At 40.0% G+C, this 70799-nt stretch overlaps 4 protein-coding genes across 6 annotated transcripts in view; 3 read left to right on the forward strand and 1 right to left on the reverse strand.

Moving 5' to 3' along the window:
* Positions 1-1571: 1571 nt before the first annotated feature.
* On the forward strand, positions 1572-40222 carry PPP3R1 (protein phosphatase 3 regulatory subunit B, alpha). Of its 2 annotated transcripts, none has more exons than XM_083857445.1 (6): positions 1572-2155; positions 26573-26612; positions 34605-34781; positions 36175-36234; positions 37043-37227; positions 38678-40222. In XM_083857445.1, exons 1-6 carry the CDS (start codon positions 2153-2155, stop codon positions 38723-38725), a joined length of 513 nt encoding a protein of 170 aa, XP_083713571.1. In that variant the 5' UTR covers positions 1572-2152; the 3' UTR covers positions 38726-40222. The 2 variants fall into 2 exon arrangements, with proteins under 2 accessions (XP_083713571.1, XP_083713572.1); XM_083857446.1 differs by lacking the exon at positions 1572-2155 and adding an exon at positions 23801-24417.
* PNO1 (partner of NOB1 homolog) lies at positions 39326-47261 on the reverse strand (the record flags this gene model as incomplete). Its single annotated transcript, XM_083856161.1, has 7 exons — positions 39326-42541; positions 43000-43070; positions 43571-43688; positions 44171-44231; positions 45080-45163; positions 46738-46887; positions 47070-47261. The coding sequence occupies 7 exons, from the start codon at positions 47259-47261 to the stop codon at positions 42474-42476; spliced, it is 744 nt and encodes a 247-aa protein (XP_083712287.1). The 3' UTR covers positions 39326-42473.
* An 80-nt stretch (positions 47262-47341) lies between these two features.
* DNAAF10 (dynein axonemal assembly factor 10) lies at positions 47342-54175 on the forward strand. Its single transcript, XM_083856190.1, has 8 exons — positions 47342-47542; positions 48521-48621; positions 49643-49773; positions 50225-50326; positions 51071-51186; positions 51527-51661; positions 52436-52533; positions 53315-54175. Exons 1-8 carry the CDS (start codon positions 47351-47353, stop codon positions 53520-53522), a joined length of 1083 nt encoding a protein of 360 aa, XP_083712316.1. The 5' UTR covers positions 47342-47350; the 3' UTR covers positions 53523-54175.
* Positions 54176-65284: 11109 nt separating this feature from the next.
* Positions 65285-70799, forward strand: part of C1D (C1D nuclear receptor corepressor) — an 11466-nt gene continuing 5951 nt past the window's right edge. Inside the window, exons 1-2 of one of the 2 annotated variants that reach the window (XM_083858077.1) lie at positions 65391-65501; positions 67079-67213. Coding sequence is in view for 1 of the 2 variants with exons in the window: in XM_083858078.1 (XP_083714204.1) it covers positions 65286-65501 (216 nt within the window). In the remaining variant the exon portion in view is untranslated. Of the gene's footprint in view, positions 65502-67078; positions 67214-70799 lie in introns of both variants that reach the window. The other variant, XM_083858078.1, reaches the window with a different exon arrangement.

A 70799-nucleotide genomic window follows, 5' to 3' on the forward strand; every position in this document is an offset into this window, starting at 1 on the left:
CTCAGCTGTGGTCCTAAAAAATTAACCCGGTTTCAAAGCATTAATCCAGTCTTCCCCCGTGAATTAGCTCACGATTCACCTTGAACTTGGCAGAATTAATCTGCATTTCCCTGGCAAAGTTTCTAGCTACTGTGAGCCAAGTAACGAATGCCTGAAAAACAACATCAACATGGTACAGAGTCTTCTCTTTGGCAGCATTAACGCAACAATGCATAATTATTATTTTCACATCATCACCTAATTTGTTACAGTGTTATGTGTTGCATCATGGTGCTCCAAAATAAACCCATTTAGCAGAGAGAGGACAGAAAGGTGAAAACGTCAAAAAGAAAATGTGGAATCACATGCTCTTTATTAACTATTTTTATTTTACCCTTTACAGAGGTTTTTGAAGGTGCCATCTGGCCTACTTAAAACTTCACAATATATAGAGATCACTTCCCTGAGGGTCGGCCTTACTTATGCAAGCAGTTGCATTGCCCTAAATCTTTCCTCAAAGAGGTTACTGAGACTACAGCTTTCATCTGAGTTTGCACTCAGCTCAGTAATTTTGCTTTGTAGACTATGCAGGGTACAAAGCCAGCATAAAACAAGAAAGATACATGTATACACTTTTAAGGGTTGTTTCACCACTGCACAAATCCTGTAGATTTGTATAATTAACTATTAACCTTACTGAAACACCACGCTCTAAAAATCTGTTCAATATGGGGGTTGGACTAGACCATCTCCAGAGGTCCCTTCCAATACTAAAGATTCTGTGATTCTCGTGGATTTTTTTTTTTCCCTTTTGAGGAATGCAGAATTCACACGAGGAGGCCCAATGTGTATATATATACACACATACACATATATATATGTATATTGTATTTTATATATATGTGTGTATGTGTATGAATGTATTTTTACAAGCTGTGCTCCAACAGCACAGCTTATAAAAATATATACATACACACACATATCTATATAATAATTATGTATATATTTGCAGGTTATAGGTGAGGAAGACCTGCCTAAGCAGAGGGTGTTTGGGAGAACAAGGACAACCAGCAGCTCCAGCAGTTTTCCTGAGGGAGCCTTTCCCTGTGGGCAGAGGCCTGAAGGAGCAAAGGTAACAATTGTTAGCACCAGCAGCTGTAGCAGCAATAAACCTTGGGTTCATTTAGGTATTTTTGCATTTACAGGTCGGGAATCCTTGGACTCCTTTTCAAGACTTCAAGTCATTCACTGCGGCCTCATAGTCACAGCACTGAAAATGATCACACATTGATCTGTCAAATCATACAAGGGAAAAAAAAAAAAGGTGTATGTTATCATCCTGAATCAGTCCTTGGGTGTATGTTATCATCCTGAATCAGTCCTGGTTTAGTAGCAAAAAGAAAAAAAAAAAAAAAAAAGTTGTGTTTTGTTGTTAATATTCAACACAAAAGGCCTACAAAAAATGGACCTTCTGGCAGCCCCAAAAATCACTTATGAGGAGTGGCCTGGGGCAGTTTGGCCTGCAGGGAGAGGACCTGAGAAAATGGCCTCAAACTGCGACAAGAGAGATTGGGATTAAACAGCAGAAAAAAAGGTTTTTCCACTGGTCTGGTGGTCATCCATTGGACTGGACTGCTGAGGGAAGTGGTGGAGTCACCAACCCCGGAGGTGTTTAAGAGGCGCCTGGATTTGGCGCTGGGCGATGCAGTCCAGCGGTTTAGGAGCTCAGAGGTTTCGAGGTTAGAGTTACAGCGGCAATGCCAGCACTGGACACAAAAAAAAAAAAAAAAAATCTCCTCCTCCCCTGAAAACCACACAAGGGCCGCGCCGCCATTTTGCGCTCCCCACCCCTCCCCACCCCGCCCGGATGACGTCACGGCCCGGCCCCGCCCCCGGCGCGGCGGAGTGCCCGGATGTGCGAGCCCCGCCCCCTCCGCCCCGCGCCCGCGCCGCTCGCGCCCCCTCCCTCCCTCCCTCCCTCGCTCGCTCTCTCGGTGCGCGGGTCAGCGGAGCCTTTGCCGCAGTGACGGGAGCGGGACCGGCAGCGGCAGCGATCGGCAGCGGGACACCGGGAGCGGCGACGGCGGCGGCGGCGACGCCGGACAGCGCACAGCGAGGCCGGGGCTCGGCGGATTCATCTTGCGAGGGAGACGCCTGACGCCCACCCGCCGCCATGGTGAGGACCCTCCCTCGCTTCCCCCCCCCTCTCCCTCGCTCTTCCCACCTCCCCGCTCCCGCCCCGCCGGAATATTCCAGACCGGGCCGGGTCCCCCCCACCAGCCCCGCGGCCCCTCCGCCTCGGCGCTGCCCTGCCCCTGACCCGGCTCCTCCCGCCCCCGGGCCCTCCACGTCCTCCCGCGGGCGGGCGCCGCTCCCGCTTCCTCCCCGGCTCTCCCGGGCGGCGGCGCATCCCCCGCTCGCCTCCGCCGCCCTCGGAGCCCCGCTGCCTCTCCGCCTCCTCCCTCCCTCTCTCCCTCCCTCCCTCCGCCGCCTTGCCGTGCCTGCCGGGCCCTTCCCGTGCCTTGCCCAGCGCCCTCTCAGCTCCAGCTCACCCCCACCCGGGCCCTCCCCGCCGCTCGGGGATTCGCCTCTCCCGGGCTGTTCCCTGAGGCACCGTCAGGCCCTGGGGAGCCCCTCGGGAGCCCCTGGGGGCGATCTGGGCAGCGCTGCCGTGCGGGGCTTGTTGTTCCGCAGCTCGGCGGGGTTCACCCCCGCCCCCGGTGCAGCAGCAGCGCTGTGCTGTGCTGTGGTGTTTGTGTGCGGGGCGGAAAGCTGTAAATGCACGTACCCGATGGATAGACGGGATAATGTGCGCTGTGGGCCGGGCTGGGGCGGAAAGCTGGCACTGCACGGGGTTTGGGGCTGCGGGAGTGCGGTGTGTGCCCAGGTGTGTGTGCTGTGTGAGACAGTCCTCTCTGTTTTTTCCATCATGACGGGTTTAAATTTCCCCTTTTTCCTGCCGTGGAATTAACCTGGAGATATACAGTATGGAGTCCTGTAGTATTTTACGTCGACACTAGGGGTGTCTCCTGCTTTTCGTCGCTGCCAAGAAATCAACGCCTTTTTTTTTTTTTTTTTTTTTTAATAAACATTTATTTTAGCCTAAATTATCCAGTGCCCTGGCTGCAGGAAGACCTGGCAATATTTTGGTTTTACAGCTGGAGAAATACAAGTAGTTTAAAAAAATTTTTTTGGTTTGTTTTTAACCCTTTCAGACCGAGGCCAGCTCTTTATCACATTGCAGCATTAGACCTCACAGGGCCTGGAAGTCAGAAATGGGTTTCCTTCTTTTCCTTTTGTTTTTAAGCAGGCATTGCAGTCTTTCTTTTTAAAAAAATAAAGTTGTGGCAGAAACTAATGTGCCGTGCTCAGGCTGGTTTTGTGTGTACATTTTAATCGATGTGCTCTTGGAGAAGTGCTTTGAAATATAAAGGTTTGAGGTGTAAAGGTTTGATTTTGGTTGGAAGCACGTCAAAACTGTGAAGGGAAAAAAAGTTCCTATTTTGAGAACAAGATATTAATGAATTTGAGGCTTAAAAAGTTATTCACTTATGCCATGGCTGCAGTAGTGCTAATTACTTTAAATGTATAGGTCATCATGAACAATGATCATTTTCCACACAACAGTTGTGCTCATCCTGCCAATAGTTGGGTCTTCTGTGAAAATTTCCTTCTCAAAGACCTGCCAGATGAGATAGACAAACATACATAAAAGGAAAGAAATATTATGGAACTGTGATGCCCATGTGCATGTCAGTGACCTTTAATGAACTTAACTTTCATGTATCTTTTACCTTTGATTATTTTTCCTCCATTGTGCTGTAACTAAAGCTTTCCTATAATCTTTTGATGGTAAAATCATGTTGATCATTACTTCATGGCTTCCTGAATAGTGTTTGTGTATGATGCATTGCAATGTGGAAATGTATATACTGGGGGGAAAAAGGCATGCTGAATGTTATCTCTGCCAGTAAAGGGGTTTGTTTTCTCAAGCAGAACACCACTGTAGCTGTATCACTACGCTGGTTCTGGTAACACCTGATCTTAGGTGCCTTTTAGTCTGAAATATAAAAACATACATTAACAAAAAACCACCCCCAGCATTTCATTTAAGCTGCTGTTGGTTTTGTTGTCATTAATTAGGGGATGTTCTCATTGAAAGAGTTCAGTTTTAATGAAGGAGTGCATCACGTTTTAACTCTTAGGGTATTAGAGAAATTCTTTTTTCCCAGTTTGGAACAACGTTTCTTTTATGTTCTTACAAAATGAGAGAACTGACAGTTATGGTGAAAAAAGAGGTGAACGTATTGTTGTGTTTGTAGTAGGTAGCTTAAGATAAACCAAAACCGTCTAGTGAGTCAAACAGTGTTCTTCTGGATGTTTAGGTACAGCCTAAAATAAGAGTTCTAAAATAACCTGTCAGAGCCCACGATGACGAGTCTGTTACGTAATGCCACAAGTAATGTTGATAAGCTATTTTTGTCAGAGTTGACTTAGCAAGTTTTTTCCTATGAGTAGTGTTTTCTAGGAAAAGGTAAACAGCACAGATAAAGGTATTAAGTGATCTTAGTTTTAGACAGATAAATTCTGTCTTCTTGGGATGGTCTGTGTTCTGGTTCATATCCAGTTCTTGAATTTTACAGATGTAGTACAGAAGCCCCAGAAATCTACAGGAATCACCCAAAACATGTTACATTGTGCATCCATCTTAACTACTTTCTTATTAAGTGGTTTTGACTCACTTCACTTGAATACTGGTGCATATTCTAGTGCCTCTGGTGCATATCCTCCAGCCAGAACTCATCTAGCACTGGTTCTAAATTCCTGGAGTAAAGAACCTCCTTAATAGTTGTGTGGGTGTTTTTTTTTTTTTTTTTTTTTTTTTTTTTTTTTTTTTTTTTTTTTTTTCCCTCAATAAAACAAACAAAAAAGAATCCCAGAAGAATGTCTTAAATAAGTCTTTACTATTTAGCAGGGAAGGTGTTAAATGCTTTGGTTATTAGCTGGACAAAAAGCTGGTTATTCCTAAACAGGAAGATAGAGCCTGTTGGTGGAGAAGGAAAAAGTCTTTTTAGAAACTGATTATATCTTTCCACCATTCCTGTGGTAGAGGTAGAATTCTGTTTTTATATGGTTGAACTATTAATTTAACAATAGGGAGGAATGAAAATTGAGTAGTTGAAGGGAAAATAGTTTGTGGTGGGCATTCCTCAGGAGCTTCAGTATATTCATCACTTAGAGCATCTGGCTTAGCAGGTAAAAGGAAAGTTTTAAGGGTGTGAGCTCAATAACACCTAAATTGTGGGGTTTATTCATATCTTAAAGTAGATGGGTCTGTCTTCTGTCAGTCAGTGCCAGAAGAAGAGAATTCAGTAATTCTGGTATTTTGGAGGAAACAAGATGAGGCAGAAATGCCCATTTTTATGCCAAACCATTTCTCTGTGTCTGCTCCTCGCAGGATGGGTCAGGTTGGAAGGAACCACAGTGGGTCACCTGGTTCAACCTCCCTGCTCAGGCTGGGTCATCCTGGAGCACAGTGCACAGGAGTGTGTCCTGATGGTTCTGGAATATCTCCAGTGGAGGAGACTCCACACCCTCTCTGAGTGATCTGTTCCATGTGCTGTCAGTGCACACTAAAGAAGCTCTTCCTCCTCCTGAGGTGGAACTTCTTGTGCATCAGAAATTTTCTGCCCATGGCTTCTTGTCCTGTTGCTCAGCACAACCACGCAGAGCCTGGTCCTTCTTTTTGGACATCTCCCTTCAGATACTGAGACACTGATTAGATTCTGGCTCCCTCAGCCTTTCCTTGTAAGAGAGTTCCTTAATCTGAGTGCTACTGGTGTTTATCTGCCAGTATTACAGAAGAAATAACTTTTCTTTAAAATTGTAGATGTGCTTAATAATGTTCTTCCACTGTAATTCATAAATCAATCTTGCATAAAGTTTTTCAATGCTGCTTTGATTTTTTTTTTCTTCTACTTTGAAGAATTGTTTTGCTTTCCCTCCCCGGTTTTACTGCCTGTATTTAGCTGTGTTTCACTAAAAGAAATTGTATCCTATCCTAAAACATTTTAAATCTGAATGGTAGCTGAGTGTAAAATTCTGTAGGTTGGACTCAGTGATCTTGGAGGTCTTTTCCAACCTAACTGATTGCATGGTTCTAAAGACTTTGATTTAACTATATGAAATGATGACCAAAAATTGTTTTCAGGAAAAAACATTTTTTTGTTATTTGAGCTAATATATGCTTCTTGAAAGCAATTTGCTCTCAATTTCCTTGCCCCTCCTCTTCCCCTGCCAAGCCTGTTCTCCCTTCTCTGTGTAATATCATTTGTCAAGTTGTAAGTGGGAGAAAAATTACACTGTTCTTTGTTCATTGGCAGCCAGTTCATACAGTGACACTTTTCCCAGTTTTCCATCCCTGTTTTTTTCTGGACTATATGTTTTACTGTTTTCCTGAGCTTTGTTCCTTTATGTTCCTTACAGCAGGACTGTGGGGGTAAAAGGGACTGACTGTTTCCATACTTCCCACATGCTATTTCTTTGCCAGAATCAGCAGAAACAGAGAGGGTGCTATTGTGCGGTGTCCTTGTCATGATCCAGCTCTGCTGCTGCTGCTGGAGGAGTGAGCACTGTGAGGATGGAGCAGTAAAAATTGAAGTGGTGGGGAGGGAATGATGGCAGGCATAAAAATGATGTCAGCATAAAAAGAGGAGTCAAAAGTGCTTGTGCTTAAAGGTTACTCAGCTGGAACCTCTGAGCAGGATGCCATTAGAAAATAAAGCATCTTGTTTGACTTGCAGGCCTCTGTTAATTAAAATATAGAAAAGTTGGAACTCCTTAGACGGTTAGAATTTTATTGGCTGACACGATTATATAAATTACTTAAATATATTCTTTCTGTCCCAAGGACTGTAAGAATTTGACTTGCTGTGCTCTTGTGAAGCTGGTAAATGTTGTCCTTGTTCTGCAAATGGAACAGGTCGAGGTCATGGCAGGGTAATAAATTTATCCAAAGTCCTTGTTATTGTTTAGAAGTTAGCATTAGTATGTGATATTGGAAATGAGTGTTTGTAGTTTTGAAAATAAATACGTCTGAATCAAATAAACTGTTAGAAATTTAAGGGGTCTTGGGATTTGGAGTTAAAATGCATCCACTAGAAAATGTGCTGTCCATTGTGTTTAGGGTATGTGATAGTGTTCAGTAGTCACTGGCTGCCTTCTTCCAACATCTTTGTAACAGTGTTTTAACCACTTAAAGTGACTGCTTTTTGTGATTAGAGCAGGGGATGGGCCTTTAATATCCTCCAAAAGCTACTCTGTTTCTTGGTTGTCAGGGGCCTAAAGTAATCTTGACACCAGCGGTGTCAGAAAGATCAGCTACAGAGATTGTCTTAATGTGCTGAACGAGGTGGGAAAGTCTTGGACATGCACCAACATCTTGTAATCTGTAATAGATAAATCTTTTGATATACCAGTTCAAGTATACTGGGAAAGTCCAGGACTAGAAGTAATACATTCTACTTGGTGTATGATGTAGCTAGATTTTTTTTTTTTTGGTCACTGTATGAAATACTGTATTTAGTAATATTGAGATGAGTTTAGTCAGGGCTAAGCTTAAACTATGTCTTGTCTTTCTGTTCAGGTCTTACATATATAATTTGAGTGGCAAAACTCTGTGGAAAGTTGGGTTTTTTAAAAGTTTCAGGTGTGTCTAAGAATAAAACCCCCATCTTTCAAGTGAAGTAATTTCTGGAGTGACATTTCTTCTTAATTTTGATATTTTGTGTAGTTTGAAAATTTTAATTTGGTAGCTATATTTTATTTGGCTTTTTTAATATAGACCATGCTTCTTGTGTTGCTACAACACTTGAACTGCTTGGGCAAAACTGTGTTGATGGTACAAAACAGGCTGGAGACTATATCTGACTCTCTTGTAATTTGACAGTCATTTAGCCCTGTTATTGATACTCCCTTCCACAATTAAGGAAGAAATCTGGTGGTAAAAATAATCCTTAACTGCATTAAAGAAGTCTTGGGAACCCGTTAAATGCGTTGGATTAAAGGCAACATTTCTTATGGACTGCCAATAAAAATCTTGGCTTCTGAGCTGTAAACAGGTTGTGTCAGTGAATATTTGCAAAGTCTGTGTTGATGAACATTTTTAAGCAAACTTAAGGCAAAGAACTGAAGCTTGAGTCAGCTTAAAGTTACAATAGTTTATAACGTTGCCTAAGTTAGGTAAGGTAGGGATTAAAAAAATGTACTAAGACATTTATGGAAGCAATTCAGTCAGAATTGGGGAGGGGCAGGAGAGGAAGAAATGGGACAACAAGATAGGAAGCCCAGAAATGAATCCCAGTGCTGATATGTTTCTGGGAAGAAACTAAGCTCCTGGAAAAGCAGACTCAGCTGTGACTCTCACAAGAATAAAACCCTAGGATCATCTTCAAATGCCATTGAACTTTTTCTTCCTCTGATATATTTGTGACAAATATGGAGGTTTTTTTACCCCTTATTTTCATCAGCTGGAAACAGCAGGTTTCTTTTTCTGCATCTTCTCCATTGTTACCCTGTATCTCCTCTGTGTACATTCATCAGACGTTTTGGGTTTTTTTTTTAAAGGTGGTAAAAGATAAAACCAACTGTTGTTTCTGTGCAGGTTCTGAATAGCGTCACTGGAGTTGAAAAAAGTCACTTGAATTCCCTCTGCTGAATGACACTCTGGCTGGCAGAGAGGACTTTAAAAGGAGTTGTTTGGTTTGTTGTTGGGTTTTGGTTTGGTTTTTTTCAGTAAGTTCCATGGCTGTGCTTCAGTCCTGAGCTTGTGAAGGAGAGCTCACGTACTCTGTGAACATGATGACTGTACAGCTTTTCAGTCTTGTGTATATAAGATGTTCCCTTGGGAAGTTTAATTTAGTATTGAGCCACTGCTAACAGGCTTAGCACTGTGGTATCTGAGCACTCATGGGTCACTTCTGTTGATAATGCTACAGTGACACTTCACAGATTTATTTTTTTTTTAGATTAAAGCTTTATTGCATATAGATCTGCTAACAAGTCTAGGAAAAAAACTATGATAAATAGGAGAACTTCTGAGCAGCAATAATAAAAATGTCAGATGAAGTAATAGACATGATTTTTATTTGATTTGACTCAAATAGGCTGTCTTGGCCTCTAATAACTTTCCTTCTCAGAGGTATCAAGTAAAATACCTGTTTGCTACTTACTCTTACGTTTTTCCAGTGATTCTTATAAAAGCAGTGTTAGTTTTCCTGAAATATTTTATTCAAAATACTGTTTATTTTATTAATAAGACTTTATTTTATTAATAAGGTACTACCGGTGTTAGGGTTTTTTATTTATTTATTATTTTCAGACAGTGCATTGAAAAATCAGATAAATGTAATTTGTAAAATATGAAAGGTTGGTAAATTTGAATCTTGTGTACTCTTCAATATTATAGTGCTGCTCTAGTGTTGGTGCAGCTGAGTTTTGCTAAAGGTCAATCCTGAAAAATTCTCTTTTGAGAGGCCTTGAAAAAGTGGGATGGTGAGTGAAAAGGTGGCCAAATGACCTTTTGTGGTGAGAAAACAAGTCTCGTTAGTAAAAGGGACTAAAATGGAACAGAATGAGAAGATGGTGGGTTTAGATTTAGGCATTTTTTTTTAATGATGTAATAATAGTGTCCTGCTCTATAGCAGGGGCAGAACAACTAAAGATTCCAGAAAAATTGGTTTTAGAGAAAGGATGGGTTTTGCTAGTAGTTTTATCTACTTTCTTAAAGGTATTGTACAGCATCTGTGCAGTGGCATGAATGTTGTGTCAAGTCAATCCTTGTTAGCCAGTGTTTCACAAAAAGCTGTTAAAACACTTCATTTAAAATTACAAGTGTTCTTTGGTTTGCATTTCCTATTACAGACTGGTATGCAAATATATATATGCATTATATAATGCCTTTAATGCTTGCAAATTACATTTTTGAAAGTGTGGCCTGTGAAGACATGAGATGGTGACTAGCAGAGAGATGGTGGCCTGTGGTTCTGTGGACAGGTTGTGATTATGTGCACAGTTGTGTCAGTCTTGGACAGTGCCTTGGACTGAATTCTTGATTGTGAGCTCTTGCTTATATCTTCTCTTTGCCAGAGTTGGGATTAAATGCTCCAGATAGTGTTTCATGTTTGGACTGAGATGTTTATTAATTCTTATCTATGTCACAGTCTCACCAAACTATGAGTTCTACAGCACTTCTAGCTAATAAAGTAAAAAAAGGGCTGCTACCTCTCTCTCTACAAGGCCTTTTAAGGATAAACTGTCCAATTAAGAAATGACACCTGAATTATTTTTACTTTTAACCCAATAACCAACCACCCGTGGCCTGCAGTGTGAACTTTTCTATCCAATTACAAAATACCACCCAAACCCATGGAGAAGAAGGTGAAAAAGGACTGGTCTGTGCCCTAAAACCTCCATCTTGCTTTATATTTATATTACTGTATCCTTAAACTTCAAACTCTTAAGTTTTCCACCATGTGATATCACACACTTCTATTCTCCCACAATACGCCCACAATCCCAGTGCTGTCACTCAATTTTGGAAGCCTTTTCCACGGGCTCAGGTCAATGCAGTGTTTGCTTGGGGGTCAGTGCCTGTCAGCACAGAAAGTCTGAAATTCTCAGTGCCCAGGGCTCCAACATCAACTGGTAATTACTCCTGGAAGTCCCTGGGCTCTGTAGGGATGCATCTACTGGACTTATTCTATTCTGGAACCTGTAGGCCCTATAAATAGCAGTAATTTTTCTCATGTGCATTGTCCTACACTTGCTTTTACGTACATTTACAATTTTATGTACGTTTACTACTTTTGAAAATTTATGGCTCTTAGAACAGCTGTTTCTGGTTATATTGTCAATTACAGCAATTAATAAGCTTTGATTAAGCAATCTTTACAGTGCTGTGAATCTTTTATTTAGAGATCTTAAAACTATTCTGGTAATGAGATTTTGGATAATTCTTCAAACGTTTGACATGAATGTTTGTAAACTACTGAAACTGATTTGGACTTCTAATTTAATCCTTTGAGTACCCTATGATTAGCTTGTAACAAAAGTGACAAATTTCTCTCTTTGATACTCAATATTTGCATTCCTGTATGTAAGAAATAAGCTGAAGAACTTAAGCTAAAATAGTCTTCTGAATAGCATTTGCGTATTAATATAAATAACTCCTGAATGGACATCACCTCAGTGTTATGACTAAGAAAGGTCAGTACTTCCTCTATGACACATATCAGAAAAAGAAAACTAACTGAAGGTTTCAAATATTCCATAGCAGGGAAGACCTTAATTGAAAGCATTTGTGGTGTTGGTTTGTTGGGGTTTTTTTGTAGGTTTGTTTGTTTTATTTTGTTCGTGTGTATGTGTGTTTTATTATGTTTCATTTTGCTTTCATTTTATTGGGAAATCTGTGATAATTGAGAGACTTTGGAAATTTGTTATGCGTCTTCAGGAAACCAATTTCTAATTTGTGGAAAATTCTTGGGTGCTGGAAATTAAGTGTTCACTTCAGAATGGAAGCTGGTAATGCCAAGAAGACCTGTTAAATGCTTTGTAAATTTCTTGATAATTACAGTGGATTTGATCCCTCTGTTTTGGATCATAGTGTTGCTAGGGCCTGTTTTCAGACCTTATGATTAATTTTCATTCTTTGTGAATAAATCCTTGAATAGCATAAGCTAAACCAGAAATTGTTAAAATTGATTCTCTCCATTGATTAAGTGACAGCTGCAAGTTCTGATTAAATTATTTTCCTTCAGTAAAAAAGAAAAAGGCGAGACCAAGATTAGTGTTAACTGGTTGAGAATACCAGGATGTGAACAATCTCTTTGTTTTAGATTCTGTTTCTATGCAACAATTCCCCTTCAGCACAGGCTGTTTCTTCCTTTGATTTGCACATCTTGCCCAGTTCTGCATCTTTGCCTCCTTGATTGTGTTTTGTTCATGTCAGTTTGTGAAATCAAATCCCATTTTTGTACTGTCTTTTCTGTTCTGAGGTACGTGTCATTTTCACAACTCTTCACAATGTTCTTCAGCCTCTTTTGTGATGGGTCCTGGATGACATTTTGCTTCCTTTGTGATTTTTTTTTTAATGTACTGTTTCCTCTTTCTCTCTTCTTGTTGGGCAGCCGTAAGATATTTATCTCCTTTCAAACTCACATTTCCCTTTTTGATCTCCTAAGTGGTACTGAACTGTTTATAAGTCTCTTACATATCAAGAGAGGCTGGTGACAGCATCTACTTATGCAGCCTGTTTCTGTGCAGTGCTGTGTGCTGAGCTGTGTGACTTTCCTGACTGTTTTAACCCCTTGTGGTAGAGCCTTTGAATTACTGACACTTTCTGAATTGATATTTTCACTTCCCTGCTCAAGGGCATTTGTTAAAACTGGTACTAAACTGTTGCGTGTGGTAGACTGCATCATCTTTTTTTTTTTTTTTTTTTTTTTAGATTAATTTTAATACCTGTTCCTAAAGCCTCACCCTTTGCAGTTAAGACACGACTGAACACACTGTTGAAATGTAAAAACTTAGGGAAGTCAATTGATAGAGAAAGATGTGCAGGTCATGTTGTTCTTGGCTATTTCTAACCTACTTCTATGAATAGGGAATTAGACTGAACTGCAGTAGAGTCTTTTGCATTAAGTGGCATAATACTGTTAAATGATGCAGTATAATTTGTTAATATATCTTTGCTATTTCCTTTGCCCTCTATAAATAACCACTTGCAGTGAGTCTGCTGTCTAAACTTCCCTAAAAAATATGCCTTTTAAATAAACTTATTTTCTAACTGATAGTGATCTTCCATTCTTTCCTTGCTCAAGTTTGGTAACAGTTTGTGACAAGGGACCTTTGCTAGCTACAAAGAGGAAGAAATACAGTAATTATATGACATTAATGCATATATGTAACTAGTTATATAATTATATATTAACAAATATAGTAATTTGAATGTTCATCACTTGCTGTCAGAGGATAACATGCTACGTTTCATTTCTAGTAAATTCTTACCTTTCATATTTGTCTCAGCCTAATCAAGCACAAGGATCTGTAGCCATTTCTTGCAGAAATTAGGGAGGAGATTTATTTTTTTTGCTTGGGTTTCCGTGACTGCTGTAGCTCCTTTTCTGCTTTTTGGAAAAACCCTCTGCAAAGAGAAATGTTCTTACTCCATTCTAATACTTACAGCATTGCTGAAGCCTAATAGTAGGAAACTGATCTAATGGTTATTGGCTTTTTTCCTGCCTGTAGAGCTCAGGCTTTGGGATTTAAATGTCCTCTTGGTACAAGCCAATCTAAAAGTTCAGAAACTTCTAAAGACTGAGCCATCCTTATATTTATTCATTTCTTGTATTTGGAGTATCACAACTCATATTTTAAAGAGGTAATTTTTGATTCTACAGATACTGATAGCCTTTAGGTTTTTGAAGATTACTCAAAATGAAGTTTAAATTTACAAGCATGGTAACAAGTCCTGTAGCTTAAATGACTATGATTTCCACAATCTACTAAACGTGGTTGAAAAATAATGCAGAGAAAAGAAAGCCTGTATTTCACACTTCTTATCAATCCAGAGGCAAGAGTGCTTGACTTGGAATTATTACAGAGAATATAATTCTTTGACTGTTAATTTTGGAGGGATATTGAAATACCAGTTAGCTTGGCAGAGTTTCTACAGAGATTAGTCTATAGATTTCTTTGCTGAAGCTTCCTGGTTTCTCTTTTGTTTTAGTCACTCGAAATACTGACAATTAAATTGACCTAATTAAAAGCAGCCTCATGAGAATATAGATAGCAAATTATATTTCAATATGGCTTTAGGTCAAGTTACTATCTTCTTGTAAAGTAGTTGTTCTGTTCCTATTTATATGTAGGTCAGCCAGTGATGAAGTTGTTACTGCTTTGTGTTGGAGTGGAAGTTTGGAGCATTGTCTGTTTTCTGGGAAAAATTATTTTATCTTCAAATTGTTGTGGAGAAAGAGAGAAACTGGAAGAGCTTTAATTACCTACAAAGTATTTTACCTGCAAAAAAATGAGTGTTTTGACTCTTTTGGGTAGTTTTGTCTTTCTTCATTTGATAGAACATGATGTACTAAATAACAGCTTGAGTATAATCTTAATTTCTGGTGAAAACTATGGGACTCTGTAGTTCCTCCAGGTTCTTGGTGATGCTTGCGTATTTTACTCTAATGTTTTAAATTAAGTTTTGTTCCTTCGTTCTCTGTGTTACTTTACTTTTCCAAATCTGGAGTTGTTCTTTCACATAAACACGACACAATTTACTCTTTGCAGTTGTTTGGATTTTCTGTGTTTGTATTCACCAACAAAGGGGAAAAAAGTCTTTCCTATTAATGAAGTGAATAAATTGGAGATCATAAGTGTCTGATGCCCAGTTTATATCCATCAATGTCACAAAAAACAAGATCAGTGTGATATGCTTTGGTTTTTTGTTTTTCTTTAGTATCTTGTTAAATGTAAGTTAACGTAATTTCTTTGTTAAGATGTTGACTCTTAATTCTGAAAATCCCAGGACGCCTCAGTCACTTGACAAAGTCTTCAGTTGCACTTTATGCTTTCGCCTGTACTCTTTAGATAAGCTTTTGCACTATATACTTCCAAAGCTGCCTTCTTTGAAATGCTCTCTGAAACTTTTCAGCTCTACTTTTGTTATGCATAAAGATTTGTGGTTTGTTTCAGGTTTGTGGGGCTTTTTTGGTCACTTGTCATTGATGTGTCTATTCTCTTGCAGTCATTTGTATTTTCTACCTTGTTTTGTAGTTGGATTATAAATGTTCTGTATGGTCTTGGTTTTATTTTTACTGGCATGGGGTTAGTCTGTGTAACAGCACAGTCATGGGGTGGATTGATGGAGAAACTTCACTGCAATTGTCTTTAAAGCTGCAAAGGACAGCTGCCACAGTCTCCTCTTCAGCTAAGGGAATTGAATAAACTTCACTTCGTGTTGTAAACCTAGAAAGAAGTCTTGGAGGTGAAACTGGTTGATTAACCTAAGTGGAACTAAAAAATTATTGTCTTGTAAATTTTTTTGTGACTCCTCCAGAAGCAATGGAGGAGCAACCTGTTAATCCCAAAGACTTCCCCATTGTGAACTCTTAATCGTATCAGATCTTCAATTTAGTGGTGGCAGAATTTTATTGTTCCCCTACTAAAGGTTGTGTTGCTTCAGAATCCTTCTGGGAAACTCCTTTCCTTGGCTTTTTGAGACTTCATTATTCATTTATGCACTTTAAATTACAGGGTTCTGAGAATTTTTGAGAGTGATGCAAGCTTTAGAAATGTGAGCTTTGAAGTGATTGGATAAGCAGATTGGGTCATTGCCACTAAGAGTAGCAGCTGGGGACTGCCAAAAATGAAACTGTGAAATGTACCTTAGCTCATAAAGTTAACACTTACGTTCCTGTTACTGCTTTTCTCTCAAGTTTTATTTACAGATTGCAAAGTTTTTTCAAGTTTTTACACTGAGAGCTCTTTTTATTTTTTCTTGTACGTATGAGATTTTGCTTTTCTCCTTCAAATAACAAGATTAATTTGTTAGTTTTCTAAATGTGACACAAGCAATTCTCTGCCTTACCTAGTTTTAAAAGCTCACTATGTTTCTAGCACTGTTTATTATCTATCTGACAAGCTGCAAGCTCTGTTAGGGAGATCATAAAATGGAACAGAAAATGTGAATCTCACGTATTACAGATGAAACAATTAAGTTTATAGTAATCTAATTGTCCTTTAGGCTTTTAATATGTTTACAGCAAACTTGTGTGAGATGACTTGATGATAGTAAATGATATTATCAGTGTACACTCTGACCTCATGGCTCCTTTGTCCTCCAAATTCAGGAAAAGATGTCTCCTTTGTCCCTTTGTCCTCCAAATTCAGGAAAAGGACTTTACAGTAAAACTGCTTTTATCTTTGGTCATTATTTCTTCTTAAGCAATTTAACAAACTGCTCTATGTTGTTTCTGCTGGCTCTGTATGTCTCATTCTGTCTCAGGTGACCCCTTTTTTTTTTTTTTTTTTTTTTTTTTTCTGGGAGATGCTGCAGGTGAGTAATTAGTGTTTGGGTCTGCATATACAGATTTATGATTAACCCAAGTACTTTGTCCTACCTTCAAGATCATGCAAGTCAAGATTTTTGCAGGAAGTTGAGCAAGTGTAACTGAATTCAGACAGGGAATGCTATGGGATTGATGTATATGAATATATATCATATAATCCCTGCTGTAAGTGGACAAACTTTATAGATTACTTTTCAGTCCTGAATACTTGAAATTCAAACCATTAAATTTTTTAATAAGTGTTTTTATCCTATTTGAATAGATGCACTTCTTACTGTTATTTTCCCTTTATAAAGCCAAATGGTGTATTAAAGGCTGAATCCTCTTATAAATTACACTCTTGATTCCTTTAGTTTTTCTGTCTAGTAGAGGCTTTGGCAACAGGAGCCATCTCTAATTTCGGGTTTGCTTTGTGCTTCATTGGTTTAGGGCTTCCCTGTGATATCCTAGAATAGTTCCTTGACTGTGATGGCCTTAAGCCATTAATATCCCACATTGGAGGAGACCCGTGGACAGTGAAGGATTTAAATAAAGCGTAGCAGAAGTTACTGGCCAACTGCCAGCCAGGGGACAAGTGGCTTCCCTTAAAATGAGTGATGAAGCTTGAGCAGAGACATGACTGGATTAGGTGGTGGCTAAGGAGTAAACTGTGGGCTTTTCCTAAGGCTTGGACAGTCTTCTTTGCCTCCTGTATCCAGAAAGGGGATGTGGTAGAACCTGACATACATGCAAGAGGGGAGAGTCTTCTAAGGAATCATCACTTTGTTATGAGCAAATGGAGTAAGTGTATCCAAAATAAGGGGTTTTGTTTGTTTTTTAATAAGACTTTCTTTTTTTAATGTAGCAAAGGGAATTATAACACTCGGCATACTTGAAAGAAGCAATGCCAGAGTGCTGTAACAGCTTTAACCTGACTTGATCTCTACTGTAATCCCAAATCCACCAATCCCCTTTGCCTTGGTTCATTATCTCTGATGTCTGCAATTTAAATATGTTGAAGAATTAGGTATTAATCTTTTTTTGAATTCCTTCAGTACTGAAGGTCACAGAGTATTTTCTTTAGAGGCAGGATTAAAAGTTTAGGCTGCTTTGGGGGCAACACATTTAAAACTTGAAATCACCTTTCAAAGGTAAGTTAAAGGAAGCTGAGTTTGGTTTTGTGGTTTTGTTACAGCCTTCTGTGATGTTTGCTGTTGATTAGTATTCCGGTGAGGAATTGAGTTGGAATATTAACAGCTGTAAGACCTGCCTTTTGTACCTTTATGGTTTCACCTTTAAGATAATACATAAATTTGAGCACTGATAGCAAGTTCAGTTGTTTATCAGATTTCTGGTAAACTTTAGAAGAAATGCAACTCAAAGTGTCCACTAAAAAAAAAAAAAAGGGATTATGATTAGCAGATGTAGGGGAGAACATAGTTTATGCTGTAGTGTCTAAATGGAAGTTATATCCAAAGATGAAGGTGGACTGGAAGAGTTTGTTGGCTGGCTTATGTCACTGGTTTTAAACTACTGGCTGGAATTCTAACAGAGATGCTGGTGAGTTGTGGCTGTGTTATGCTGCATAGTTGTAGCCTCTTGGAAATTGTGCCTTCCAGAAAATGGAAAATGCCTCTAATTTCCTCTAAAGGAAATATTAAATTGATTGGAAAGCAATATGGGAACTAAATAGAATTGTAGGATTTCATTTCAATCCCGAATGAAACATGTAGGGTTTTCCACCTCTTCTAGTTATTTTTATCAAAGAGAAATAATAATAATACTAATAATTATTATCATTATTAAGCATTTGCCACTTCATTTATTATGTTATCTAGGCCATTAAAACATTCTTCTTGGTTTTTCAACTTATGTAGAACCAACTTTGGAATAATATTTATGTTTGTGAATACATCCCCTTTGTCCCTGTATCTTTAGGGAACTATTACTAGCTCAAAGGAAGGTACAAAATAGTCAAAGAGTTATTAAGGTTGGAAAAGAGTTCCAAGATCATCAAGTCCAACTGTTGAGTGATTACTTCATGCCCACCAAACTGGAAAAGTGGCGTGTCCACTTGTTTGCTTTTATTTTGAACACCTCCTGGGTTGGTGATTCCACCACAGCCCTGGGCAGCCTGTTTCAATATTTAACCACTCTTTTGGTGAAGAAATTTTTCCAACATGAACCTCCCTGGTGTAACTTGAGGCAGGTTCTCCTCATCGTTTTCCTGGTTCAGAGCCTGAACCCCACCTGGCTGCAACCTCCTTTTAGGGAGTCGTAATGAGATAAAGTCACCTCTGAACCTCCTTTTTCCCCAGCTAAACATCCCCAGCTCCCTCAGCTGCTCCTCATGGGACTTGTCTTCCAAACCTGCTCTGGACTTGCTCCAGTAGCTCAGTGTCTTTTTGAAGTGAGGAGCCCAGAACTGGGTATAGGTTTTGAGATGTCACTAGTGCCAAGGACAGGGGAGGAATGTCGTTCCTGGTCCTGCTGGTCACACTATTCCTGATCCAGCCAGGGTGCCATTGGCCTTTTTGGCCACCTGGGCACACACTGGCTTGTGTTCAGCTGCTGTCAGTCAACACCACTGTGTAATTCTCTGCTGGGCCACTTTCCAGCTACTTTCCCCTCAGCCTGTGGTGCTGTCTGGGGTTGTGACCCAAGGGCAGGACCTGGTATTTCACCTTGTTGAACTCGTACCATTGGCCTCAGCCCATCTGATCCAGCCTGTCCAGAGTCCTCCAGCAGAACAAAACTCCCATAGTGTCATCTGCAGGATGCCTGGGAGTACCCTCCATCCTCTTGTGCAGATCATTGTCAAAGGTATTAAATATGACCTGCCCCTAAATTGAGCCCTGGGCAGCTGGTGAGAGGCTTCCAGCTGAATGCAACTCCAGTCACTCTTGGCTTGGCCATCCAAGGAGTTGTTTTATCCAGTGAACTCCTGGCCCATAAGGGCCATGTGCAGATAGTTCCTCCCAAGAGAATGCTGTGGGGCACAAGTGTCAAAGGCTTTCCTAAAAGGCAGGTAAATGACATCCACACCTTTTCCTTCATCTGCTAAGTGGGACACCTTGCTGGAGAAAGAGATGAGGTTGGTCAAACAGGGTCTGCCTTGCATGTTCCCAGGCTGACTGGGACTGACAGAGGCTGATTGCTCTGGTTGTCCTGCATGCCCTCTGTAATTGCACCCAAGATAATCTAAATACCAACGTTTAAGGTCAGCTCATAAATTTCATAGTTTGCTTTTGTAGCTATGTCTTCAGGGGTCCAGGAGAAAATAACTATAATTATTGCTGCAATATGCATCTTGTTGCTGGTTGACTAAAGAATTAAAGAAACAAGTGGTGGATGCTCTTCCATAAAAATACTGTTTGTTCTTGAAAGATTTATTTGGTAAAGAAGTACCAAAACAGGTTTCTTTCATGACTTGTGCCATTCTGTGAATTCGATATATGTTGCTAGTTCTAGCTGTTAGAGTTGTGTTCATAATAAGAGTTACTGATTTTAATGGCAAGTTTTAATCAGAGAAGTGCAATTCTTACATACCAGTGGAATGCCCAAGTCTTTTACTGTCACACTTGTCTGTGCTATTCACCTGGTACCATTATTGCTGCTTCTCTGTTTCCCTGTCTTTTCTTTCCTCATTTATTTACTTTAATCCTTAACTTTTCTGTATAACCTGTAAGATTTTGTTGCTCATTGTATCCTCTTTAATTCCTTCTGTTGCACATTTGGAAAATTGAAGGCTCACACCAAAGGGGGTGTCAAGATGACCAGATTTGACAGTCCAGTGCCAGAAAATATATTGGATTTTTGGATAGCCAAAGTAATGGCTATGAAATGTCATGGACTTCGGTTATAACAATGAATGGAACGAACATAAACAGAGCTGAGGTGGTGAAAATTGTAGTGTAATCATGAAGGCTCAATAAATTGTCAAATAAATTTGAGCTGGATTCAGTTTGGAAGTCTTGGATCTTAAACTGCTGTCATACTGTCCTGGCTTCAGGGTAGGCTGGATTTGTTGGTGACCTGAAAACATAATGCAAGATTGGTGAGGGTAGGCTAGCTTACTGCTAGCAGATACTTAATTTTTTAACTTAATGAAGGTGAGGTGCATGTCACCTTATTTGAATTTTTATGTATTTCTTTAATTCCTTCTTTAGGACATGATCTGAGAAATCAGGCTGAAAATTTGGGGTCAACAGTGAAGCTGTCACTGCTCTTAAATTACTCGAATTTCCACAATCCTTCTTAAATACATATCATCTAATTTCTTGGCTTTGCCTAATTTTTGCATCCCAAAATCTAACTCAACATTAGTATGAATGTAAGAACCTCAGAGATTTATTTCCTTTGAGTAGAGGTCTTATGTTGGAGATCTGCTGATTCAAGAAGGAAGTATTCAGGAGAGCTGCACTCTCTCTGCCTGGAATACCTTTGCAAAGCAACTCAGCAGTTGCTTTGTATAAAACAATAAAGAAGTCACCAGATTGTTTTAAATGTTACTTTCTACATTTTGGCAGTTAGTCTGCACCATTGCTAGTTCTTCAGTTAAGTCTTGTTTTCAGGTAACTGTGTTTGGATATTCAGATTTTAGGCAGATTTGTTTAGTGCCTGCAATAAAAAGCCTAAAAAGTGACTTAATTACTCCAGCTCAAAACACAAATGCCACATTCCCTCATGATCTTATCTATAACATTTCCTTTACAAGTTTCTTTTTGCAGTGTATAAATTGGCTATTCCTGTTAAATAGAAGATAATCAGTGACGTATTTTTCTGGATTCATAGACTATTATTGCACTGACACAACTTTTTCGTGTTGAGTAGTTTGTTTAAGGGTTTTTGATTATTTTTCTCTTCTCATAGAATTTACGAAAAAAGGCCAAGTATAATTATATTCATACTCTTTCTGAACAGGGTAGATTAAAATATTTTTCTTGCTTTTCTTGTTTTAAGTCGTATTTTTTGTGGTGTCTACAAAAACTTCGTGTATGTCTTTCATCTGCTCTCTGGTAAACTCCTTTTAGTGTTTAATTCTCTTGTAAGTTCCACATAAAATGTATAAACTGCAATCGGTGAGATCTTGTGTATTTTTGTGACCAACATTTAATTCAGAAATTCAAATAATAAAGTGACTTAAAGCTTCCTGGGCTTTGTGTGAAATTTATTTTAAACCACTGTAGATGTGTTTGTGTGGCACATTCTATTCATGCAGAAGTTTTTAGAGCCTGCAAAACACATACTGTCATTTTTAGTTTACCTTCTTACCTGCTGTTTTTTTGATGAGGAATACCAACCTCTGACAGCCAGAGCTCTAGTAATTTGTTAAACAATGATCCTTGAAAAAACCAACCCAACAAAATCAAACTTCTTTTCACCAAGCAGTTCTTCATTGTCAAAGCTTTATGAAAGTGGCAATACATGGAAAATGGGCTCGAAGGAGGAGGAAGAATTCTCTGCAACAGGTAATTGTCATCAGTCATTAATTCTGGTGGTAGGGAGAAGAATGAGGAAAGACAGAGAAGCATTTTATGTGTTTGTGGAACAGGGAGAAAGGTCTTATGTGTGGGCTCTTAAATGCGAGCTGCCAGCTGCTTCCATCTTTCTTTTTAATGCTCCCATTCTTTTGAGTTGTAGTAGGGGATGATGGAAAACAGCTTTTTTGTGTGACTTAAGCATTGAAGTTGCCTGACTTGATAATGCAGAGTTCTGGTCCCCAGCTAATATGGCTTGGACCGTTTCACTTGCCCACTGAAGTTTCTTTTGCGTTTGCTAACAGTGGTAATTAGTAGTGTAGAAGGTTTAGGAGCAGATGCAAGAAGCACAGCTTGCGCAGTGTGTTGCCAACACCCCAGGAGGTGCCTTTGCATCAAAAACACAACTGCAGGAACATCTAGTGCAGAGGTGGAACAGCCAGTGCTCTGACAAGGCAGTTTGCATATTTAAGGCAATTTACAGGGATGAAGATCCTACATGGCATTTCTGTGCTGCTGCAGAAGGTAGTAAATCTTGGACAACTACTCCTGTACATGTACTAAACAGCTCAGGAGACCACTCCTGTCCCTTGTTGAATTAACTGCCTGGCTGTGGAAACAAATCAGAGTCTTTGAAAGAACTTAATGCTTTAAACTGTTCCAGGAATTAATTTTCATTTGTAGTGACTCACACACCCCCACCCCCTTTGGAGGACTAAATTTGAGATTAGTCCCATGGTGAAATTGTAGCTTGCTGACACTTAAGCATATTTTCTGCTTTTATAAAAGCAGAAAACTAATTGAGGGCTGATGCTGTAATTTAGCTCTCTGAACTATTCACAAAAAGGTGCACACCATGCAGAAAAGTATTGCATAATCAGCTCTAGAAACAGTGTTCTACTAATATATGCTGAAGAACTGCTTTGCAGTGTGATATCTGTGTACAAGCTGTTTTGTATAAACAATTGCAGCTAAGAGTTGAAATTCTGTTACTAATTTTGCTAATTGCTAATTTCCTTTTTTATTTTCTATCCACAGATCTTCATGTCTTTCACTAAGAGGAAACTTGTCAAGATAATTGCCTTAACTATTGTGCCTTGGAGCAGCATGTACAAAACTGATCTTAAGAAGAAACAGTGATTAGTATTTGAAACAGTTGCCAGGGGAAAAAAAAATCAAGGAGGATTTTTTTTTAGTAATTTACAGAAGATATAATGACTTAAGTCCATTAAGAGGTTATTCTTACCTAGTAAAAAGGCACAGCTGCTGAAAGGAGAAAAGAACTCTTAGTAGAAAAATGCAAACCCCACTTTTGTTCTTAAAGGAACACATTACGTGTCATGTCAACTCCTTTAGTGATGTGTTTTGACTTCTCTCTAGGAAACTGGTATTTCTGCAGTATTCAGAATTGGGTCAACCTTCTGTTAGCAGATTTTGGACTTCTCCCTTATCTGTAATTATTTCTGCCAATAAGTCATGATTTTGTGGCTGTTTAACTGGGAATTAACTCGTAGGCTTCTAATGGCATTTAAAAAAATTTCAAGACTATTATTCTAAAAGGATAAGGGTATTCAAAGTATCTATAGCATTTCAGCTGCTTTTTTTACTGATGCAGCTTGAGAGGGAGTTCCAGGTGTCTGGTAGCAATACCCAGATGCAGCTGGGGGAGGATGTTTTACACTGGGTGTAGATGCTGAGTAAATCTCTTGTGGAGTGTTGACTCTGTAAAAGCTGCATTTCTTCAACAAACTGGTTTCTAAATGTGCTGATCTAGTATATATGAGCAGCTACTCTCACTTTTTGTGAGGTATGCAAAATATATATCTGTCAGGAAACACTATTATTATAATGATTTTTAAAATTGACAGTCTTATGCTGTGTCAGAACCTTGTTAGTCTACAGATGCATTTGTATAAATGAACTTTTTCTGTCAGATGAAATTGCATCTTTGGAGTTTTACACTGGCTTTGGTCTTTTTAGATTAGTATAATTTAAAACTATAAAATAAAGTGTGAATGCAATGTTATTTTAATGGATAAGGTATATAATTATAGTGACCTTTTGCAGTAACTCAAATTTTCTGTTAGTGCACTCACAATCACAGAATATTTTTCAGCATTCTTAAAAATACTTGCTCATCTGGTGTTAAAATTAGGTAATTCTTTGCATTAAAACCGTTCAGATGAAAGTGTGTATCCAGTTTCTTTCCCTTTTCTTAGAGGGTTTATTTGATACTTAGTGATGTCTCCTAGCTGTGCTTCCCTCCCTTCTTTTTTTCTGAACACATGAATGTGGATATAGCTTTAAACCTTCCATTTTACTTACTGCCTGCCTGTCATTAAACAATCCTTGATTCTTGAGCAAGAACAGTATTCAGCCTCCTTAGTGCTTGTGTTTCAGGATATCTCTCCTGTCTCAGAGTGTGTACATGAAATACTGATTGTATTTGGGGCAACCCAAATAGTGAGCAGCTTTCTTGTACTCATGGAATGTGATAAAAAAAGCCTGCTCCTGAGACAAAATCATTCCTCTTAATCTCTGAAGATCAAGGCTTTGGTAGAGAGCACCATCCTTGTGTTTGTTCAGGTCACAGCGGTGCAAACAGGAATTTTGGCACGAGTAGTTCAGATGTTTGTTTGCACCAAACCTCCCCTGACCCCTCCCAATATCCTTCTTAAGTCTTACAAGAATTTTGGATTCTCCTGTGAAGATGAATATTCCACACATCAATAGCAGGTAACTACTTCTTTGAAATACTTTACCTAAATACTATGTGGAAAATGTTGAATAATCATGTCGTTTACTGGATTTTTTTCTACCTTTTTAGGTATCCAAGATCCAGTCCTGGATAGGTAAGTATTCTGAACACTTTTTTTAGCAGTAACTGTTTCAAAGAAAAGCTAAGCTGAAGTTTATTCACGTTTTTCTCTGATCTCCAAATATTTTTTTAGGCTACTCCATTTAGATAACTTGCTTCTGACTTAGCACGTGCATCTAAATGCATAGTAAGGCTCCTTATAAACATTACGCTCACTCAGTTCATGAACTGAAAACAGTTACTCCCATTTCTTCATTTTGTCCTGCTCAGTTTTCAGAAGCATTTTTATGTGTATTTAGGCAGATTGATTTTGGTAGCCTGTACCAAAAATTAATTTTCTCCCAAGACCTGAACAAGGACGTAAATGCCCAGAACAGTAGTAGTTAAGATTGTATATTTGTGTGCATGTGCACAAATGCACTGGTTTTAATTCAACTTTCTCCTTTAATTTGCAGCCTTCCAGTCTGGTGTTTTTCTTGCCTCTTCATGACCTCGTGTCTTGAGCAGCCTAGCTGGATCCCCTGGTTCCTGTTTCTTCTTGTTTCAAAATTCTGCTTTCTCCCCGTTTTAGATTGCCTACCCTTTTATATTCATATGCACACACTAGCCTTTTGCTGCCTGTTTTGGTCTTTGCTGTTTATCCTAAGACTTTGGTGGGGTTCCATGCACTATTTTCCCCATGGATTCCCTGCCACAGTGCAATTAGCAATGGAAAAACATCCCTGATGAGCTTTTGAGGTTTTAGTGGCCTGATAGTCCTCAGCTACATTTCTGTTCTGCTGCTTTGTCTTGCTCTGAGAAGACATGAAGGCTGTACCTTTTGCTGCCCTACTTAGAGAGCAAATGCACGAACATTTTTTAAAAGAAGCAAAAGAGCTCGTGGATTGTGGGGGATAAGCAAAGTGAAAGCGTTCCTGAGATAAAAAAATGCAAACAGCTCCCCTCAACAACAACAGTACATCTCCTCTTGGACATGTTTAGATTCATGGGATGTTTGTTCTGCCCCTTTCTGATCTAATTAGGAAATGCATTTGCATTTTAGCTTCTAGGCTAAATGTAGTTCTTTTTTTTCCCTCCTCTTCTGTCAAGTAATCTCTGTTTCTGTTCAATTTTGTATCATTTTGATGAGCCTTTCTTTGGAAGTGCTCAGCTGTGGAATCCCTTATTATGCTCCACACCATAAGAGAATTGCTGCTGAATAGAATGTCTTAGACTCATCTGCAATGTTTTGTTTTCTTGTGTAACACACTCCCTTAAAAACATAGAGTTTGAAAGTGGTTATGAATCTCTTCAGTCATCTGACTGCTCCTTTGGTAATGGATTAAAAAAAAATCATTAAGCGTGTGCGTATTCTGATCTCTGGCTCAAAGTGAGGCAGTTTTGGGGAAAATACCAAGTTTTAGTGGTTTTTGGTGTTCATCTTGCAGTAGTTCATGTCGATTTCCATGTGTGCAAATTTAAAATGTTGATATCCTCAAAGTTTAAAGCTTTTGTGTTATTACTGTATTGTTGTGTAGCAAGGATTTAAAGTCTTCTTTTGACTTTCCATTCCATTCAATTACAAAGCAGGAACATATTAGCATAGTACATTACAGAAATATTTAAATGTAAAGCTGTTACGTCTTGAGTTTCTGGTCATGTAAAACTCTCCTTGTGCATAATCCTCGTTGTGTGAATCTTTTTTGGGGTGAATGGGCAGGTGGTTGAGGGAAGAAAACTTGATACAGTTTTCTTCTGCAAACCGAGTAAGATTTGTCATCGGAATTCATGAGGATGTGTCTGATTCTGCGTGTGAAATAAAATGGTAAAGCAGGTTTTGTAAAGTTTTGAAATAAAATATTTCTAACTTGAAAAGTAGCATCTGCACAATATATAAGTAGTGAGTTTGTTTTTCTGAGTTCAGAATGTGGGATTGAAGTTCTTGTCATGATTATTTGAACTGACATTTTCATGGGAATTCTCATTTAAGGAGACCTCATAATGGTTTTATATTTCTTTATATGTTTTGGTAACATAGATCTATCCAAATAAAACACTGTTTATGATTGTTGGGTCTGAAATAGATATATCTACATAACAATGTAACTTGTTTTGCTTGAGATTTTTTGCAATGCTGAATTTTAAATACGTCCTCAAAGCTAATTTGGGAGTAATTGCAACTTTGTTCTTTTTTTCTTGTTGTGTTTCAGGGAAATGAGGCAAGCTACCCTTTGGAAATGTGCTCACACTGTAAGTTTTTTTAAATTGCTACACTGTATTGTAACAGAAGTGAATTTTGTTTGGGGGTTGATATGTACAGTTTCCATGTATGTTAAGCAATTTATATACTTACCAAGAGAGTAAAATCAAAAGGTTAAAAATCACCTTTTTAAAAATAATATGGGTTTTGCTGTTAGATTGTAAAATCAAAAATCAGTCCATCTTTAAAACAAAAGTCTCTTAAAGTTTTGAGTGTTTTCTTTGAGTCTTCCATTAGAATATTAAAAAAACCTTACAGTCTTGATATCTGTAGGGTGAAATGTTCAGCCCATGGGGCTTTTTCTTCAGTCCTGGTGCCATCTCCTCAGGGTGCAGTGTGTACCGTGTTAGGAGTGAAGTATCTTGCTTAAACTGCCTTTGTGCCGTCAGAGGAAGAAGAGGTTGAGGCTAAATGAGCTCTTTTTTTCCCCCTGTGTATTGCTTGCAGCCAGGCAGTTAGGTGAGAACCCACTTGGTGTTACTTGCTTTTGGCCACGTGAGAATAAGATCTGTTGCTCCATCTCATGGGGTTTGTCTACCCTGTGAAAATGACAAAATATTTTTTTGCTTAAAGCTGACCAAAGAAAGGGTTGTCCTGTAAAATGTCCTTGTGGTGTTGTGCTAAGTGTACCTATTCTTAGTTGCTTTTTCTGTTGAATGATTTTCTTCAGCCCTAAAGTGTGTGTAGACGTCTGTGCGTGTCTTCTGAGCCACTTGATAAAATTCCTTATCTTGGGTGAATCAGATCTTGTTTTTAAACAGGGTAACTCTTCAAGAGAGGGACTCTTTTTTAGATCTCTTTCACAGTGTTTGTCATGTGCTTGTGCTGGCACAGTATATCTCAATCTTACATTACTGCTCTGTTGGCCAGTGTTTTGTTAAGGACAAACTGGTTTCTGAAGAATTTTTTTTAGGTAGTTGTGTCAGTGTCAGAGCTGTAAGCAGTGTGTTGCCATCCTTCACTTCTGATTCTAGGACAAGCTGTGTTCATTGGTCGCAACAGGCAGCCTAAAGGTTTACTATTGAACCTCTTTGCACATTTTTATTGCAGAGAAAGTGAGGATTTTCACATTGTATTCTCTGGTTGAACTGTGTATTGAGGCTGTTGTTGTTGAGATGTGAAGTTTTGCGTGATTAAAGGTTTCTCTGCTCTGATGGCCTTTCTCACAGCTGTGTTCCTGAGCAACATAACTGTACACACCAGGAAAATGGAGTTATCACTGTCCCTTTGCTTGGATGGGCCCAGCCAGTGCAATGACAGTGCTGTGTTTAAAGGTTCTGTTTGCCTCAGTATTCTAATAGCCAGGGGTTTTGGGCACAGATGTGCACAGCTGCATGGCAGGGAGCAAGTCCACCAAGTAAATGTTCACACTGTTCTTCAAATGTTCATTGTTCCTGCTGCTTTCCAGAAATGGTCACTGAGGAGTCTAAAGCTTTCAAGGCAAGGCCAGACAATGTCTTTGAAGATCTGATCTGGATTTTGAATTTTCACCTTTTGGAGTTTGGAAGTTAGTAATAATGAATTACTGCTGTTTGCATGGAGGCATTGGGTCATAAACTCTGCTTCTGCTACACTTGCTACTTTGGTGTCTCCTAAGAACAATTTTGTGTTATAGTTGGCAGTTATGTGAAGCAAATTCAGGATACCATGGAGAGGATGCACACCATTAAACAGTCAAGTGTATTCTTTTAACTTTTTATTTTAGAACACTAGTTCTTGTCAGTGGGTGAATTAGTGTTGGATTCCTTAACATGGTTTGGTTTTGTTTCTCACCTGTGCTGTGCCAGAAATTACTGAAAACCTATCACTGCTTTCCATGGTGGAATCTATCCATAAGAAAATTTTATCATAGCAAAAAGATGTAGAGAAAACTATTTTGTAATAGAGTAAAGAGTAGTTTATAGTGTAGTATTTTTAATATAAACACTCTTTTGTAGAGTGTTTGGATTTTAAGATGAGAAGAGTAGTATCTCTTTTCTAACTTAGGGAATTGTAATTGACACATCTGAAGTCATGAAAAGGATTAGGCCAGCTGTGTGTAAGCATATACAAGACAAGTGGTTGAGTGTGTTCTCAAGGGCGTCATCTTTTTGAAATCTGATCTCCAAAACTGAAATGGCTGACCTGGTTGCTGCTCTGAAACGTTATATTCGTGAATCAGATGAGACTGTAGGTAGAGGTGCGAGTTTTGCTGAAGGTCTGTTTTATTTTGAGATCTCTGCAATACGTTCTTCTGGGGGGGAAATGAGTCTGGGGCCATTTAAAATTCATTTCAGAACATATTTGATTTACAAAATTTCTCCTAACACCTTAGCAATATTCTTGTTCATGGTGATTTCATGTTTGAAAAATGAGTGGAAATGGGGCTCTCTGTGACCATGCTCTGATCTGGCTTTTGTTAGTTAAACCTTTGAGCCAGTATGCAAAGAGTAGCTGACAAGCCAACCTTTTAAATACAGGAGTAAACGTACAGATTTCAGAAGTGCTCAGCACCTAATTGCTGAGAGATGCACAGCTTTCCTCAGGTCTGTACCCTTTGAAGATGCCTGTGTGTATTATTGTGTAAGATGCTTCTTAATCCATAAGCAATTGTCCTGTTAAAGCATCACTGAATGTAGTGGATTTCAGAAATTACTATTTTCAACATAGAGCACTCTGAAATTGGCTTCTAATAAAACTCTGAGTTGCCTCTTGAACAGTTTTTACAGTCTTACCTGAGCATCAGCTACATGCATAAGAATTTAAAACAGAATTATTTTAAAATCTAATGGATGATCCTCTACTGCTGCATTGGGGGGGAGAAGTGAGGGGCTCAGTAGTGTGGACCAGCATATTAGAAATTGAGCAACTGGGAGATAAGGCTCCTGCACTCAAATGGGAGTGAGGCAAAGCATTTGCATGTCGTTTCTTGGAAGCATTTTAACCTGATTCATCATATTTTTAGATGTATGCAGATGAATTCAGGAGATGAAGCAGGTGTTGGCCCTAAGAATTTCAGTGCTTGGATGGAAGAGGAATCTTTTGAAAGTACTGATAGTTCTTTAACAAAAAAATCTTCAGTACCAGAACTACTTAACCACCTGCCGTATGTTAATTACAAGGGGAACAAAGTTCAGAATGGATTATGAAATAAACATAAATAATTCTATGTGTTACAGAACAGTGCAGAATTTGATGTTGGTATAGAGGTGCCAACGAAGCATTTTAAAGGAAAGCACTTAGCAGTTATTATTTCCAGCCAGTTAATAAGTTTGTGAGCTCAGGCATCAGTGCCAAGGTGATGGGATACTGTCAGATTCTGCTGAAAAGCACAGAGCCCCTGTCAGCTGGGGAGCACAGCACAAAAAAGGCTGATTTGGATCTGAGGTAGAGGAATGAATGCTCAGGCTTGCTCAGAGTGTGCTGATGAGTCACAGGCAAACTCTGCTTCAAACAGTGTAAACAAAGCTCAGTCCTCCTGATTTTCCTCAGTGGTGGTATCACCCTTTTTACACAGCTGTGCACTTGGGCTTTCTGGGATTTCCTGGTGTTTTTATCTGTCCTGGTCTCCTGAACTGGTCTTCTTAAATTCTGTCTGCTACTGCCACCATCAGTCCTTTCAGCTCAGCTTTCCCTTGATCTGAACTATCTTGAGCCTTGCATTTCCAGCAGAACTTAAAGAGAGTTTGTGTGGGCAGAAAGTCATGTTTTTTGTTCAGACACTAAAAATTTAGTTCAATGCTCTGTTCTTCAGTGAGAGTGAATTTCAGAATTTTAAGAAAGTCTGTTGATAAGGACAAGGAAAATAAAGGCCCTGTAAAAAAGGGGAGCATCCATCTCGTATGGGAACTGTTGTGTATGTGCATTCTGAGAGATAATGTCAACAAAAAACAAGTAAGATATTATTGAAATCTGCTGTTATACATAAATGTATATTTTCCTTTAAAAAATCCAAAGGAGAGCGAAGAAACAAACATTAAGCCCCAGAAGACCTGCACAGTTTTTAGGTAAATTCAGCATAGGCAGGGAGTCACCAAAAATGAAAACTCTGAACTGAAGAAAGCATAGACAGAAGGTATGCAAATATAAGGCATATTATACTGTGATGTATTCATCTCTTATTTTATATTTGTATTCTTATTTCTTAAAGCTGTTCCATGAAGACAAAGATGCTACTGAAATACAAATTTTTTTCAAGTGCATAAGCTTTTTAAAATTCAGCTTGGGGAAAGGGGAAAGGTAGGTGAGGTGCCTACAATATATTTAAGGAAAAATAATGAAATTCTTATATGAAATTCTCATGCAGTCAGTTATGAACATAGTGATCTTATGTTTAACCAGATACATTCATTAGGAACAGAGGTTCATGAACTATTAAAGAAGATTTTCTTAGTCCTGCATTTACTTTGCTTTTTCATTACTTCATCTTCCAAGTACTGTCATTCATGGTGTATCAATTGCCAGCAGGAAAACATTGGAAGAGTTTGCTCTTTGGTCAGCTTTTGGCAGAGATGCTAATTTTTTCAATATTCCTCTTAAGAAAAGAACTTCTCTCAGATCTCCAGTGCAAGGCAAACCCTTTGCTTGAATGTGCAGGGTTTGGAATGAGAAGTTTGTAATCCCATTTCTAATCGAAAGTGCTGCCAGATATTTGTACCTGGACTGTGCATTGAAGTTGAGCTGGGATGAGCTATGAAATGGGATGTGTGTCTATGTGGAGAAAGAGTAATTAACATTTTTCAAGTATCCTTAATTCCATAATTGCAGCTGTTGCTTTGTTACAGTTCAGTAGAACATGAACATTCTTGAGAAATATTCTTACATGCCTCTGCAACCTCCTCTCCTTCCTGTGATCTGATTCTTATCTTTGTCATCCATAATCTTGACCTCCTTGCCTACAATCTTTAAAACAAAACAAAAGTCTTCTCTTACACTTGCTAGTTTTTGAATTTAAGGACCTTGTTACCTGCAAATGTGAGATTGGTTAACCCAGCAGTGGTTCTTGTGCCCAACAGATGATGATGGCATTGCTTGTTAATACTGCGTCCAGTGGCTCAATTTCTGAACACCACAAGAAAATGTTCTTTTTGTAGTTCATACTGGTAGAGATTCCTGCTACAGATACATGAACTTGAGATAAAATACCTTTCTGACAGCAGTTTGTTTTCTTAGCATGTCTCTCTGCAATGGCAGAGTTGGTCTTGTCTGTCTTTTGTGCCAATTTAAGCTGTGTAGCAGTGTGTGAGTGATTGTGTGTGTGGTAATTAGCTCCACTTCATAGCAGAGCACTGACAGAACTTTGGGTGTGACTTTCAGTCTTTGCTCTTATATTTGTGAAGGAAAAATGGACTTGAGCTGCCAAAGCAGGAAATGGAACTGAAGTAATGAAATAAGACACATCTTTAATGTGACTTCTGGGTTGTGAGGAAAGGGTGTGACCTTATAATCAGAGATCTGTAGTCCTGCTTCAGGCAGCTCCGTGCTTCCATCCTGATTTGTGAGAATCTCAGTGCTGCGTTTTGGTACTTAGGAGTTTTATATGTGTTACTTAGAAATGTTACAGAACTTGCAGTTGATTAACTCAGTAGTTTTTTTGTGGCAAGGGAGAAGAGATTCAGCTGTGTTAATGCTTCTGTCATTTTTCTCCAGTGTGATTTTGTGAAATTGCAGAACTAGGAAGTATTTCAGGTTGCTTAGGAGGCTTTAGAACTGACCAAAATGGAAAGATTAGTCTTTCTATTAATACTCGAAGTGAGATTCCACTTACCTGGTAAGAGACTGACAGTGCATTATATACCCCATAGACAATGCTTTCAGTTTGCTGTCTAGTTGTTTTCAAGTGAAGTAATACAGGTCTAAATTATGTGTATTCATACACTTATTTTACAAGGGGAAATGTGCTTACATAGGTAGTGTGATAACCCAACCTTAACATTTTAATGCTTTTTCAAATGCTTGTGCTGTGAGGATTTTTTGAGGGTATCAATTCTATGTGAGCTGCAAGTAGAGCATGCACTAAAAATGAGGTTCCCACATTTGCAGCTTGCCAAGGTGCTGTCTTTGCATTAAAATGGGGTGGCCCAGTAATTGTCCAGTGGCAGGACTGGGAGTGAGGATAAGTGGAAGAAGCAAAAGAGTTTCTCTGTACAGAAGCAAAAGTTGGTAAATAACCCTCAGTGTATTGGTGAGAAGCAGCATTTTGTGCTGGTGGAACTCATAAAATTGGCTGTGGAGCTCTGCTTTGCCATTCTTTTTTAATACTGTGTTCTTTTAGTCACATAATGGTGTTCTACCTCCAGGTCACTGTATAGTGCTCCCTCTCCTTCTGTGTCATCTGGGAGGGGTTCCAGGTTTGGCTCTGGTTTGCTTCTGTACAGACTGGACTAAAAGGAATATTTCAGTGCAGTGGAGAGGTTAATGAGGTGAAATACCATACTGCTTACTAGAAACTGAGGAAAGCAAATTATGTTTAGTGTTAATTTTATAGCCCAAGAGGCAGATTCTGTCACTTTCTGTCACAGCAAGAAGATTATTCTGGGGCTGTAGACTGTTCGCGTCTGCAGTTTCAAGCAGTAACTGAGACTGACTGCAGGATGTCAAAAAATCATCTTGTGCACTTGGACTTCTGTCAGGCCTCTCTTTCATTCTGAAATTGTACAGTCCTGAGGACTCTGTGTTTGTGTCCCATTGGTTTGTAGACAAGGATATCAAGGCTTTGAAGTGGAAGTCAGCTACTGTTGGTAGAGTATCAGGTCTTTGACTTGGTTACAGTTTCAAAACATTAAGCTCTGTAGGTTGGCTGACCTTATGCATTAAAAAGACTCAGAGCTGTTTGGTTTTATGCTGCACTTTTACAAAAGGTACTGATGTGATGTGAAATGGATCAGGTTAATGTAAGTGCCTTGTAGAAGATAAGATGTAACGTCTGTTACTATTGGAGCAAACACACTTGTAAATGGAGCTACTGAGGGAACTGCTCATGTTCAGGACAAGGTTGGTAGAGGGAGTTTGCAGCCTTAGGGTTCTGCAAGGTGTGTTTGCTGTGGTTTGCTCTGTGCTCTGGGCTCCTTCAAGGCTTCCTAAGAACTTGAGTTCCTCCTTTGTAGCCAAAAATGGTGAGCAACATGTAAACAGACTTGGATCTCATAAATAAAGCTGCTGACAGGATGTTTTCAGCTTGTTACAGGGAAATTTTTTCAAGATTTTCAGCAGTAGCAAAGTACAATATTTCTTTTAATTTTTTTAATGGATTCACAGGTTTAGTCTCTTGGCATAATGAAATGTGTAAAATAGGTTACTAGATAAATGCTTTAATTGAGATTCTCTATAAATTTGAAGAGATTAGATGAAGAGGTACTGCTGCTGAAGGTGAATCTACTTCAATTTCTGTATGCTGTATGCAGGTTGTGGCTACAGATGTGTCTGAGATGGAGAGGAAAAATTATCTTGGGCCAGTCAGAGGGATGTTTTTAGTAGGTGAGAGATACTGGTTAGGACTGTTAACCTGCTTAACTTGACACATACCCCAGGAGATCTCATGTTCAGGGTGCTGAGGAAGCACTGATTTTGCTAATAACTTGAATATAATTGTCTTTCTAACATACTCTGTTAGTCTGGTGTGAACATAATGCCAGTTCCTTCAGAGAACACTTGGTCTCCTCCTTAATTTCTTCCTATCTGGTATTTGTAAGAGCTCTCTGACTAAGAACTAGCTAGCTAAGCATCCTCAATCCTTCAAAATGTTGTGTCAGCATGTGGTATTCAGTGAGTCAGAAGGCTAATAACTGTATTATGGCAGATGCAGGGAGAAAAAAAGGTAAGTTCTATTTAAAAGAAAATAGTGTTTGCCTTCAGAATTTCATGTTATCTTTATAGGTGTTTAATAATTATAGTAAAGTAGGAGAAAATCTTGTAGGAAAGCAATGAAATGTGCCTTGTGTTTAACTGCAGAGGGTTTACTGAAGCCTTTCTGAGATTAAGTCTGGGGTTGTTTTTCATTTCAGTTGATGCTGATGAGATAAAACGACTAGGAAAGAGATTTAAGAAGCTTGATTTGGACAACTCTGGTTCTCTGAGCGTGGAAGAGTTCATGTCTTTACCTGAATTGCAACAGAACCCATTAGTACAGCGAGTAATAGATATATTTGACACAGATGGCAATGGAGAAGTGGATTTCAAAGGTAAGGCACAGTGTTCTGTGACTTAGAGCTTTAGAATTTGTCGTTTTCTTCATCTGAGAGAGAAGAGATGAAGAAGATTTGTTAAAAAAAGGTGCTAAATCCTAGTGAAAGTAAATAAAACCAGTAAAACTAGTTTCTCTCTTAGGGTGCTTCTGAGTGAAATGTTTAGAGCAGATTGTTTAGTAATAGCTTCTAATGCTGACTACTACTCATTAAATATCTCTTAAAGTACACTAATTTAGACTCTTTAATTTTGGTGCTGAGGAGAGGCTGAAGAAAGTGTGGTAGGCTAAGTGGTGTCTTTCTGCAAAAGTTTTATTTATCCAAATATCATAATGAAATCTGCACTTTGGAGTATTTAGAAAATAGAAAAGAGCCCACCCAGGTTTCTCTGTTGACATTTCTTTTATGGGATTCTTTTTAAGTAGATCTTATATTGACACTTGAAGGAAAAATAATCCAAACAACCCAGAAGATTTGATTTAATACACTTCTCAAAATTTTAGATGTATTTTAAATATTCATGATTAAAAGGCCAACAGGCTATAATCTTCATCACTAATTCACCTTAAAACAGTCTCTGACCATTAGAAGTGATAATGTTTGTAACTTCTCTTCAAGGTAATACTTAGTATTTCTTGTTGCTTATGACTAGAGAAGGGTAATCAGTGTTGCATTCTTTTTTAATTGGAGACAGTACCTAAATCTTATTTATACTGACAGACTGACATATTAAATCAGGTATTAATATACAAGAGCTGCTAACCTTTGCAAAACCCCTTAAATGTACAACCAGAATGTTGGGTTTGAATGGAAGCAGTAATTGTTGCATAGAACTATTCAAAATTCCCTTGTCAAAAATAGATAGTCATGAGCGATGATGATCATGTTGTCTGTGACATTGACTGTGATTAATACAGTTACCAAGAGTTGTGCCTGATGGGAGGGAACAGGAAGTTGGCAAAATCAATTTTCTTTTATAGAAAAATAATATTGTAACATTTCTTAGCAATTTTCAGTTTCAGTGTAGTTCTTTACATTGAGAAACTAGTTTTGAGAGGAGTTGTACAATTTGAATCTCAGCTGGAGTAGCTTTAGTAAAGATCTTAAGAGTTTTTCTGCCAGATTCTTGTGAAGATCCAGCAACAAAATTACTTAAATCCTGGTGTGACCAAGTGTGTTTAGTGAGTGCTGCATTGGATTTGGGGTTCCTCCCACTGAAGAACATTAAATATCAAAGTATGCAGACATTTAGGTGTCACAAGGTAGACAGTATTTTAAAGATTTGAATTTTAAAGACTTGATTGCTTTTACAATTTCTAAAATTTTCTCAATGTTGACTTCGTTTATTGAAAAATACGCTTTTTAAATAAGTTTTCTTTGCATTATTTAGAATTTATAGAGGGAGTCTCCCAGTTCAGTGTCAAAGGAGATAAAGAACAGAAGTTGAGGTGTAAGTATTTTGATTTTCCTTCACAAAAATTTTCTGATCCTCAAAAATACGTTTTTGTAAGTTAAGATTAAGATCCAAAGGCAAATGTAAATTGTTGTAAAAAGTGGAAAATCATGAAAGTAGATTGTGAACTTTTTGCACATTTTGTCCTTTATCTGTGTGAAGATTTGTTAGCACTCTTTTCTGCAGGGAAGGTTGGATGGGGTTAGTTGTTTTCGGAAGAATTTCAGTTGCTTTCTGTATTTTCAAAAAGTAAATTCATTTAAGAACAGTTTGCTACTCTTAAATAGAATGTTTAAGAATATTCTTAAATATTCTTTTAATTTAATATTTCTTTAAATATTCTGTAAAAATTCTGTGAACTTACAGGGCCAAAAAATAATACTCAATTCTTTGCTATTACAGTAGAAAAGCATTAAATTCTTGTTTCAGAACTGCATCTCCAGACCCAGGCTTTAGGAGTAGAAAAGAGACAGGTTCCGTTACGGATGAAGCTTCCAATAACTAAGACTGAAATGTTTAAAAATAAATTCAGTCTGGGTGCCAAAAGTTGTTTGCAGCAAAGTAACCAGATGGGATTTTGAGTCATCTCTTTCCTGGAAGGTTGTAAATGTTTTGCTGCCGAGATGCTTTACTTGTGGTAGGGGGGAAGATTTTATTTTTGGTGTTCAGAGAGTGCTTTTACTGCTGGTGCTGAAACAATTTCAGGTGTTTTCTAAAGTGAGTGTGTATTACTTTCCAACCACAGTTGCTACCAAATAGTTGGTTTATTTTTTTTTTTATTATTATTTTTTGGTTTATTCCACAGTTGCTTTTCGCATTTATGATATGGACAAAGATGGTTATATCTCGAATGGAGAGCTCTTCCAGGTGCTGAAGATGATGGTTGGGAACAATCTCAAAGACACTCAGTTACAGCAAATTGTAGATAAAACCATAATTAATGCAGATAAGGATGGTGATGGAAGAATATCCTTTGAAGAATTCTGTGCTGTAAGTAACTTCTAAAGAAAACTCATGTCATTTACAGAGAGAGCATTTACAAATGCTGCTCTGGAAAAAGAGGCACCTTTTAAGAATTTAGAGGTTTAAAGCCACCTTTTAAGAATTTAGGGGTTCACTGAACAGAATGCTTAAATGTAGCATTTAATGCTTGAAGGGGTTGATTTCAACCCATATATATGGTATAGATATGATTAAATAGATATGGTGTATCTATTTAATTAGTTGACGGCAAGTTTTAAGTTTTTAGCGAAAAAAGTAAATGACACATTGAATCCTGATCCTTTGAAAACTGCAATAATGAGTGTATAGACATTAATTTTAAGCAGTGTATTAAGGAAGATGCACTCGATAACATGGTTTGGGCATTGCTTTTTTTCCTCATCTTTGAGTTTACAACTTCAGTTCAAACATAACCTGCTCATACTCAAAAAAATATATGTGAGTTCTAAAAAAAAGAGGAGGAGGGAAGGTGGTGGAAATCTGCCATCCCACCAGCTACTAGAGTAAAAAGCTTCTATTGATTGCATTTTGGGGATTTTTTTTTTTTTTAAGTTTAATTATTTTTGTGACATCATGTAAAAAACATTTTGTCTGCAAAGAAGTTAGAGCTGCAGCCTGTAAATGCCTGGATTAGTATATTATTGGTTTATTTCTTGCACTGGTCTCTCATCTTCAGCCATCCATCAGATGTGCTATTGCCTCTTCTTATGTCTTTGAGCTTCTTGTCTTGTGCTACTGATGGTTTTCCTCTTCCTTACTTTTAATTTCTTCAGTTTTTGTTGACCTCCTGACAAGGCACTTTTCACTTCTACAACATCTTATTCTTTGTTGTGCATTTTACCCTCTCTGAATCTGATGCTGAGTATCTACAAAAACGCTTTTTCGTTTGTTGTCTTTGGCCTATACCATTTGGCCTTGGAATTTTGTTCCTATAAAATGTTATAAAATGCGATAAAATATTCCTCTGCCATGGCACCTTTCTTTCCCCTTCTGCTCTGCATGGATCACACACTTGTGAACACTGGTGATGCTTTCCTAGGTGTGTGCAGTTCTGTCAGAAATCCTGCTGCTGTTCCTAAAGGCCCTTTCCTTTTCCTGGGAAGGTTCACAGTTACATAGGGTGTTTTAGAAGTCACCATTTTATTTAAAATGTACAGGTATATTATAAGGTCATAATATGAGATGGAGAGGAATGCCAAAATGCTGTTATTTGCACTTGTTTTCAGGCCTTTGAGCATATGAATTGTACTAACATAGAACTACCTTTATTTGTACATAATTAATTTCATCTCTCACAGTACTGGTAAAATGTAAATGAGTTTGGGGATGCCAGGGAAGTACTGCCTTTGTGATTGACCTCAGTGCATCTATTGAATGTGTTCTTTTAAACCTTGCTAACTTTTAATTCTCATCTTTCTGAACCTTATTTTTCTCCCAGGTTGTAGGAGGCCTAGATATCCACAAAAAGATGGTCGTAGATGTGTGACTCTGTAGGGCACCACCCAACACTTTTGCTTTCTTCTCCATCTCTGAAGATCTGCTCCAGACGTCCAGCAATGCTCTCTGTGTATTTAAATGGAAGTATTTTTCTCTGTGAAGCCACATTTTCCAACATGAGCCTCATGAAGCCAACTAAGTGTTATTGAACTTTGATTCTCTCAATAACTCAGTGTAGCACTTTAAAGTCTGAAGGACAGCAAAGATGGAAAGAGCATATCAGTGTGGTGGAGAAAGGGAAGGGGTTGGCTTTTTAATTTATTTTTCTTCATCTTTTATAACAAGGAAATATCTATCTATATATATATATGTGTGTATTTATATATAGATATATATGTAGCTTTCTATATGTAGTAGCTAGGTGGGCTTTAATTTAATATACTTGATTCAGAAACAAAACTAGAGTACAAAGTGCCAAGCAGAATATTAACAGTTCAATATATGGATATACATCCTTACTTTTATTTCACACAGTTTTATATATATAGTAGAAGAATGTAAAATTTTAACTGGGTCTTAGGTCAACTCTTTTCCTTTTCCTGTGACTGTTCAGATGTTTCTATATATTGAATGGCTGACAAAGCATTGCTTCTTATTAAATCACCTTAATTACTTTTTTTTTTTTTTTTTTGTAACACGGGAGACTACGTTTATTTATACCTGTTAATATATTACCAGGGACTGTGTCTCTTTGCTAAATAACTTAGTACAGTTCTACTTAATATGAGAATATAGTTTAATGCTACTGCCAAGAACTAGTCCTCGTGTGCATATAGTGACTTTGGAATGCTTTGATGGCTGTTAGATTCCTTCACCCAGGAATTGGGAGCAGTTACAGCTGTCATGAAGCCAAGGCAACTCTGCTGTTCTGGGTTCAGTTTAGATACAGCTGCTTAAGGTGGTGGGTGCATTCATGATTTTTCTCTTGTGCTTAGCTTAATGAAATTAGGATCAACATAACTGTGCAGGATTCCCATCTATTTTATTTTATACAGTACTTAGATTATAAAATGTCCTTGCCACTTAAATTCTGTTGTTTCACCCATGATAGTTTTCCCCCTTGCATTTAAAAATACCACAGGTAGCTAAATAACTGGTAATATTTTATATATATATATGTATATATGATTCATACAGGGGGGAAATCTTGTTAACCTATGCCATAGAGGAGGAAAACTTCACACTATCTAAATTTATACCTCTTGCAGTTCTCCAGTCCTTTTCCTGGAGAATTTTTTTTTTCTTTTCTAGATTTGTCCATATCATAATTTGTAATGGAAGGTAACTTGATCTATTTGTGTGATATAAAAGTAGCGAGCCATGTTTTACAACTTTATATCATCCCTTCCCTTTTCTGCAGTGGTACTATTGGCTGGAAGAAAAACATTTGCTAGATTTTTTTAGGACAGTACATCTTTCCTGTATAGTAGTTTTTCTATTTAAAAATAAAATAAAAAATTGTTTTATAATGAGCAGTGGAAAAGTGCAGGTTGTCTGAACCTCTTCAGTCGAGCACCTGTCTGCCATAGCTGTTCCTTCAACTGAGTGCTGCACATCATGGGCTCTGTCTGTGAGAGAGAAATCCAGGTGCTTAGTGTCCTTGCATGACATGAAGTTTTGCATGTAGATCGATTTGAAATGTTCCTCTTGTTTACATAATTTGCATAATTAAAAAGATAATGTTGCCAAACTTTGGTAAATGTTCATGTTCAAAACAAGAAAAAAATCTCCACTACATGTTAACTTTTTTCTTCCTCTGGATCAGTACGTGGTTTATAATCCCAGCCAGTGGTTGTATCTGTTCCAGTGTCAACTGCCATGTGCTCTGCTTCAAGGGGGAATTAGTCTTTTGTGAATTTTTTGTACATAAGTATTTGTTACAAACATTTTAGCAAATGCTTTCAGTTTTTCTTGCTTGTGCATATCTTGGCTGGCATTATAGAAATTAGTGCTAATGTTATTTCCTTAGGGGGACTGGAAGGGGAGGGATGAGGTTATTTTTTTTTTTTTCAGTTTGTGTGGGGAAAAATGATTTATGTTGAATGTTTAGTTTTTCCTCTGCATGCTACATCATATATTGTGGGAACTATAAGAACCTTCATACTGTATGAATACAAAATAAAATATTTGAACCTTGGCTGGGGTGCTCAGTACCTTTCCTGTTCACCTTAAAGCAGCTCTGCATCTTGCTCTGAAAACTTGTTCATAATTTTTGTCCACTCCTCGATTATTAAGATTTACTGAAAAACTCCACAGGGTGCAGTCTGCTGAACACTTCCAGGGTTCACTTTAGTGTTTCAAGACATGTTGAGGTGGTTTAAAGGCACATCTGGTTATCTTTGCTAAATGTTCACAGTGGATAACATACTTTGTTTGAAATTCCTGCAGAGAGTGGTTTAAAAACCACACCCACCCACCCTACCATTAATGTAGGTGGAAAATAAAAAGCAGTCCCTGTCTCAGAACAAGTCTGAGCTTTGTGCTGATGCCAGCAGCCCTCCTTGCACAGGTGTGCCCTTCACAGCAGCTCTGCTCTCTGGTCTGCAGGAGTTTGGATTTTCTGGGTGCTGCCCTCTCCTTCCTGCTGCTTTGGGTCAGTGTCTGTATGCACCGAATTTAGGATAAACATGGATTTTGTGTGCTCTTGCCTCACTCTCCCTTACCTGTCAAACTAATTGAAATAAATGACAAGCAGCCAAGGAACAGACTACAGTGACCAGGAGCACCTGGAGCTGCTCAGAATGTGCCCACTGTCCCCTGTACAGCTCAGACTGCAAACTCTGTCTGCTGAGCTAACTCCAGCAAGTCTTTAATCTCTGACAGCTGAAGGTCTGAATCAGTTTGGCTGCATACTGTGAAGTGCTATTCTGGAAACTTGGATATTGACCTAAATGCTTACTCAATTTGCTTGAGTGTTTGATAATCTCACTGCAGTTTGTTTTCATTCCCAAGCCTGAACTTAATTATTTTGCAAGCCACTTTGCAGAAGGTTTCCTGGCAGGTGTAGGAGAAGAGAGTCCATTTTTAAATCATACTGGCACTGGGTCACTCTAATTTCTTCCCCTCCTTTTGTTTCATTTTGCTACTTATGTAACATTTTAAAGAAGAGACACACAGGACCTGACACTTGGTAGAAAGTACTTAACCTGATGCCTCTTGGCTTCATTAGGGTGTCCTTACAGATCATTTTTAGGAACTAAGAAATCTATATATGTGCAGATTCAGGATTCAGTTTAAAGATGTTATTTACCTCTTCATTTTACTTTTTTCATGTGATGCATTGTTCCAGCAGCAGCAGCAGTGACTCAGTGGACAGCCTGTCCTTGAACTCCTCATTCCAGTTGACTCTTCCTTTTTTCAGGAAGATACTTAACCATGATGTGTGGTTATAGATGCTTAACTCTGCCAATTCCTTTAAGGCTCAGAACATTGAACACCAAGGCTTTCTGAAGAAGCAGCCTCTGAAGTCTGATGTTCAGAAAATCCATAATGAAGCAGGTTTTTGTTTGAGGCTGTTCAAGTAAAATCATGGATTTTTGATATAGACACAATTTAAAATACTTTTTAATGACTAAACAGAAACATCAGGTATGTTCAAATCAGACCACATGTCCACAAACAGTCCTGGTTTTCTTCTGGGCTTCCAAATCCAGCAGAAAACTGATGGCTTCTGTAGCTCTAGGCTTCTCCTGTGTCCAGGAATGTGGAATTCCAGCCCCAGTCCTTGGTGGTGCAGCTCAGAACCTCTCAGCTGCTCTACTGGCCACTGCCCTGATATTGCCATAGACTTTGGATGGAGGACTTCCTGCAGAAGAAGGCACAAATCTAGTCAGGAAATGAGGTAATCTGTCACAAATATGCATGTGTTGTGCTCACACCTGTGTTGAAAGTAGAGAACTAAGCCAAAGGATGAAAAGGATAGTCAAGGTCAGTCACTCTGTCTCACTGTAAGCGCAGAGCTCAACTTCTGCTTTAAGAGTGAGTTGCTCTCTTTGGCTTTTGAGAGGCCTTGGGGAAAGCTGCAGCTAAATCAAAAAGCAGAACATCTTTCAGCAATGTGGCAAGGGTTTTGGAGCCAGAAATCCAGTCCTGGATTCCATGCTTCTCCCCCAGATTTTTCTCTTAAGAGCAGCAAGTCAACTGCCAGCAAGCTCTTTGCTCCAAATGTAGGTGTGGACAGGACAGGGAGGAGGGTAAGAGCCACAAAGCAGTTTCTCAAACTGCAAGATCTATATGTAGTGAAGATTAGATAAGAGGACTTACCTAAAATTAGATTGCAAATTGCTGTTCGTGCCATTTTAATGTTCTGAAAAGATCCCAAAATATGAATTTTTCTGTAAAAAGCAAAGTAGCAGTAGTTAAATTAGAAATAACAAAGAACTGGAGGTTAGAGAGAAATGTGGAATTTTGTATCAGTGTACTAGTTTCTTTTCTACACTTGTAAACAAAAAAACCCCAACCAATCTGCAAGGTAAGACCCGTGCTCTTCTAAATCCTTTTAAAATAGATTTTTACAATTTGCAAATTTAACAGTGAAGCAGCTTTCAGAGGAAAATGTTGCTGTGTTGGTGAGTTCAATTTTGATTATTCATAAGTAAGAATTCTTAAGTTGTGGGGAATGACTGATCTCTAGGTGACACTGGTGACACTGTCATTCTCGTAACAAAAGGTCAAATAACTTGTGTTCGTTAAAATATCCTCTTAAATATTTTTTTCTTACTACTACTCTACAACAGCTTCATAAAATTTAAGTTCTCTTAGTTCCTGGCAGAGGACCTGGGTTAGCTGAGGGGCTGTGCTTTGCCCAGGAGGAAGGAAGTCAGTCTGTACTTACGCGTCAGCAAGAACGATGCGTGTCCTGGTCACGTTTTCTATGGTGAATTTGGTTTTCCCACCTTTCCCTGCTATTCTCCCTATTGCTCTGGACAGGTGATCTCCTTTCAAAGGTTTGACTGAAATGAAAACAGCATGCTCAGGGTAGCAGCAGTGGTGTGTATTCCTGTTAATGTTTCTCTTGGTCAAGTTGCTGGAAACAACTCATGCCAAGCACTACAAAAGCAACTTCAGTGGTCAGCACAGATCCATCTGGATTTCAGCTTTTTTTTTGGACTAGCAGTGCACACTGCATCCTGTGCTGATGCATCCAGGGTTTCTGGCATGTGAAAGTCTCCTTCAGAACTGCAGAGGAAGGCACTGCACTTCATGTGGAGGAAATGGAGTCAAAGTGCACCAAGTTAACACAGGTAGAAATGAAGTAGAATGGGTTCAGATCCTGCTCCACAGGGGACTCCAAGGAGTGCCAGTACTACATAAAATTAGATGTTTCTGGCTTCCCTGATCCTTGAGGACAAATGATACAAGTGGAGCAGGGGGGAAGAAAAAAACCAAACCCATACTAACAGGATGCACACTTGATGACTTCTTGAATACTCACCATCTGTAACTTCAAATGACTCTAGAAAAAGATCATCTAATCTGATGAGAGCAAGGGCATCCTGAAAGAGCAGGAGATCTGTTATTAGCAGTTATTTTGTTTTAGTACTGTTGAAAACTGCAGTTCTCTATACACATAACCTAGCAAATAACAGCTAAACGTTAAAAGAATAATTTCTTCAACAGCAATACAAGTATTTCCATCTAGAGAACCCCACACAGGTTTGGATGCCCCTGGATTGCCTCCCCAGTGCTGGTGAATCCAGAGCAGCCCCTACAACACTGAAAACAGTGGGTTTGTTTTCTCCAGTCCTATTTAGTGTCTGCTGATTATCTGGATGAGGGGACTGAATCCAGCTTGCAGATGACACCAAGCTGCAAGTGTTGATCTGTTGGAGGGTAGGAAGGCTCTGCAGAGGAGAGACATGGACAGGCTGGACAGAGGGGCCAAATCCATTATTAGGAATTTAATAAGTTCACGTGCTCTGGTCACTTTGGCCACAACACTCCCCTGCAGTGCTACAGGCTGGGGACAGAGTGGCAGGACAGCAGCCAGGCAGAAAGGGACCTGGGGCTTCAGCTGACTGAACACGAGCCAGCAGCATGCCCAGGTGCCAAGAAAGCTTGGGCTTAAGAAAAATGAGCAGTCTTTACCTGTGCAGAGTACCTCAGAGACACAGAATTGCTTCATGCTTGTCTTACATAACCTATGTCCTCTGTTTATGTGCTGTTTGAAGGCTACTTTTTAATCCAGCATTAGCTTAAGAAACTGGCTGTCTACTCCAGTCACAATTTCTAGAAAACCACCTAAGGATTTTTCTTTCTTTCTTTCTTACTGTAATTTGCAGAGAGGCCAGGGACAGATCAGCAAACTGGAGCAGTCTCACAGTCTGGTTGTTGGGAGACTCACCTCTACTTGAAATCCAAGTATGAAGGCTTTCACAAAATCAGCTGCTTTCGTCAGAGCACTGAGGTCCTTTGTCTCTTGACAAGTCTGCAAGACAAGAAGTTGTGTTTGCAAATTAAGACCAGGCAAGTTAGGAACAGCACTTAAAAATTCAGCCTGTGCTTGGAGGGGAGAGAAGAGAAAAGCTGCTGAAAATCCACACCACCACTGACTGAGGAGAAGCCTTTGGGTGGAGAAAACCCAAAACCAACACAAACTAAACTGCAACAGCAAACAGCAGAAAAAAAATAGCAGGATGGTGATGGCAGGAGAGTTATTCTAATGACAATATTCTAAAGATGTCTTAGCAGGTGACTGAAACTCATTTCAAAGTTTTATATTCATGATGGATATGGGCAAAATGAAATCAGCTTGATTAAAAATGAAACAGACATAATTTCGTATCAAAAAAGTGGTGTTAAAATCCCAGGGTTTTCTCCTGCACAGTTATTGAGTGAAACTGCAGGAGTTCCTGCTCCTCCCTACCTTTCCCCTGAAGTTATTTCTAGGAAGTGTAAATAAGGGATAATTCTGTCACCTTTCCTCCGGTTTCTGCCATCAAACTTGTGATAACATTTCATGGTTAGGAAGCAAAATTCCTGTTGTTGTCTGTATTTTCACTATTACGTTGGAAGATCTCATATGTCAGTACTGCTAATACAATGAGTCATACATCAAAACTTTGGATATGCCCTTAAAAACTCCTGGTGTGAACATTCCTCAGGAGGAATAAAGTCAAAGAATGAGCATCTGCAAGATTGACAGGTTTATACTGGTGTCTGTGCCCTAAGATGTTCCAGTGCAACCCGTTAAAGAAAAATCACATGCTATTCCACTATAGGCCCTTATCATCTGCCACAAACAAAGGCACTAGAAGATTCAGTGCCCCCTTAAAAGATACTGTTTACTGTCAGGTAAGTATTTGGTAACCTTAAACAGCTGGAAAACATTGAATTACAAAATCGTATCTAAGACAGAGATGAAAAAATCCTTAATGCTGCAGTACATAACTTTCTGCAACAAAAATTGAACACTCCCCCAGCTTCTGCTGGCTCCTTCTGGAACAGATTTGTGTTTTTGTAATTTACTTGCAGTGACTACTTGTTCTAAGCAATAATTGCCAGATTGGATCCCTGGGGAGGTGACAGCACACAGTTTCCATTTTTCCAAGCATTTATATGGGATTTACAACTTCCCTAGTCTTTAATTTGTGAACCAAGAACACCCATGAGGAGAGGCTGTGCTTTTCAGGAGGTAAAATCATAGCAAGGTAAGGGGTTGGAGTAAGATCATCTTGTCCCCTGCCATGGGCAGGGACACCTGTCACTAAACGAGGCTGCTCAAGGCTTTATCCAGCCTGGTTCTGAACACTGCCAGGGCTGGGCCAGCCCTGGGAAACCTCTTACAGCATCTCACCACTCTCACAGTAAAACAAATAAATATTGCTAACAACTAAACTAAACTTCCCCTCTTTCAATTTGTACACATAACTGTTTGTCCTGTGACTACAGTTCCTGACAAAGAGCCTTCTCTGGCTTCCTTGGAGGCCCCTTCAGATACTGCACACAAACCTCTCCTCCTCCTCAGTTACCGCGGAAGGCAGAAAAAGTCGCTCCCCTTACCTTGATCTCAACATTCCTCGTTTTCAAATTGAACCTGATCTGAAGCTGCAGATGCTCCACGATGGGCGTGAATATCTTCATCCAGTTCTCCTTAAGCGGCGTGTACCTGTTGGCCGGAACGGGGATCTTCCTCAGCTCCCCTTTCCCAACCTGCCGGGGGCGAGACACAGAGCGGGCCGTGAGGAGGGGACAGAGGGGGTGACACAGGGCGGGCCGTGAGGAGGGGACAGAGGGGACAGAGGGAGTGACACAGGGCGGGCCGTGAGGAGGGGACACCGGGGACCCGGAGGAGGCAGCATTTCCCCACCCCGCTCCCCCCCGGCCCCGCTCACCCCCAGCGCCTCCGCGGCCAGGGGCGGGAAGGCCGGCCGCTTGCTGGGCCGCGGCTCCGCCGTGTCCATGGCAGCTCCCGCCGCCGCCGGCTCCTCGCCGCCCGCCCGCCGCTTCCTGCGGCTCCGCCGGGACAGGACGCTGGTGAAGCCGCCGCCCGCCGCCCCGGTGTCCGTGCCCGTGCCCGTGTCCATGTCCGCCGGGGAACACACGTGGTGCCGCTGCCGGCGGAAGGGGCCGGGCGGCGCTTCCGGCGGGGCCGGGCCGGGCCGGGCGGGGCGGGATGTCGGCGGCCGTGGGCGCGGAGCGGCCGCAGGTGGTGTCGCACGTCCAGCAGGCGCTGAGCTACACCGTGTTCGACTGCAAGTGGGTGCCCCGCAGCGCCCGGGTGCTGTGCCTGGGCAGCGCCGCCCGCGGCACCGGCGTCATCCAGCTGTACGAGCTGCACGGAGCCCGCCTGCAGCTGCTGCGGGAGGTGAGCGCGGCCCCGGGAGACCGGGGATTGAAACGGGAGCTGGTTTGCGTGTTCCGTGTGCCGGTCCAGTGATACCCGGTCCTTTCTTAGTGAGGGGTCACCTCATCGCTCTCCACAGCTCCCCGGAGGATTTTAGCCAAGTGGGGGATCTGCCTCTTCTCCTGGGAACTGAGACATAGACTTGAGCTCCACCAGGGGAGGTTTGGATTCGACATTAGGGAGATTTTCCCCACAGAAAAGGGGATGAGACACCGGAATGGGCTGCCCGGGGAGGCGGTGGAGTCGCCGTCCCTGGGGATGTTTGAGGAAAGGCTGAATTTGGCTCTCGGTGCCGTGGTTTGGTTGTCAGGGTCGGTCCTAGCTCGGACTCGGCGGTCTCAGAGGTCTTTTTCAACCTGATTGAGGCTGTGATTTTGTTTACTGCTGTGTTTTCTATGTTATTTTCATGCGTTGCGTTACTGGGATTCTGGTTTCCGCCCGTATTGGGCTTTTTTGGGGACGTTTTTACGTTCGTTTGTTTGTTTGTTCGTGGGTTTTTTTTTTTTTTTTTTTTGTTTTTTTTGTTTTGTTTTGTTTTGTTTTGTTTTGTTTTGTTTTTTTTGTTTGGCTTTGGATTGTTTTTGGGTTTTTTTTTTTTTTAGTTGGTTGGTTATTTCCTTTTTTGTTTAGTTGTTTTTTTCCCTCAGATTGACCTTTTGCTGCTCCTGAGGCGGGCTGGTTCCTCAGGCGCACAAGGCCCTGCCAGGCCACAGGCAAAGTGTTCCTCTTCAAGACCAGTAAATTGGGGTGGTTTTTTTTGCACAAGGACTAAACTTAAAGCGTAGCTCACCTTCAATAGCATTTTGATAGCGTTTTGCACCACATATCCCATGTATGTTTCACTGACACTTGCCCCTGTGCACTCCTGGGAACCGCTCGGTCTGTGGGTGGTTTTGCCTTTTCCCCACGCTGACAACAAACATTTCCTTCCTTTAAAAGATCGAAAAGCCCAAACCCATAAAATGTGGAACTTTCGGTGCTACGTCTCTGCAGCAAAGATACTTAGCCACAGGAGATTTCGATGGAAACCTCAACATCTGGTAAGCACAGCTATGGGAAGCGTTTTCACTTGATGTTGTGTGTCTGAGCAGAAGTTTCTGTCACTTTTCCATGAGCTGCTCTCCATGCTGCCTGTGGTTGGGACGCGGTGCAGGCTTTGCTGGCTACTGCTTTTGGACCGTGCCTGTTTTTTTGTAGAAACAACACAGAATTCTGCACTGTGCTGCTTCACTCCCACCTTCTGTGTGCAGCTGCAAAAACCTATTAAAAGTTCTGTGAGGTTGTCCTCTGAAAATAGGCTTTGGAATGGCTGCATGAGTACAAACAAGAGGTTGTGTTCAACCTAAATTTCATGTCTAGATTAAATGAATATATTTTAATCTTGAAACTTCAAGTATTTCTTCTAGATCTCTGGATTATTTGTGTAATTAATGTCTAGGTAAATTTAGGATCAAATAAAGTAGTAGTGTCAAAAGGGGATTGTTTATTATCATCATTATTATATTGCCCTGTGTCGAGGAACTACTAGTTCTCATTGGAGTAGCAAGAATTACATGGAACAGTTACTAGCTGAAATGTAAAATAAAATTCAGAAGGATTCTCAAAGAATGGGAATCAGTGGGAAAGAACCATGAAACTCATGGCTGGATACAGTGTTCACCTGAAGTTAAAGAGCAGCAGTCAGAGCTAGGTGGGGATCAATGATCAGTTATTTTATAGACCTACTGAAAGTAAAGCTAATTGGGAGTATTCTGATCTGTGTGACTCATTTTTGAGCCCAGCTTAAAAGCTGGGTCTGAGTGGTTGCTGTGGCGAATGCCACAACTTCTTTTACAAACAGGGAGGTCCAGAACAGAGCAAAACCTTTTGGAGCAGTTTAAAGCAGTAGCCAAAGAAGGACTCAAACAAAGACTCTTGGTTCTTAGTGGTGAAATCCATATTTGTTCTCACTGTTAATCTGAGCTTCTATGATTTGTGCTCAAGTTTCCTTTCATTTTTATACAAATCCTGAGTGTCAAGGAAAAATTGCCATGTTTTCTGTTCTTTTTCTTTCTTGCCTAGGAATTTAGAAGCTCCTGAATTACCAGTGTATTCTGTGAAAGGTCATAAGGAAATCATAAACAGTATAGATGGTGTAGGTGGCTTAGGAATTGGGGAAGGTGCACCAGAAATTGTGACTGGCAGTCGAGATGGTGAGTTAGTGAACTCTGCAAGTCTTTCCAGTTCCTCTGAGCCTGCAAAGCTCTTGATGGCAGGGCACAGTCTGCCATCTGAACTAGTTACAAGCTGTTGTAACTAGTTCTTTGTACACTGTCTTTTGAGTCTTGCTTGGATTTTCTCTAATTCTTCCAGAAGCCATAGATAAGCAAAAGGTGCTGTTGTCGCAGAAGGAACACAAACCAGAATAAATGCAAAATATCAGCTAGAGAAAATACATCCTTAACAAAATGTTTCCACTCTGTTTCTGTTTGGTTTTGTGGTTCTTTTTTACATCCACAAAACACAGTGAGGCTTTTTAGAATTGAAAGAGTTGCTCCTGTCTTTTGAATGATGAGGGTGAAAAGCCAAGGGCTTTCCTGGGAAGATGAACACAGTATGACAGTGCATTTTCCCAACACAGAATCTCTTGTCTTTCTTTCCCAGGAACTGTGAAGGTGTGGGACCCGAGGCAGAATGACACTCCTGTGGCTAATATGGAACCTGTACAGGGGGAGAGCAAAAGAGACTGCTGGACTGTGGCATTTGGTAATTGGTCTGATTGTGACCATTCCTCCCTCTCATATGATTGTGCTTTGATGATTATCAATGCATTTCAGGATGTTAGGGAATACTTTATTTTGTATGGATGCATAAGTAGCAGGTTTTGCTTTTCTACACTGTTAAATTTATGTGTGAAGTTTTTTTTTTCTTCAAAATAAACCAGTTTTGTGGGTTTGTGATAGTTGGGTTTTGGACTCATTCCCTAATCACTTTTGGTCACCATTTTTAGTTAGACTTGATCATCTTGAAGGTTTTTCCCAACCCAAATGATTTGATGACTCTGTGGTTTCACAGATAAGCCGTGCAAGCTTTATTTATGTGCCTAGGAATGTAAAAACAGGATATTCATCTGTGTGGTCCTGAAGGAATGTCAATGTTGCATGTACAGGGAACCCATCACCCTTGTAGTGTAGTTCCAGCTACCAAGCACTAAGGATTTAATTTAAGGGAAGACCCTTGAAGCTGAAGACCTAATCAGAGAAAACAGCAGGGCTTGATGTAAGCTCTGTATTTTTCTTTGGAGAGAACAAAGCTGCTTGTGTCCTACACAAGATTTTTTCTAGACCCTTCAGGTTTGAAAACCATCCAGTTCACCACATATTAATATCCCAACAGTAACTTCTTGTCATTGTTGTGTAAATATGAGTTGAAGCTGCAGGTCGGGGGCTTCTGAAATTTACAGACTGAAGAGGTTCTGTGTTTTGTGGCTAATTCCCTCTCTGTGCCCAGGTAATGCCTACAATCAAGAGGAACGTGTTGTATGTGCTGGATATGACAATGGGGACATTAAACTGTTTGACTTGAAAACCATGTCACTGCGATGGGAGACCAACATTAAGAATGGGGTAAGGAAATCATGAAAGTGTTTTTCATTCCAGCTCCTGTGTGTAGGATGGAGAAATTAAAAGGATTCTGTCTATGTGGTGTTTCTGCTGAGATTGTACCAAGGAGTGATTTTCTTTAGATTCAGCAAGTTGTACCCCTCACACTCTTGATCAGGATAGGATGGGGTATTTTCCAGTGAATTCCAGTTTTCAGATGAACTTGTTTATTTCCTATTTGGTGATGATGTTATTGTGGAAATAGTCAATGATTAATACATATTTACAAATCACAAAACACCCATATTTTTTTTTTAGCAGTGGCTAAATGACAAGACTGGATTTTATCTTGTTCTATATCCAGGTTTGCAGCGTGGAGTTTGACAGAAAAGATATAAATATGAATAAACTGGTGGCCACATCACTTGAGGGAAAATTCCATGTTTTTGATATGAGGACTCAGCATCCAACCAAAGGTTTTGCTTCTGTTTCAGAGAAGGTATGGGGAGACTGAGAATTTCCTAATAAGAGAGAAACTTTCTAAATTCATGCTGTCAAATTCCTACAGGTGTAGTACAGATAGATAAGAAATACCCAGGTTACTTTATAAAACTTACTTGTTTTGATTTTTTTGTTTAGTGAGCAAAATCTGGTGATAATTCAAGAAAAGGCACTTTTGTGTTGAAACTCTTTAGAACTTCCTTTTTTTTAGAAAAGGCTGTTTCAACTTAGTATGTCTTAGGTTTTCCCATACTATCACTCAAAGCAGATGAGGTGTTGGAGGTACTTTATTCTGAATCAAAGAATTTTTTTACAGAATAAACCAATAACTTTTATTTATTCATTTATAAATAATTTCATAATAAAGTGTGAAAATAGAATTTGTTATCCATTTAGTGCATTTAAGCTTTTCCTTGTGGACATTTGCAGACAGATATGCATTAAGTCAGAGGATGTGTTGGGGTTTTTCCCTAAGTGAAAGGGATTTCTGTTGCTGGATGATCCTAGTGCCCTGGCTGAGGTTAGAGTTGTTGACTGTGTGTTGTGTTTGCACAGTGTTTGTAATATATTCCCTTCCAGTAATGATTTTAAGAGATACCAGTGAAAATACTGATTTTTAAGAAATACCAGTGAGATACAGTGAAATTAACCATCCACTGCGGGAAGGCTGGTCTCTCTACATACAAGTGATCTCTGTTTTAAGATTATGTGTCCTTTCCTATGAAATTCATCCCCAAATGACTTCTGTCCAATGCTGGTTTCTTTTTCTTAGGCACAAAAATCTACCATTTGGCAGGTTCGGCACCTGCCACAGAACAGAGACGTGTTTATGACGAGTGGAGGGTCTGGGAGCCTTCACCTCTGGAAATAGTAAGTGATCACTTCTCCAGCCAGGAGTAAGAAACCAACCATCTAATGTTTTAACAAAGAATCTTTCTGAAAGTGATAAGTAGGGTCCTGCTTCCAACCTCAGAATTAAATTAAAATTAAATTAAATTGTTAAAATTATTGCTTACAGATGCAGTAAAAAAGGGTGATTTCAGTGTCAGTTCAGTGATCTGGAATCTTGAATTAATCCCTAAGAGAATGTGACAGCACAGGTGAATCCTGCCCTCGTTGTCTTAATGAAGATCTAATTATTTCCTTGATTAACAAGGTGATAAATGGGAAAAATGAGTTTCTTAAAATTCTCATATGGTAGCAGTTACAACTGAGAATATTGAAAGCCTTGACTTAATGATTCTTATGTTCACATTTTCTTACATTACATAGAAAAATAATTTAACTGTCCTAAATGCCATGAAGTTGGTGCATTAAGTTTCAGAGGCATAGCTTTGATGAATTTTTTTCTGCCTGTGGTAAAACCTGACCAGTTAAAAAATGAAGAGCTGTAGGGGAGGGGCTGTCAGGATTCAAAATTTCCTACTTCCTTTTTTCTTCCATGAAATGTCTACTAAAAGTCCACAGTGTAGCTATATCTGGATATGATTACTCATTACTTTTAAGACATTTATTTGCCTTACCTGTAGAGCAGGAAATAAAGAGGATGATGATGATGATGATGATGATGATGATGATGATGATGATGATGTGTTTGCATCAATCAATTTCTCTAAGTGCTTGTTCTTTGCTTTACTTTTCTCCTTGGCAGTGAGTACCCAGCCCAGCGCTCCAAGAAGGATTCAGAAGGATCCGAGATGGGGGTGGCAGGCTCTGTCAGCCTCCTGCAGAATGTGACTCTGTCAACACAGCCCATCTCCAGCCTGGACTGGAGCCCTGACAAAAGGGGACTCTGTGTCTGCGGGGCCTTTGACCAAACTGTGAGGGTGCTGATAGTCACAAAGCTGAACAAAATTTGACAAGGAAACGAGAATTTCTGATGAGGAAGCAGTATAGTTTGCAGCCTGTAAATATGGGAGGGGGAGCCCTTCTATTTCTAATTTAATTTCTTCCTTAATAAAACTGGATTAAAGAAATAGAAGCCAGATTTTTCTATTGAAGGTTCAGATATGTGCATTTAGGGTTGTTTGGCTGATTGTGCTGTGATGACTTGAAGTTCCCTGGGCACAAAGGTTAACCTAGAAATGTGAATTTACACTTTAAATAAAATGTGCCATTGTGTTAATGCAGCTCTGTAATTTCAGAGTTCACTTGGGTTTGTGTTCAGCTTATTCCTAGTGCAAATCTTTTCACACTTGTTAAATGTTTATTAAATATAGTATCGCCCATGTGCATTCATGCAGTGGGAACTACTACAGAGACTTGTTGTGTTACTGGATTTATTAACTAGAATGTTAAAGTGATTTGGGATTCTTTAATACAATAGAGAAATGATAACAAGGCTAAAATATTCAGGTTGAATGGAGTAAGGTTTTTATTGAAGATCATACTGAAATTAAACTATCCAGCAAAATGCACTGTTTTATTATTTTAGTTGGATTTCCTATTAAGTTTATATGTTCTGTTGGTTTTATATCTGTTTTCAACTTGATACTCTACAAATAAAATTATATACAGTGTTTTCTTAATATGAACAAAGTAAATTATTCAAATATCCAGAGATTTAGGGAAGTAATGGATAGAAAAACCTCTCAGGCTATTAAACCCTAGACTTTGTGGAATGGAGAAATCCTTCATGCCTGTGTATCAGAGGGTGGGCAGGAGAAACATTACAGGACACCATAAACACAGTCCTTGGTTTTAATAGGTCACTGATACTCTGCTCTAGCCTGATGCAAGACTTAGGTTCTTGCATCTCAGATTTAGCAGGGACAAAACCACAGGCAATATTTTAGGCTAAATATTTTGTGGAAGACAAAAGATGGATGAGATTCAGCTGTCTTCCCTAAGACTTGATGGTTTGCTTTCAAGTGTAATATTGAGTATATGCTTTTTTTGACCCAAGTAATCCCATCTCCTTTTGTGCCTGGTGTAATGTTGAGAGCATATTCTGAAATTATTTTAAGTCTTGTCCTTCTTAGGGTGCATTCCAGCAGGAGGGAATAGGGGGAACCATTACTCTGCACTCTTGGCTGCAGCTTGCTTTGGGGGTCTGCAATTCAGAGAATTCAAGTTCTTTAGTCTAAAATGCACTGTTCAAAGCTGGCTTCCATTAGCCTTGAGCTGTAAATAAAATACACTCATTGAAAGGTGTGAAAGGCAGTGGAAATAGATGGAAATATGGTTTCTCTCTTTAACAGTAACTCTGAGTCAAGCACAGAGTAAGTGAAGAAAAAGCTCTCAGTGTAGGCACCTGCAAGGGAAAACAAAAATCTGCTGAGCACAGGACTGGGCTCTTGGTGCTATTTTTATGTACGTGTCCTGCAGCAAAAATGTCCCTTCTTTATTCAAACAACTCCAGGGAGATCTCCTAGTGAGATACAACTTGGAGCAAGAACTATGAAACAACAAGCTCCATGGGCCTCAAAAATATGAAATGTGTGTTAACTCTGTGCACTTAATTTAGAGATTCATTTTATTTCTTGTTTTGAAAATGAAGGATTCTGTTCCCCTTGTGAGTAGCTGGTTTCATGGAAACATGACAGGAGCTTGCAAAAAACTGAGAGGTAGAGGAAAAATAGATGGAAGGTGGTGTGTCTTTGTTCCTTAAAGGTAAGTGGCTCTACCTGTACCTATAAAATGAGAGAGTTATGGGTTGGAGAGAAGAGCTGTTGCTTGTGCCTGCACTGTGCAGTATCTCCCCAGCAGATTGGATTTCTGCTGCTTCGAGGCTAAAGCAGAAACTTAAGCAGACCCAAAGCTGCCTGTGGCAGCCCAGCCTGCTCTATTTATAGTCCTTCCCCCTCTTGCTGAGGACTGGCACCTTGCCTCTGCAGCCTGCAGAGCTGGAGTGTGTTCTAAATAGAACCATAATGCATCTGACACCAAATGATCTGTGACGCAGCACAGGAGGGCTCTGGAAAACCCCTGCCTCGCCCAGGGAAATGGAATGTGCTGCCGAATTTGGAGTGGCTGCATTTCACAAGGGTAGGGTGTCTGCCTGGCAGCTACTGCTTGTTTCCTGTGCAGACCATCCCTGTGTGCTCATGGAAAAAAAAAAATCTGTTTACAGGCGTGACTACAGCCTGTACACAGGGACACATTATACGTTTTTGGATTTGTGCTTTGTATGATGCTGCCCAAATCCCCAACTATCAGGTTTGGGTTTTCTGTTTCACACCAGTATAGTTATTTGGAATTTCACCATTTGTATGGGTCCTTGGAGATCACAGCCCTCCAAGGAGTTAGTATTTGCATACAATATACAGTTTTCATCACCAAAAAAAAATAAAAAAAGGTAACTTACAGTTTAGGCATGACTTGGACTGAATTTTAAGCAATGTAAGGCAAGTTGTAACTCTGTATGGGAAGCTACAATGCTGTGCTCTCACCTCTTCTTCACAACCATTGATCCTGTCAGGGACATCATGGAACTGGTACAAAGAAGGAAGATGGGGAATTGGACAGAAAAAGACATCTGCTCTTCCGTGGTTCCTTCAGAGACAGCAGACACAGCTTGTCAATACAGTTCAGCTCATCTTCCCCAAATTGTTCCTTTCAAATAGATTAGATAGCAAAGAGGGATTGTTTGGTTAAGCTGACTGGTCTGTAAGAGGCTTGTGGCCTGCACGTTCAACTCTGTAATGAAGTTGTCTACAGTTGGTATTGACAAAGTGCTAGGAAAGTGCCTTGATTCTCTACTTTTTTCACCCTATTATTAATCCTTCATTTTCTTGCTTGTGATGCTGTTACTGTCAAGTTTTCAGTGGCATGCACTCTAAACAGAACTGCCCACTCCTCAGAAATGTTCAGACCACAGTCTGGATGTCTAGCATGTATTTAAAGCCTTTATATGTGCAAAATATTACACAGTAGCAAACCCAAGTCCCAGTACTTTTGGCAAGGGCAGCTGTTGACTGAGGCAGGAGCCAAGAGCTGTGTCACTTGGAGTGCAGTGCAAGTGATTCCATGGCTGTGAACTGCCTCTGGCAGTGCAGGTTCAGCCCAGAGGAATGACCAGGTGGGATTCCTGTGCATCTAGGCCAGACTTACTCAGTGACTTGGTGATGGAGACCAGTTCTAGTCTTGGCTGTGAAATGTTTCCATTACTTCCTGGCCTTTTTGGGAGGACCTGCTTCCCACAGCACAGCCTGCCTTTGGATTTGCACAATGCTGTCCCACAGAGGACACTGCAAGTGGATCAGTGTTTCCTGATGGCTGCAAGAGCATCCAGGGTCTCAAGGGCAGGGAGTAGCTGGTCTGTTGCTAGAGGACACAAAAGAACCACATCCTGGTCTGTTGCTAGAGGACACGAAAGAACCACACTCACCTGTCAAGTTGAGAAGTGAGAAAAGAAAGAGGACATTTATTATGGTTTGGGGTTTAAATAATTTGTTCAGGGATTGGGGGACGAGAGTAACACCTCTCTGACCTCAGTGGTCAACTTAGAAGTCTATCAATTTGTCCTTCCCCCTGGAAGGAATGCATATTTACAAAATATCAGTCTTTGTTTTTGTTACAAGCATGAAAAAGCTCCAGTAAAAATGTGAAACCATCAGAAGGCTGAAAAATCAGAGGAACACTGGTCTGTCTCCCCAGCCACCAACAAGGCAATTGTCATGGAAGTTTTGCAGGATCCTGCATGGAAGGTGATTGCAGCAGGGCATCTCTTCTCAATAGTATCCTTCAGTGTTCCATTCTTAAATGGTTGGTCTGGGCCAACTGGCCCAACATTTGGCTGGTGTGATTCAGGACTGCAGCATGAGCAGGAGCTGCTTCCAAAAGGCAATATGTGTGTGGCAGCCCTGCTTTGGAGACCAGCTCCATCTAACAGTATGGTCACACATTTTATCAGTCACTCTCTGAGCCAAAGAATGAGCCCATTGCTGTCTAGCTTAGTGCAACTACAGCCTCTGGGAGAGATTTATCTTCAAGGAGTACTTACTTTCCTCTCTTTCCAAGAGATCTCACTCTCTCCTGGCTGTACTCCCCTGCCTCTGCAATCTTAGTTAAACCTTCTGTCACCATCTCCATGTCTGGGGATGTGCAGAGGGAGCTGAGGTGCAGAACCAAGTGAAGGCACCTGTAATTTCCCTCTTCTGTTATGCCTGGCACTAAAAATAACACAGGCAGAATGCAAGGATTGGGGTTCCCTTTCCAGAACAATGGCTCTTTCCACTCTTGTCCATGTGTAAGAGGCCACCCAAGGCTGACAGTCTCTACTTCACTCCCTGACTTCCTTCTGGGGCAGCCATGTATGTTAAGGAGTGTTGTGATTATCTAGAGCTTAATGATGGTGACAGAAGGGTTGAGTCTTTATGGGTAAAAATCAGGGGGGCAGGCCAACAAGTCTGTTATCCTGGTGGGAATCTGTTAGAGATCATCCATCCAGGGTGAAGAGGCAGATGAAAGACTCCATAAGCAGCTGGGAATTCCACAATTGCTAGTCCTTGTTCTTGTGGGGGACTTCAACTTACCAGATGTCTGCTAGAAATCCTGCAGGGAGGAAGCAGTTGAGGAGGTTCCTGAAGTGTGCAGCTGAACAGATAGTGTTGGCTGGAACTCAGGGGAAAAAAAGAGAGTTTATGACCTTGGGAAGAAAGGGCCAGGCAACTCAGGAGGATAAGAATATCATGAAGTTTTATAGAGTGAGAAAATTTGAAGGGCCAAAGCCCAGATACAACTTTACCTGTCTATTGCCACACAATAAAATCCTTCTTAAATACATTAGCAACAAATGGAGGGCTAAGGAGAATATCCTTTATTGGAATGCAGAGGAAACACTGAGAAATGATGAAGGTAAAGGCTGAGGTACTTATTGCCTTGTTTGCCTCAGTCCTGAGTAGAAGACCACAAGTCTTACAAGGAGCACCTGAAGGAGCTGGAGTTGTTTAACCTGGAGAAAAGAAGGCCCAAGAGAGACCTTATTGCTCTGAAAGGAGGTTGTAGCCAGGTGAGAGTTGGCTTCTTCCAGGTAACAAGCAACAGGATGAGAAAATGGCCTCAACCTTCACCAGGGAAGGTTCAGACTGGATATTTGGAAAAATTTCTTCACTGTGGTGAAGACACAGTAATCAAGGTTTGGAAAAGGCTTCCCAGGAAAGTGGTGAAGTCACCATCCCTAGGATTTAAAAGGATCATGTAGATGTGGCACTTAGAGACATGGTTTAGTGCTGGGTTAACTTGGTGATCTTTCCTAAGGATTCCTTTCAAAACAATGGTATGATTATGTGGTTCTTAAGCATGGCAGTGAAGCTGAGTATTTTTCATCACTATGAAAAGTGATATTAGCATTAGCAGCATAAATAAGCACAGGGAAGCTCTCCTAGACTGCTTGTGATTTTAGGGTTATGAAACATTGAAAACAATTCTCTGAAGCCAGAGGATGTGTGGGTTGCAAAAGAGCAGTGAAGCCCACAGAACTGCACAGCAACTGAGACATGATGGGACCTTTTCATCAGTGACAGTGGAGCACAAATAGTAGCTCAGCCTATCTACCAGATTGCATTGTATCAGTTGTTCACTATTTGACTGACTGTGAGAGCTTTGCAACTGAAATTACTCTTTCCTTCAAGAAAATTCCCAGCTGACTCCCTAAGTCTCAGCTGATTTTGGAGTGTCTTCTTACAGTAAAACACACCACTGGCAAAATTCAGGTAGATGCAGCTCATGAAACCAGTTCAGTTGCCTCCCATGCTAAAGCTTTCATTTTTAGGTCATCAGCTTTCCTGAAGAGATGACAGAAACCCTCTTTGTTTCCTTCTGGCTCAACCAGGCAGGACTCTGTAGCCTGCTCAGCAGATGTGAGGGACAGACAGTGCTGCCTTGCACAAGTGTGTGATTGTTGGAACTCTGGGCACTGAGAATTTCAGACTTTCTGTGCTCACAGGCACTGACCCTCAAGCAAACACTGCATTTGATGTGAGGCCATGGAAAAGGCTTCCAAAATTGAGTGACAGCACTGGGATTGTGGGTGTGGAGTTTGAATAGAAGTGTGTGATATCACAGGGTGGAAAACTTGGAGTTTAAGGTTTTAGAATATAGTAATATATATCAAGCAAGATGGAGGATTTAGGGTTGTCCCTAAAAGGCTGAGTCCTTCTTTTTCACTTTCTTCTCCATGGGTCTGGGTGGTATTTTGTAATTGGATAGAAAAATCCACATTGCAAGCCATGGGTGGTTGGTTATTGGGTTAAAAGTAAAAATACTTTAGGTGTCATTTCTTAATTGGACAGTTTATCCTTAAAAGACCTTGTAGAGAGACAGAGATGGAGCCAGTTTTAGTTTGTTAGCTTAAAGTGCTGTAGAACTCACAGTTTGTGAGACTGTAACATAGATAAGAATTAATCAACATCTGAGTCCAAACCAGAAATACTGTCTTGAGCATTTAATCCTGACTCTGGCAGAAAAAGAAGATAAAACACAACATGTGATGGCACAGGCCTGTGGCATCTTTATATCCAGCAGTGTTTTCCCTTCCTGACATTTGCATTCCCTTCTTCCCACACTCTGCTGCTGCAGAGTGCATAAGAAACGTAACAGCAGCCATGCTGGGTTAGGCCAAAGACTTCTATCCTGCTTCTTCATCACACGCACATAATGTGCATGTACAGACAAATAAATTTAAAAAAAAAACTTTAAAATGAAAATTTCAATTTGGGTCCTAAGTTTAATTTACTCCTAAAGTTGTCTTAGGCTTTCTGCTAAAACAGAGTATAAAATCTATGATTCTATTGAATTTAGGCACAGAAGCTAACAAGTGAGACAGGTGGAATGCCAATGCATTTAAAAATAAACCTCAATTTCTAATGCAATTTACTTCCACAATCTGAGTAAAAGAGAGACAGCTGTAAAAAAAAAATTACAGCTTTACATACTATTTGGAAGAAATGCAATCTTAGAACAGTATCAGAACAAATACTTTATACATGATAGATTGCTTTCAATTTATTTCTACAGTTTCCATATATAAATGCATTTAACCTAATAGATATAGATATATATACATTCAGAAAATAAGGCCTTGTATGTAAAGTAACCCAGTACTTCACCACATCCTGTCATTTAATCTAGCTGGCATGAACACAAGCTCTTTTGATCTGCACATCACTATCTCAGTGTGGATCTCATACTCCCTATCTGTTATGTTAAAAAAGCTTTAATTAGAGGGCTTAAGCTAGTCTTATTGAATTATATTCTTTTTCCTCCCTAAACCAAAGATACATCAATCTCAGTTTCCCTTTTCCAGGTACTTTTCCATCTGTATTTTGATTAGAAATCTTATGTTTTCAAAAGAGAAAAAGAGTCTGTGCCTAGTAGGTTTAAAGCCATTCTAATTTAATCTGAGTGCAGGAAAATAAGGCATTTCCAGAGCATTTTAACTGAAAGGTGAGTCTAAGTTCACTTGGGCTTAAGCTACCACATATGCTGCCCCTAAGTTCAGCAAAATGTAACAGAACATGGAAAATTTTGGAGGTTACATTTCTTTTCCACTGTGCTAATGCCACCACTATAGGATTTTTAGTTGCTGAAAATATGGGTTAGCCTTAAGACTCTCTTCCCTATCTAGCAAGTAAGAAAACCAAAGCTGGCAGCCAGATAGATACCTTGGGTCTCTCTTCCTGGTCTCACCATCTGCATTGTAATAAATCACTGTAAAATCTCTCTCCCTGCATACATCTGGGCTCAGCAGAATTCAGGCAGAGACATAAATTCCCATAAACAGGGCATCAAGCCAGGCAGCTGCCTGTCACTGTCCTTTTAGGAAAGTTTGTCTCCTGATTTACCAGAGGAAACACTGGGCACTTGCTCTCCTTCCACCACGGAACAAGTGCACAAAGGGCAACACTGGCAAGCAGATGGAATTTTGTGCTCCAGTTTATTCCTGCTACACCCTCTTCTGGTAACTTGCTGGTCTGCCCACACATGGGTTTGCAGGTTCATTAGATTATACTGCAAAGAAATTAGACTGCAAAGTCATTAGATTACAGTGCCAAGAAGGGGTGCTCACAAAAACAAAAAGCCTGTTCCAAAAGGCCCAAGGTGCCCTCCAGACACACGTGTACTACACACATGGACATCTCCCAAACTGGTCTGCTGGCCAGATTTTTGGTCTGATTTTAGAGTCTGTGTTTTTATCCTGGCAATGCTTTGCTAACCCTTTTGTTACAAGTAGCTTCTAGTAATCTTGGTTATAGCCACAGCAGAAGAATCCAGGATATATTTTTTTCATTTACATAGTTTTCTGTGTGACATCTCCCAAAGCTTTTTTAGTGGTGTTGTTTCAGGGAGATGGAGTTGCCATGGCTGGTCTGTCCATCAGGCTGTGGTGCTCTGCATGACCCAGGCTGTGTCATAATTCCAGTGAGGCCAAGACTACAGGACTTTGCTCCAGAAAGAACATTGACTTTGCAGGAATCATTATGTTGTATGTACAGTGGATGAGATGCATCATAATAATGCAGTAATTATGTTAAAGATGCCTGTCACTTTTTGACTGCTTTGGCAAAAATATTCAGGATTGTTTTCTCTTGTTTTGGGAATGGTAGAGAAAAATTAATAATCATTCACAGGCCTCTCAAATGAAATTGTTTCCATTAAGTACCAGATGCCAGTACAGCTTTTTGTGGATAGACTTGTCTATAGATATCCTTACATAAAATAATAATATATTTTCAGAGTGGCACTAGCATAAACCATTTGAATTCTATGAACTGTATCTCAATCAGATTTTGGCTGGGTTAAACGTGAATTCTTAACTCCTCACTCACTGACCTTGAAAGCCAAACAGGCAGTGCAACCATTTTAAGCAGAAAATGAATGATTTTATACCTAATAATCTCCTGAGTGAATAGGCTTGAGGAATTCCAGGATGTGGCACTCAGTGTAGGAACTGCAGTTAACTGAACAAAAGTATAAACCTGTAGTAGTCCAGAGCCAGAAGGAGCAAATCTATAACAAATGTAAACCAGTAGAAGGAGACAGAGCCACGCTGTAAGACCAAGGAATACAGAGCACAATCTGTGCTGCATTAATGCTCTACATGGTTACAATCCTCTACAAACAGACTTGGCTGGATCTGAACATTGATCAGCATGTGTTGCATTCTCCTTTGATCTTGTAATTGAAACAAAATATTGGGTTTAGGAAATAAGACTCTGGCAACAATTTCTATCTAACATTTGGTAAATCAATTAGTCTATCAATCAAATCCCCTCTCTGTGTTTCCTGGTCTGTGACATGTGAATACTAAGGTAAGAATGCACTACACATACATTGAGTGTATGACCTCCTTGCAGATATTTGGCATACTAGAACTGCAGAGTATTATTCTATTTAGGAGTGCAGGTCTTGCTAGTTCTCTGCTATGCTTCAGAACATTCTGAAAAGAAAACTCTCCTAAATTCCCTTTTATTTACAGTGCATGATTCTGCAGTTGTACTAGTAAAAATGAACGTGAGAAAATAATTAAGACTGTTTTTTGAAAATAAGAAACGGCTAAGAAAATACAGTTAAAAAAAAAGTATTATTACACTAAAATATTAGCACACAGTAGGGATACCATTCTCTACCCCAGCACTTGTATGTGTCCCACATATAGCTGAAAGGCTCTTAAATAATCCCTGTGTCTGCTGCTTTTTTAGTATGCATAAAACCCAAGTTTTTATTCATTTGCAGCCACTTTGGGTTGAAACTGAAAAGTTAAACCTCCAAATCTCCTGTAGGAAAAGGAGACAAGGTGTAAACAAGCAACAATGACATCTGAAGATCTTCAGATATGCTTCCAACTGTGACTAGGGAGAAAGACTCTCATTTGCAGTACACTGATTTAATTACAACTGACATAGTACAGCACATAGATTATGTAAACCAACTTATTAAAAGGAAGCTTGCTTTTGTGGTATTTTAAAAAGCATTGAAGATGCATGGAGGTGCATTGGAGCTAGGCAAGATCACCAACTTCTACTCCTGTTTCCCCTAGAGATACACCTCTATTTTCCCCAGCCTTGAACGTCCTTCTCCAGACAGAACTTGGTTTTTTCTTCCTCTAGAGACACTGTTGCTGTGGCAAGCAGCCACAATAGGCAGCCACATACAGGCTCCTATAGCTTATAGCCTATAGCTTCAACTATGATGGACTGCAATGATCTTATCTTGATCTGCCTGGGAAGGGAGAGGCTGCAAAACCTGAGTTACAATGAGCTTCAGATGAGATTTGTGAACAGGAGGCAAAAAGAGGTCTTTGGCAAGTAATGCTAATACTTTTGACTATTTATCAGAATGCAAACCTGTAAAATGTAGATCTTATGTTTGCGAGCCACAGGTGTGTTGGTACAATCTTCCAATCTGTGAGCTCTTGCAGAGGAGAAATATTAATACTCTGCATTTTGAACCCAGATTTATTTGCTGAAACCTTATAGAATCCTAGAATGACTTGGGTTGGAAGGGACCTTCAAGATCCTCTAGTTCCAATCCACCTTCCACTAGAGCAGGTTGCTCAGAGCCCCATCCAGCCTGGCCTTTCATTTCGAGGGATGGGGCATTCACTTCTCTGGACAACCTGCTCCAGTGCCGCACCACCTTTCACAGTCAAGATTTTTTTCCTAACACCTAATCTAAGACTAGGCTCAGTGTGGATCCATTCCCCCTTGTCCTGTCATCACATGCCCTTGTAAAAAGTCTCTCTCTTTTTTTTGGGTTCCCTTCAGGTACTGGAGGCCACAAATAGACCATCCCTAAGCCACTTCTTTACCAGGCTGAACAACAAATACCCTCACAGGAGAGGTGCTCTGTCCCTCCAATCATTGTGGCAACCTCCTCTGGACTTGTGGAGAAACACAGGGAAAACACAGCCAATAACACAATGAGAAACCACTTCTCACTTGAGAGTGAGGCAAAGATGTGCAGGAATCAGTGCTGACCCCCTGGGACGGCTCCATGAAATCTCCACACACGGTTTCTGCCTCCCTTTTTCCAGGAAGCACCTGCAGGAGCTTGGGAACAGCTGGATATGTGTCATGCTGGCTATTTAACTTCTCCACAGAGAGGAGCCAGCAGCTGGAAAGCGTGTCCCTGCTTTAAAAGTGCATCTCCCTCCCCACTGTGGAATCCCAGGAGATAAACTGTGTGTCTCAAACACTGATAACTGTATGGCTGTGGAGCCAGTGAATCAGACAAGAATTCTCGGTAATAACAAAACACTGTTGGCACTAACACGGTGTGACTGGAGGAAGGGGCCATGAGGAGGCAGGGCACCACTTTCCTCAGACAAGGATGTTTTCTTGCTGAAGTTCTTGGAGATGAGCACAACACAGCACGGTGCCAGCACAGGAATGAGGCCGAGAGCTCTGTGGGCACGGGCTGTGGGGGATGGAGACCACGCAGGACCCTTGACAGCACAGACTGTGCATGAGAACTAATGTACATAGAGAGAAACGAGTCTTCCAGGGCAGGGAAACCTAGCCATAAAAAGGTATGCCTGCCATGGACATCAGCTGGATCTCTTATTCCTTTCCTTTCCTTTCCTTTCCTTTCCTTTCCTTCCCTTCCCTTCCCTTCCCTTCCCTTCCCTTCCCTTCCCTTTCCCCATTTCCCTCCTCGCACACCCCCTGCGCTCACTGCGCATGTCAGGAAGTGCCTCACACGGCTCCCAGGCCGAGTGTACGATTTCCCAACCATCCCTGGCTGTTGCGGACCCCGTTTCCCGTCTCCCTTTCCGGAGTCCTTTCCCCTCCAGGCCGGGCTCGCTGTGCCGCCCTTTCCACCTCCCTTTGGCGGCCTTGTCCTCACCGCCGTGCTCGGCCCCTCCCGGAGCTCCAGGCGGTTCTGCCCGCCCGCAGGTAAGAGCGGCCCCCCCGGGTGTCCCCTCAGCCCCGGGGGCTTCCTGCGGCTCTCCGGGGCTTTCCCGAGCCTTGGGAAAGGGGGAAGCGCGTTGTGGGCAGGCAGGGCCGCTGGGGGTGGTGTCGGTGAGCGAGGTGTGTGGGAATCGCGGCGTGGTCCGGGTTAAAAGGGGTGGACGGGGGCGCCTTGCACTGGGCGAGGTGCTTAGAGCTCCATCCGGCCGGGCCTGGAGTGCTTCATTTAGGGCATGCTCACCACTTGCTTACCTACACTTGAAAAAAAGAACATGGGCGCTTTTTTTTTTTTTTTTTTTTTTTTAATTTATTTATTATTTTATTTTATTCTATTTTATTTTTATTTATTTGAGGATGGATGGTCTGTCGGCAGTAAGCGGTTACATTTCTGTTAAAAATTAGTAAAAATAGCAGCCTTGAGAACTTGGCCAAGTTTTTTTCAAAAAGAAGGTGCACTGTGCATTGTACAGGCCGCTCAAACAGTTAAGGCAGGTGGTAACTAAAGTTAGGAGTACTTTGTGATGAAACTTCTGTATCTCATGTTCCTGCAAAGGTTAAAACGTCCCTTTCCTTACACTTTGTCACAGTTTTCTCACTACAGGCTTTGTTGCTGTGGAATGGAGACTTTGACTAGCAAATTAAACTTTAGATGATGCCAGTTAAAAGGTCTCATTTTGGGGACAAACAGAAATGGAAGAACTGGATTTTAAAGTCAACATTGAAAGGTTTCTGGTGTACTTCTTGGTTTTAGAAGTATAAAAACCCACTTCAAATCTAAAGTACCTGCTAATCCTGTGGCAGTATGACACTTGGTATAGAAATGAGAAAACACTCAAGCCAAGGCTCTTCTCCAGAGTGTGAGGAACTCAAAAGTACTTGGTAGAATTTTCAGACTTCATGTCAGAAAAGCAGTGTACAGGTCACACAAACCTTTCTCATAAGTGCCTTTCTCTGTGAAGTGGCTTAAGATTTTCAGCATTGTTTTTTCATCTGTGTTCTGCTTTTCCTCTAAATAAATAAACAGAAATGGACTGGCTCCAGCATAGCTCCAGGTAGATTGTTTTCTCCCTCATCAGTGAAATTGATGCTAAGAACACAAACATCCCACAGTTACTTCATTATATTGAATCAAAAAAAAGGGTAAATATGCTTCTAATAGTGAACAGCCAAATAAAAATAATAGTTAGCACAGCCAAATATAAACCTGCCAAAAATACTTTTGAATTGCTGTTCAAAATGGTACAGAGAGGTATAATATTATTCTCTCTCTTCAAATTTTAATCTCCTTTTAAAAGAGATGAGAATAAACTTGGCAAATCCTTTGAAGCTCAGGTGCCTCAGTGGCATCAGCAAGAGGCTGATAGATGTGAGCTGTTTTGTAGGATGGCTCTGTGCAGGCTTTTGTGGAGCCTGGCTCTGAGGGCAGGGATTCCTTGGCTGTTTCCCAGTTGTAATACAGTGCAAATTATGCCCTGCTTGACTTGGGATATTTTTAAGGGGATCAGGATAAGCCTACTGGTGTATACCTGATACTGCATTGTAGGCTTTTTTTACTTTTGCAGTGGAAATCTTTCTTGCAAACAGGATTGTGAGTTGGAATTGCAAGAGTGCTCCAGTTGAACTGGATTTGCTCTCTAGCTGCCCCAAGCAGCTTGAAAGGACAAAGCAAAGCCTGTGGACACAGTGGTGACTGGTGGGCAAATAATTATTTATTGTCAGCAATTATGCGTGTCTGTCACAGATCCAGAGCCTTTCGTACTCAGAGCTTTGCAAACATGGATTTCTTCTGCCCTGAGGAGGTTTGTGGCCAGAGAACCTGATCCTCATCTCTGGGAGCTTTAAATTTAGGGTGCTGGTTGTTCTGTTGCCCTACAGTGTTAGAACAGAAGTGACACTTGGCTGCATTTGCACATCACCTGCATCCACTGCAGGTTGTAAGTCAGAGCTCACTAGAGGGAGGACAGTGCCAGTTTTCAGGAGCTGACAGAGATGGTTTGTCATGTTGATGATGTTCATGTGTTTGTTTTGAATTTGAGAGCGGTTTTACATGTCCTGACTGAAAGGTTTTGGGTTTGTTTTCTGTAGTTTGGTTTTTTTCCTCGATGCAATCTGTGAATATCCCTAAAAAGAAGAATTAATCTAATTACCTAATCTGATTTTTATTAGGTGAATAATCTGAAAAAATAAAAGATCTGAGCTAAGTATGAATAAATGGCCTTTTAGTGCTTGAGGAATACATAAGAATTGACATGATGCACGAATTCCAGTATTTAGCAGAATGCTAAATTGCTTTTTTGTCTTCTGTTTACATGTTACAAAATATTTCAAATACACCATTTTTATCCCAAACTTCCAGTTTTAATTCCAGTTGAAAACCAGGTGCATGAGGCTAACACTCAGCATTTCTCATTGCCGTGTTGACAGATGCATGTAGCTTCCACTACTTTCACAAGGTATCTTCAGCAAAATCTCTCATAGAGGCACTTACGGCCTAATTAGAGTTTATATCTTTCAGTGTGACAGGGTTTTGCTGGGGACAGGTGTAATTTCTGTGGTTCATTAATAATGTCTGATGTTTCCTTCCCTTTTTTGCAGTTTGTATTGCCTACTTTGGTTTTTAGTATATGGATATGTTGACAGCAAAGAGAACAAGGTGTTCCTTGTTTTCTAAGCAGAAGTTTACATAAATGTAGTCCATTTCTTTTGTGTTTTATGTTTATGGATTATGAACTTTTCTTTGCCTTCTCAAAATTAAAGATCTTTTAAAGTTGTTACCATTGTAACACAACCACAGGTTATGTGTTGTGCATTGTAGGTCTTTACTGCTTGATAATGAAAATTCTGTCTTACTTCCTTTACAATTCCCCATTGTTCACATTACTTACCTAGCTAGAATTTTTCATCACTTCTCTTATCTGAATATTTCTGCTGTCCTTAATTTTTAAAGCGAGAACTCAGTGTCAAATTGAAAGTCAGGAAATTCAAATCAGAAAACCTGTCTAGCAAACATTGTCTTCAGAGACTGACTTAAGTTTTTGCTTGTTCAAAATAAAAAAAAATAAACACTTGAAGAACTTTGAGGAAGATTTTGTTTGTTGTTTTATAACTGAAGCATAACTACTGAGGGCAGTATAGTTTTTGGGTATGTGTAGAGAGCCATGGAGTTCCTCCTGTCCTTGGCTTTGTCATTCTGCAGGTGTGAGTACACAACCCATGTGCTGATTTTGGCAGAAACAATTTTCTGGAGTTTCTGGTGTGCATGTTTTCTAATACAGTTTGCTCTTGTTGTTAATGTTACCCAAATTACTTTAGGCTGTTGACTGCTGCCTCATGTGCCAACACTGTGCCATATCTTGCTTAGAGATTAGTTATGCTGAAACAACAGTGTAATGAAAAGAGAGAGGTCCCCACGCAGCAGGAGTAGGAACTTGCTAGTTCCTGTTGAAGTGAATAGAAAACACAAGTTTAGTAATTTCTTCCTGCTCTCCAGGCAGAAGCAGCAGACTTAGCAGTACAGGGTTCTGTACACAGCCCAAAGGGCAGCCTTGTTCCATGGAAGTGTGATTGTTGGAGGTTAAGATTTTTCACTTTTTTATTTCTTTCTCTCATGGAATTTTGTCCCCTTTTTTGTTACTCCTTTTCCCATATTTGTACCTAAAGGCCCCTTAATTTCAAAGTTATAATAATCTGGAGGGAACTGGGTCATGTTCTTCATTCCAAGGGAGGTTACTGCCTTCCTTGGCAGACACCTGCCTTTCAAACCAAGACACCAATGCAGATTTTTGCTTTTCCTTGTTAATAGTGTTAAGTAAATACTCAGTGATATGAGGACAAACATAGTTCTTTCTGCTTCATGAGACAGCAATGATAGCAAGTTGTATTTCAGACTGTATTTGTTATCTTTTCCTTCTATATTCCTATTCTTCTTCTGTCTCATTGCTTAAGTCTAACTTGGTATACTGAAAAGAATTTCAAATTTGTGACTGTTTATCCTTGTAAAACAGCTCCAGTTAATTTTGGTAACACATACTTGCTACAGGCTTTTGTTAGTTCTGGTTTTTTATTCTTGCTGGTGCTGGATACACTGATTAAGGGAGAGAGAGAGAAGTTGGAATTTATCACTGTGTTCATGCCTGTCTGTCAAATCAAGACTATAGTAGGTTAAGTACTGCAAGGATGGTAAATTCTGTAGGTGATTGTTGGATTGGGTTACCTCTCTCCCTGTTTGTGTAAATGTAGAGAACATGTATTGACAGACACCTTCTAACCAAACTCAGCTGTGTTAACAGCTGGGAAAATCCAATTTCTTTTGTAGTTTTGAAGGGCTTTAAATGCTGTATTATATGACTAAAAGTTAACATCAAACATTGTTTCTGAACCTTTTTAATCAACCTAACATGGCAGATTATAAAGCAGGTGGCCAGGAGGATGGAACAAAACACAAACAGTGTTATTGTGAGTGTCAGAAATGTATTGGTGTTTTGCCTTTCTGTGGGCAGCATCCTGTGGATCCAGCTCAGCTTTCTTCCTTGGGTCTGCCACAGCTGACAGAAGTAATATTTACGTGTGTGGAGTGTGGGATACGTGCTGGGGTAGGTTGGCATTGTGATTCTGTATCAGTGTGAAAACCAGCTCTGACCAGGATGATCAGTCATGCAGCTGAGTGGGGTTATAATTCTTAACTATGCAAACAACAGCAGTGAAACTGGGCTTGTTAACTGGCTGATCATATTTCTGGAATCACACACTGGTGCAGTTAAAACTCAAGTTGGAGACAAGCTGGAGTAGCTCCACACTGTTTTTACTTCCAATCGTTTTCCTTTTTGACCTCTAAGAGACAATATAAACAAAATGGAACCTCTCACACATCCCATGCTCTTGCCAGGGAAAAGGAAAGATCAAATCATTATCTAAAACAAATTCCAGTGATGTGACAGCTCTTTGCTGTCTGTACTGACTTTGTGGCTTGATGTTCATAGATAAAATGCAGTCTCTCCAGTTTCTGTTTCCTCCCTCTGTACTTAACACACTGATTCTAAGAAGAAAAAAGTCTGCAGTGATCCCACTGTTCTTGATGCAGCTCACCAAATAGGCATGAAAGTTACATATTTCTTCTCTTCTTTCCTTAGAACATTCGAAAACTTGTTGCTCAGTAGAAGTTGTAGAAAATAACATAGCTCTAAGTAACATTAACTCTCCAAGGTAGTACATGATTTATGATTTGAGAGGAATTAAGGATATTGATTATAAACCAGCAGCCAGATGGCTTGGCAGTAGCCATAC

Source organism: Zosterops lateralis (assembly GCF_965231275.1).
Source record: "Zosterops lateralis genome assembly, chromosome: 3".
Classification (NCBI taxonomy): Eukaryota; Metazoa; Chordata; class Aves; order Passeriformes; family Zosteropidae; genus Zosterops; species Zosterops lateralis.

Bases quoted from the DNA above. Each gene is read 5' to 3' on its own strand.
- PPP3R1 (XM_083857445.1), top strand. The intron at 26,613-34,604 runs GTAAGTTTTTTT...TTTTCATTTCAG, and splicing joins TTTGGAAATGTGCTCACACT to TTGATGCTGATGAGATAAAA. The intron at 37,228-38,677 runs GTAAGTAACTTC...TTTTTCTCCCAG, and splicing joins CCTTTGAAGAATTCTGTGCT to GTTGTAGGAGGCCTAGATAT.
- DNAAF10 (XM_083856190.1), top strand. From the start codon at position 47,351: ATGTCGGCGGCCGTGGGCGCGGAGCGGCCGCAGGTGGTGTCGCACGTC. The intron at 51,187-51,526 runs GTAAGGAAATCA...TTCTATATCCAG, and splicing joins AGACCAACATTAAGAATGGG to GTTTGCAGCGTGGAGTTTGA. The intron at 52,534-53,314 runs GTAAGTGATCAC...TCTCCTTGGCAG, and splicing joins AGCCTTCACCTCTGGAAATA to TGAGTACCCAGCCCAGCGCT.